Below are 72,089 nucleotides of genomic sequence, written 5' to 3' on the forward strand. Positions count from 1 at the left end.
TCTGTAATTTTCACACCTGTCAGCACCTGCTTTCTTTGGAATTGGAATTATTACATCGCTCTTGAAATCTGAGGGTTTTTCGCCTATCTCATGCATCTTGCACACCAGATAGATGAATTTTGTCTTGGCTGGCTCTCCCAAGGCGATCAGTAGCTCTGATGAAATATCTTTTACTCTCGGTGCCTTGTTTTCACTGTTCTGTGAAATTCTTTTCGCAGTGTCACATCTATCTAATCTACATCTACGTGCTCTTCCGTTCTCTCATATTGTCTTCAAGTTCATCTCCCTTGTACAGTCCCTCTATATGGTCCTTTAACCTTTTAGCTTCTCCTTGTTAGCTTAGTCCTCCAGTCATTCCTGATAAGCCATTTTGCATTTCCTGACAGTCCCCTTTTTTAGATATTTGTATTCCCTTTCTCTTGCTTCATTTCCTGCTTTTTCATATTTTCAGCTTTCATCAGTTAAATTCAATTCTTCTGTTTTGCCTGAGGATTTCTACTAGGTTTGTTTTTTACCTGTTTGGTCCTCCACTATTTCATCTTCTAAAGCTACCCATTTGTCTTCCACTGCATTCTGCTGTCAACTGTTGCCTAGTGCTCCCTATGAAACTCTCAACAGCCTCTATTTCTTTCAAGTTATCCATATCTCATCTCCTTAATTTTCTACATTTTTGCAATTTCTTCAGTTTTAATCTACAGTCATAACCATCTGCCACGGAAATTTATCACTATTTAAAATCTAATTTCTAAATTCCTGTTTAATCATTACATAATTAATCTGAAACTTTCCGTTGCCTCCAGGTCTCTTCCATTTCTACTATATTCTTTCACGAGTCTTAAACAAAGTGTTAGTGACGGTTGCATTATGCTCTAAAGCAAAATATTACCCTTCGGCTTTCTCTTTCATTCCTAGTCCCCCATCACAATTAAATTTTCGTCTCCCTTAACTGTGTGAATGATTTCTTTTATCTCATCATACATTTCTTCAATCTCTTCAACATCTGCGGAGATAGTTGGTACATAAACTTGTGCTGCTGTAGTGGGTATGGGCTTCGTGTCTATTTTGGCTACGATAAGGCGTTTACTACGCTTCTTGAGTAAAATATTCCGCTGGTCCCCCATGCGGATCTCCAGGCGCAGTCAGAAGAATGAAAACTGACGTTTTATGAATTGGAATATGTAGCGTGCCCTTAATCAGGCAGGTTGGTTGAAGTTACGTGTAGTGGGAATTAGAGATGTTTTGTGGCAGAAGGAGTAGGACTTCTGGTCAGTTGAATACGAGGTTATAGATACGAAGTCAGATAGGGGTAATACAAGTGTGGGTTTAATTACTGCTAAGGAAATAGGACTGCAGATAAGATACTGTGAACAGCGTAGTGAATGTCTTATCGTAGCCGTAACTCAATAAGTACACGAAAAGGCAGCAGATAGTACATATTTATTTGTCTACAAATCGTAACATAAGAAATGTAAATTCAAGATACAAGTTTTAAAGCAAGTGGAATACTCGGAAGGTGTTGATGCTGCTGATGTCCAGCGTAAACAGTTGCGAGACTGTGCTGTGGCACCCAAGGAAGGTATTCCGAAGAGCAGATGCTGTTCACCGGCAAGCTATTTATCCCTGCAAGGAAAACAAGTGCATCAGTTTCACAATTGCTTTTTCAAGTCACCACTATTTAACTGGTTTCGTGATATCTTCCATTTTCAGCCATGTTGTGCTAATCCTTTCATCCCCACGCAACTGCTACACCCAACATCCATTATGTGTTCCGAATATTCTAGTTCTTGTCTGTCCTACTATGTTTCTCTTCTTTCATCTAGCAGTGGCAAGTTAATGCTGCATGAGGTGTATCCCTAACCTCTTCACTCTCCTCGAAATGATCTTGTAATGTGGCACTGGTTTGAAATCGACGTTTCTCATCATACTTCATTCCACCTCGTTTAGCCTTATGATAGTTCTTGTGTAATTAAGCTGATTTCAAAGACTTAATTAGCTAGTGGATGAAACAGCATAAAATATTTATTGAAAAACTGTGTGAAAGTAAGTGATTTTATGTGCTATTGTGAGCTTAAATTGCAAACCGATGCATATGAATTAAAGTATGCAGAGCCGATATGTTCGACTTGAGTGCACATCACAGGGAGACGCCGGCTACAGTTCGTGTCCCTAGCCCCGAAGCTCTTAGAGCTTTCACGCATTGATACGTCCACTGAATCCTTAGCTTACGGCGCAGTTTTCCTGTGATGATACCCTGACACTGAAAAAACTGGATTGCCCGTTCACGGGAGTGGGGAGAAGATGCGAAATAGAGGGCAGCGTTTTTGCATTTAACTACCTCTCTACTGAGAACTTGAGTGTAGAAGGAATGATAAGGTGCATGGATGAACATTACGAAGATGCCGAGGTGTCTGTAGACAAATATTTATGGCTGGTGATCACTCAGCAGAAGCAGTGTGTTGGGGCACCGTTTGATTTTTGAAGAGGATGACAATGCGATGGAGTGTTCCATGGTAATCTACACGTTGGAGTGCTCGACAGATAAACGAAGTTCCCACAAATAGTACTTTATATCCTGGGGTTTCCAACTTCCGTTGGAAAAGAAAACGTAGATACTAGGAAAGTAACGGCGAAGAAACCATGAATAACAGAAGAAATACTTCAGCTGATCTACGAAAGAAAGGGGAATTCAGGAATACAGAAATATAAGTTACTTTGGAATGAAATAAATAGGAAGTGCAAGAAAGCTAAGGCGAAATGGCTAGAGGAGAGATGTGACGAAATCGAAAAGGAAATGATTGTCGGAAGGACTGACAGCATACGAGAAGTCAAAACAATCTTCTGTGAAATTAAAATCACTGCAATCAGAATTCCACTCTTAAATGCAACGGAGAGTGATTAGTTGGAAGAAGTACATCGGAAGTGTCTGTACGGGGAGGACATGTGTGATGGCGTGATAGAAGAAGGGACGAGAGTCGACAGGGGATCCAGTATGAGAAGCAGAAACTAAAGTAGCTTTGGAAGACTTAAGATCAAATAACGCAGAAGGGACAGTTGAAATAGCTTTGGAAGACTTAAGATGAAATAAGGCAGAAGGGACAGTTGAAATAGCTTTGGAAGACTTAAGATGAAATAAGGCAGAAGGGAAAGATAAGACTCCATCACAACTTCTAAAATCATTGAGGGTAGTGGAAGCAAAATGACTGCTCATGTTGGCGTGTATAATGTACGAGTCTGGCTACTAACCATCAGGGTTTCGGAAAAACATCATCAACAGAGTTCCGAAGATTGGAAGAGCCGACAAGTGCGAGAATTATCGCACAATCAGCTTAACAGCTCACGGATCCAAGTTTCTGACAAGAACAATGCACAGGAAATGGGAATAAAACTGAGGATGTGTTAGACGTCAATCAGTTTCGCTTTCGGTAAGGTAAAGCCACTAGAGAGGCAATTCTAACGTTTCGGTTGATGACGGAGGCAAGACTGAAGAAAATTCAAGACACGTTTATAGGATTTGTCGACGTGGAGAAAGCACACGACAATGTAAATTGGTGTAAGATTTCGCAAATTCTGAAAAGATCGGTGTGAGCTATAGGGAAAGGCGGGTAATGTATAGTAAAGGGGGAAAAATATGAGTGCAAGACCAAGAACGAAGCGCTCGGATTAAACAGTGTAAGACATGGAATAGTCTTTCGTCCTTACTGTTCAATCAACATATCAGAAAAGCGATGATGGAAATAAAAGGATGTTTCAAGACTGGGAGTAAAATTCAAGGTGAAAGGATATCAATAAGATTCGATGTTGATATTGCTATTAGAGGATGTACTGAATGGAATGATCTAATGAGTACAGAATGTGGATTGAGAGTGAATCGAAGAAAGACGTAAGTAATGAGGCGTTGAAGAAATGAGAACCAACGTGAAACGTAACATCTAGGTTGGTGATAACAAATTTGATGAAGTTCCTACCTAACCAGCAAAATAACCCATGATGGACGGAGCAAGGAGGATATATAAAGCAAACTAGTGTAGGAAAAAAAGGGCGTTCCTGGCCAACAGAAGTCTACTAGTATCAAAGATTGACAATTTTAGGAAGAAATTTAGAGATTGTACGCTTCAAGCACAGCACTACTTTATGATAGTGAAACATAGACCGTGGGAAATCCGGAAAGGAAGATTCAAATGGTTGAAATAGCTCTGAGCACTATGGGACTTAACATCTGAGGTCAGCAGTCCTCTAGAACTTAGAACTACTTAAACACAACTAACCAAAGGAGATCAGACACATCCAAGCCCGAGGCAGGATTAGAACCTGCAACCGTAGCAGTCGCGTGGTTCCGGACTGAAGCGCCTAGAACCGCTCGGCCACAGCCGCCGGCCAGAAGGGAAGAGAATCGAAGCATCTGAGAGATGGTGTTACAGAAGAATGTTGAAAATTAGATGGACTAATAAGATAAGAAATGAGGGGGTTCTCCGCAGAATCGGTGAGGAAAGGATTATATGGAAAACACTGACAGGAAGAAGAGACAGGATGATAGGACGTCACTAAAGACATCTGGGAATAACTAGAGGGATCTGTAAAGGGTAAAAACTGTAGAGGAAGATAGAGAGTGGAATAGATCGAGCAGATAAAAGAGGATGTAGGTTGCAAATGCTACTCTGAGATGAATAGGTTGACACAGGAGAGAGCAGTCAGAAGATTGATAATTAAAAAGAAGAAAGAAATAGAATTCAGGGTCTTATACGCTGGTTTGCAAAACTCGAAAAGAAAGTAACTTTCATATGATGTGGCTCTGCCAAGTATCGCAGATCGCGGGAACTGCTACAAAATAGTGCATTAGGCAACTAAAATAAATACGCAGTAAGACGAATAGAACTGACATTTTATACAACGACAATCATCACTGTTTAGTCGCAACGATCCGAGGTGGTCTCTAGACATTGCAAAATTCTGGAAATGATTCTTAATACGATGCCTGACCACACGGATGGCAAAGCAGGGACTGCAATGTGCTCCCATACGGGCTCCGAGATTATGAATGAGTTCTTGGGGTAGGGCACCCGTGCCTGCACAACTGCTGGATGCTCCTTCGTTCATGTGGACGTGCTGCAGTACGTTTTCCCAATGCATGCAACACCTGGTAAATGGGATTTAAGTCGGAGGAGTGAGCGAGCCAGTCCGTTTGCGGAATTTGCTCTTGTTCCAAGAGCTACTCCACTAGCGCTGTTCCATACGGCCGAGTGGTTCTAGGCGCTACATTCTGGAACCGTGCGACCGCTATGGTCGCAGGTTCGAATCCTCTCTCGGGTATGGATGTGTGTGATGTCCTTAGGTTAGTTAGGTTGAATTAGTTATAAGATTTAGGGGACTGATGACCTCAGAAGTTAAATCCCATTGTGCTCAGAGCCATTTGAACCATATATTCCATACGACCGCGCACTGTCATGCACGAAAACGTCGACAGGCCGAATGCACCGCTGAAAAGACGCACTTGAGGAAAGGGTTCAGTAACTTTGAGCAATGAGCGTAGAGTGTTCACACATTTGGAGATCGGCACGCCCACGCAGTATTATGCCTCCCCATTTCGTAACACCTAGACCACCAAAACGATCATGTTCGACAATGTTCCTGGGTGCATTATTCGTTCTCATCTCTCGCCATACGAAGGTGAGTCCAGCGTTGTTGAGCATGATCGTTTTGGTGGTCCTGGTGTTGTCGTGTGGCGAAGAATAAACCTGCGTGCACGAACTGACCTCCAAATCTTTGAAAGTGGTACCCTCACCGGTCATTGTTATTCTGACACTGTACTCGTTCGCCGAGTGCGTCATTTCAGCGGTGCTTTCGTTAATGACTTCGATTTTCCTTATCCAAACGTTTAAAGGAGAGAGCGTGCGATGTGATCGTTTTTGCATCTATCACGCAAGAGGTAGGTTCTGCAGAGCTCTAGCCCTCAAGTCAGCCGTCGCATGTACGATAGTGTGGCAAGTGCGTTTATTGGGGGCTTTCATTTGCACACTGTCTGGGCTCCAGCTGAAAGGTCCTCACTCAACCTACGTTACAGATAGAAGCTTGCTACGATGCACTCTCCAACTGTCATCTTTTCTTGTTTGTTTGTTTAGAATGTGTTTGTGTTTTTTTAAAAAAACCGATATATTGCCAACTGGATGTATGCGACCTTTTTAAAATCTTCATCTACATCTACATGACTCCTGTGCGAATCACACTTCAGTGCTTGGCAGAGCGTTCACCGAACTACCTTCGCACTAATTCTCTATTATTCCATTCTCTAAGAGAACGCTGAAAAAAGAACACCTATATCTTCCCGCACGACCTCTCATTTCTTTCATTTTATTACGATGATCGTTTCTCCCTATGTAGGTCGGCGTCAATAAAACATTTTCGCATTCGTAGGAGAAAGATGCTGATTCAAAATTCGTGAGAAAATCCCGCCACACCAAAAAACAACGCCTTTGTTTTAACGAATTCCGCATCAAATCCTGTGCCACGTCCGTGAAGTCCTCTCCCCTCTTTCTCGATGGTACAAAACGTGCTGCTTTTGTCTGAACATTCTGGATGAACCATGGTAATCCTGATAAGGATCCCACACTGCGCAGCAGTGCTCTAAACGAGGACGGACAAGCGTAGTGTAAGCAGTCTCTTTTTCGTTGGCCTTCCCCACAACGTATTCTCTGTGTTTCTTCCAGTGTAAGTTGTTCTTTCCCTGCAGCTTACCCCTATTTTTCTCAGTATTTCGAACATCTTGGACCATTTTACAGTGTAGAACGCTTTCTACAGGTCGACAAATCCAACGAACGTGTCTTGACTTTCCTTCAGTCTTCCTTCCATTATCAACTACAATGTCAGAACTACCTCTTTGGTTCATTTACCTGTCCCAAAGCCAAACTGACCGTCGTCTGACACATAATTTTCTTTCCCATTCTTCTGCATAGTACTCTTGTCAGCAACTTGAATGCATTAGCTGGTCAGTTGTTTGTGCGATAATTCTCGCACTTGTCGGCTCTTGTTGTCTTCGGAATTGTGAGGATGATGTTTTTTCCGAAAGTCTGATGGTATATCGCCAGTCTCATACATTCTACACACCAACTTGAGTAATCGTTTTGCTGCCACTTCCCTAATCGTTTTAAAAGTTCCCATGGTATGTTATCTTACCCTTCTTTCTTATTTGATTTTAAGTCTTCCAAAACTCCTCTAAAATTTTGCTTCTAACACTGGATCCCCTACCTCTTCTACATCTACTCCTGTTCCTTCTTGTATCACGTCAGACAAATGTATCCCCTCATAGTGGCTCTCAATGTTCTCTTTCCATCTATCCCTCTTTCAAGGGCACAACCACTCTCAGACGACACCCAACGTCGCCGGGAAAGGTCACCAAACAGTTGCCAATGATGTGATCTATCCCCCGAAGTTCGTCACAAAGTCTTTGTAGCAATTTTTAGTGTATAGATGGTCTATCAAAAACGACTTCACAACTTTCAAAAATATTATTAATTTAACCTACAGACATGGTTTTGGTGTCATTTGACCTGAACAGGTTAAAAGTGACTTTCGTTAGCTGAGTGGTATACATCCCGTCAGAAGTCTATTCCTTGTCAAACTTTTTGTAGAATATGAGGCGTTTTTTAATAGCGAAGTAGATTCAATCTCTGAAAGAGAAGCTGGTGAAGATGGAATAAACAATGGACCTTTGATGACTTCCCAAAAGAGAAAGTAAGGCCGTATCAGGTTCAGCAAACGTGGGGCTCGTGCAATTGGCACGCGTCAGACCATTCACTTAGGTGGAAAACGGACACTCAGGAAATTTCGGACGTCTTACCAAACATTTAAAACTGTATTACCCTTCAAGACGACACCAAGTTTAAGTCGTATGAATAAGTTTGTAAGAATTTTCAAAGCTGCGAACTCCTTTTTGATGTACCCTATATTAAACTTTCACATTATCGGTTTCAGCAAATAGTTACCGTCTTCAGATGTGTAACTCCAACGAAGAAGTTCGTACATACTATAGGAAATAGCGTAAGGCACTTCGAATATCATGACTTATTTTTATTTGACGATATGATGTACGTTCATATCAATAATTAGTTCACTTCATGGTGTTCTAAGTGCCTGACTGGTATATGAAACGTATAGAGTAGGACTCATAATCTCCACATCTACATCTACATACCCGTTCTTCAAACAGGCGTGAAGTGATTTAGCATTGTACCTCATGGCAGGGCTTTTTCAAGTTTCCATCAGGTGCGGAACGTGGGAAGAACGACTGCTGAAACGCGTATGTGCTCGCTTTAATTACTTGTGGGAGCAATACAAAGGCCGAAATGTGTTGCAACATTTTCCCTTGCTATTTATCTTTAAGATTTCAGTATTTGAGTGACACTCACTCGTGGGTCTTGCTGGCCTCCTTTGTTTAGTTACCCCCTGTTAATCCTGGTTCCCACATATTTGAGCAGTATTGCACTATCTCTCGTGTGAGTGTTTAGTAAGAAATCGACTTGCTAGACTAATTACATGTTTCCGCTATCCTATCGATGAACCGAAGCCCTCTCCTGTTTCACCTACGACTGAGTCTATTCGATCATTCCATTTCATATTGATACAAATTGTGCCGCCCACGAATTTGTATCAGCTGGCTCACTGACATTGATGTTTTGGTGATAGAAAATTACATTTCTGGGTTTTGTGAGGTGCCCAGTTTTACCTTTCTGTATAATTAACACAAGTTGTCCGGCTCTGCATCATTTCTAAATCTCATCGAGATTCTCCTGGATTTTTGCGCAACTCTCACGGTAGAATTAATATTTCTGAATCCTGTCGCAGGTGGTGTTTGCTACGCCGTGTCACTGTCTTCTTGTCGATAGAGGATGGTGTGGTATCGGTCTCATACCGGTCTGGTACCAAGTAATGAAACTTGTTTATTTTGAAGTCCGTGCAGGACAGAGACAAGTATTGCTCATTGGAAACTATTATATTTTGGAAAATCCTCAACCCCTTAGCCATAGGCAGTATCATTTTCAGCTAAAAGCCACAGATTGAACTCAGTGGATATCCAATTTTAACACCTTGCAAGGCGCGCCTTCGTTACAGAATTATTATGTCTGTATTACGAAAGTGTTAGTGAAACGTACGTACCAACCTCTGCCACAGTAGACGAGGGTGCAGAATGCACCTATGCCATCTTCTGCACACAAACACACGTTACATTCCTCCATGTACGTTGTGTTGGGGATACAGCATTTCCCTGTAATAGAATATAAACAGAAATCACCAGAACTTCTCAAGATAATATTGAAAATAGCGGACATAACTATGAGGGACTTCTGCCCATGAGTTTATTCTTCGTTATTTTCATATCCCATATATCATGCTACTGATAATTATGCACTTATGATCTGAAACTTCTCAGCCTGTATACAGTGTAACACTTTGCTTAGTTTATAATTGAGTTTCGTTTATGTTTGAAACGGTTAACTGAAATATAGCATAAGCACGTACACACACACACACACACACACACACACACACACATATATATATATATATATATATATATATATATATATATATATATATATATATATATATTCATAAAACCCGCTGTGCATTAGAATAACAAAAAACTGCGGGTATTTGTTTTTAAGGCTACTGAAATGTTTCCAAAGACAGAAAGAAAAATCAGGTAAACCATTGTAATTACTTTGTTGGTACTTGCCTGCACAAGGTCTGACGGAGAACAACAGTAATTTTTTTTAGATTTTCATTTCCTGCACTAGGAAGCGCTGGTGAACAGAATCAAGTAAGGGTGGATGTTCTGTATCATACATCGCCTTTCCCGTAGGACATCGTACTGATAATATGTTTACATGCGTCATATACTTTTTCGAATGAACTGAGTGCGTTTTAGGTTAATTTGAAATTAATTCATAGAGGATATAAATAACCTATTTGAGTACATTTGAATTAGAGGTACTGATTAATCTGAGTCCTATTTAACCAATAGCAAGACGGAAAATGTTTTACATCATTGCTTTGTCGTACTGCAACTTGTGGTTTTACACAGTGTTCCATCACAGGGTTTGTTGTCATAGTGATACCCGTTAATGACTGCCGTCACACTCTCAAGATGCTATCTTCACACATGGTACGAGTGCAGCTGTTAAAAATTTAGATCAGGAACTGAAGAAAATAACAAATAACATTCTACAGCAAATAACATTCGGAGTTAATAGACTAACTCTCAATAATTGTAATATTCACGGTAGAGTGCATAAGGAAAAGTACTGCATTCAAATATAGGAAATGTTTTGTCCTCCTCCATATATGAAGCGAGCGATCTCAAAGTACCGGGTGATCAAAAAGTTAGTATAAATTTAAAAACTTAATAAACCACGGAATAATGTAGATACAGAGGTAAAAACTGACACACATGCTTGAAATGACGTGGGGTTTCATTAGAACCAGAAAAACCCATATTTCTAGACGCGTGAAAGATCTCTGGCGCGCGTCGTTTGGTGATGATCGTGTGCTCAGCCGCCACTTTTATCATGCTTGGCCTCCCAGGTCCCCAGACCTCAGCCCGCGCGATTATTGACTTTGGGGTTACCTGAAGTCGCAAGTGTATCGTGATCGACCGACATCTCTAGGGATGCTGAAAGACAACATCCGACGCCAATGCCTCACCATAACTACGGACATGCTTTACAGTGCTGTTCACAACATTATTCCTCGACTACAGCTATTGTTGAGGAATGATGGTGGACATATTGAGCATTTCCTGTAAAGAACATCATCTTTGCTTTGTTTTACTTTGTTATGCTAATTATTGCTATTCTGGTCAGATGAAGCGCCATCTGTCGGACCTTTTTGTCGTTTGTATTTTTTTGGTTCTAATAAAACCCCATGTCATTCCAAGCATGTGTGTCAATTTGTACCTCTCTATCTACATTATTCCGTGATTTATTCAGTTTTCAAATTTATACTGACTTTTTGATCACCCGGTAAATTGAGAGGCATTACAATGAGAGTTATATTGTTAGAGCTTTATGTGATACTCGTATCTCTTATTCCTATGATCCTACAGATCACGTCATAAGAAACAACTTTTATAAGAGACAGTATGTTAGCTGACTCTTCCCAGCCAAGATATGCGTCGTTTAAAGCTGGTTACACAAATGAAAGGTGTAAGCATTTTATATGTAATATGAATTATCTATCATTTAGTCATCTGTTCCACGTTATAGGCGATAGGCTGGGCATAACTGAAGTTTCTCATTCGTTTCTGAAATATCTTTCTCTACGAGGTGCATTCAAGTTCTAAGGCCTCCGAATTTTTTTTCTAATTAACTACTCACCCGAAATCGATGAAACTGGCGTTACTTCTCGACGTAATCGCCCTGCAGACGTACACATTTTTCACAACGCTGACGCCATGATTCCATGGCAGCGGCGAAGGCCTCTTTAGGAGTCTGTTTTGACCACTGGAAAATCGCTGAGGCAATAGCAGCACGGCTGGTGAATGTGCGGCCGCGGAGAGTGTCTTTCAGTGTTGGTAAAAGCCAAAAGTCACTAGGCGCCAGGTCAGGTGAGTAGGGATTATGAGGAATCACTTCAAAGTTGTTATCACGAAGAAACTGTAGCGTAACGTTAGCTCGATGTGCGGGTGCGTTGTCTTGGTGAAACAGCACACGCGCAGCCCTTCCCGGACGTTTTTGTTGCAGTGCAGGAAGGAATTTGTTCTTCAAAACATTTTCGTAGGATGCACCCGTTACCGTAGTGCCCTTTGGAACGCAATGGGTAAGGATTACGCCCTCGCGGTCCCAGAACATGGACACCATCATCTTTTCAGCACTGGCGGTTACCCGAAATTTTTTTGGTGGCGGTGAATCTGTGTGCTTCCATTGAGCTGACTGGCGCTTTGTTTCTGGATTGAAAAATGGCATCCACGTCTCATCCATTGTCACAACCGACGAAAAGAAAGTCCCATTCGTGCTGTCGTTGCACGTCAACATTGCTTAGCAACATGCCACACGGGCAGCCGTGTGGTCGTCCGTCAGCATTCGTGGCACCCACCTGGATGACACTTTTCGCATTTTCAGGTCGTCATGCAGGATTGTGTGCACAGAACCCACAGAAATGCCAACTCTGGAGGCGATCTGTTCAACAGTCATTCGGCGATCCCCCAAAACAATTCTCTCCACTTTCTCGATCATGTCGTCAAACCGGCTTGTGAGAGCCTGAGGTTGTTTCAGTTTGTTGTCACACGCTGTTCTGCCTTCATTAAACTGTCGCACCCACGAACGCACTTTCGACGCATCCATAACTCCATCACCACAAGTCTCCAACTGTCAATGAATTTCAATTGGTTTCACACCACGCAAATTCAGAAAACGAATGATTGCATGCTGTTCAAGTAAGGAAAACGTCGCCATTTTAAGTATTTAAAACAGTTCTCATTCTCGCCGCTGGCGGTAAAATTCCATCTGCCATACGGTGCTGCCATCTCTGGGACGTATTGACAATGAACGCGGCCTCATTTTAAAACAATGCGCATGTTTCTATCTCTTTCCAGTCCGGAGAAAAAAAGTCGGAGGCCTTAGAACTTGAATGAACCTCGTATATCGAGTTACACATTCTTACGATTTTCATGTTGAAAATCACTCTGTCAGTTTTCTGTGATAGGTAGTGAAGCGGTCGCCCTTCGTATCAGGATTGTTATTGAGCGTGAATGCCGAGCAGGTGAGGTGGTGATGCCACAGCTGCAGGATCCCGAGCTGAGGAACTGGTGTGGGTGGCTTTGAGATGCCCTAAGGCGCCAATTAAACAGCGTTGTGTCGATACATATTTACTGGTTGCGGATTTATAGTGTTGTTTTCTCCAGTGCAGCAGAAAACATGCTGAACCGCATACTCGAGTGTTACGAAGATTGTGGATGCAATACTTTGCCGGCTGCGGGCATGGTGTAGGTCATAACCCCAAAGCGATGTCGTGCATATAGCCGTAATAGGAGCCTGTAGGCGCAAGCCTACCAAGGGTCTCATTAGAAGCTAGTGCAGCCTACATCAGCGCTCTCGAAGATGGATGTGCGCTTTTAAGTGAACATCCACAACGCATCGTGAATGGGGTAGGGTAATGAAGCTGATGTAGTACTCTACTATACATTGTGTACGTGGTACTACCGCTATCTGGATAAGTGCATTTGGCTGTATTAGTACTTTTCCTATCCTGAGTGTAAAAGCAGAAGAATTAGATGATATGCTGAATGGAATAAACAGTCTAGTTAGTACAGAATATGGACAGAGTGTGAATGTAAGAAAGACGAAAGTAACAAAAATGAGACGAGCGAGAAACTTGACATCAGGATTGATGGTCACGAAGTAGATGAGGTTAAGGAATTCTACTACCTCGACAGCAAAATGAACAATGACGTATGGAGCAAGGAGAGTAGCACTGGCTAAAAGGGCAGTCTCGTCCAAGAGAAGTCTACCAGTATCAAACATAGGCCTTAATTTGAGAAGGAAATTTCTGAGAATATGCGGTTGGAGCACAGCACAGGTAGTGCAACGTGGACTGTAGGAAGACCGAAACAGAACAGAATCGAAGTATTTGAGATGATGTGTTACAGTCGAAAGTTGAAAATTAGGTGGGCTGATAACGTAAGGAATAAGGAGGTTTTGAGCAGTAAAGTGGTTCAAATGGCTCTAAGCACTGTTAGGACTTTAACATCTGACGTCATCAGTCCCCTAGACTTAGAACTACTTAAACCTAAATCACCGAAGGACATCACACACATCCATGCCCGAGGCAGGATTCGAACCTGTGACCGTAGCAGCAGCGCGGTTCCGGACTGAAGCGCCTAGAACCGCTGGGCCACAGCGACCGGCTCTGCACAGAATCGGAGAGGCAAGTAATATGTGAAAAATACTGAGAAGGAGAGGGAACAGGATATAGGACACCCGTGAAGACATCAAGGAAAGACTTGCATGTTACTAGAGGGAACTATAGAGGGCAAAAACTGTAGAGGAAGACAGAGGTTGGAATACATCCATCAAATAATTGAGGACGTAGGTTGCAAGTGCTACTCTGAGACGAAGAGGTTGTCACAGGAGAGGAATTCGTGGCGAGCCGAACCAAACCAGTGAGAAGGCTGATGACTCAAAAAACAGTACTTTTGTCACCTCTGTGTAGTACAGAACAAAGGAAAAAATAAGAAAAATACACCGTAATATACGTACTTATGAAGTACTAGTTTCATGATCTTAGTATATTGGCGTCTTGTGCTCAGCACGAGTATCGGGTAGCGCATTCCTTTTAACCTTCGTTGTTTTTCTGCGTTGTTGTGGCATTGGTATTCGAATTTGTGATTACGCATCAACTGCATCACTGAACGACTTTAGCCTACTGATATGTACAACAGAAGTTTTAGTGGGCAAATGGATGTTAACATTGGCTGGGGAGGTCATTTCTATTGCTTGATACGATATATTGTATTTCATCGAAGGTTTTCCGCTTTCGCCTTTTTGTGTGTAACGATTGGTAACCAACACTCATTCGTCAACTCTGAAATGTCGAAAGTGACTTACATACTGTCTTATGGGTTCATGTCTTTCCAGATCTTTCGTGTTTCCTCGTCTTACTCTATCACAAGTTTCATTAGTTTATTTGCAATTTGCTTCGTTGTTGACATCGTCACTTAACTTAGGTTGTAATGTATGTAAGAGAGATGACACTTGCCCTCTCGTATGGTGAGAGACCAGTACCAGTATTGGCCACGGAATTAAACCGTTACTAGTACTGACCACGGAATTAAACGTGCCAATCACAAATTGGTGATGTGTGTCCAAATCTGTGTGCTGACTGTTAACATAATAATTAATTATCCTCGAGGCTATTGCATGAATGTGTTTCGTTTGTCTGTTTATTTGTGGATGAAGGGACTTTTCTATAATGTGAGAACATGAAGTGCACAGCAAACATGTTTCATACAATTAGGTAAGACGTTTGCACCCTGGCCAGTCAGTAAAGTTTCTGTTACGCCTAATTTAAGAAACTAACTAGTCATTAATGCTGAAGTATCTGCAACAGCTAGTTGGTGGAGTATTGCTGTCATAGATACAAACCACGAAAACTGAAAAGCTCTGTCTGGCGTACAGCAAGCCGACAGCATTGGACCGCGCCCCTTACCCTCCACTGCAGTCTACCAGTCAGAGTTATTTCACTGTAGCTGCAGGAAATAAAAGGTAAGAATTTTTCAACGGCAGAGGCTAGCGTAAATGGGAAAAAATCGCTATTCGGTACTCTTTATAGTTATTAGGACAGCAGGTGGATTATGTTTGCTACCTGAGACAGTTCATGCACAGGTGCAAGACCTTTTACTAATTGCAAAATTACCTTCTGGGGCCGCCGGCGGTTTCTTCTGGGCCAACTGCGGCGTCTTCTCTCCTGTAACAAGCCATCAGAGACACGTCAGTCTGGTTGTAAAATCGGCCTCTCTTACAACTGTGCTTACCTTGATACTCTTTTCATGATATTTACGTATACTACTGGCCATTAAAATTGCTACACCAAGAAGAAATGCAGATGATAAACGGGTATTCATTGGACAAATATATTATACTAGAACTGACACGTGATTACATTTTCACGCAATTTGGTTGCATAGATCCTGAGAAATCAGTACCCAGAACCACCTCTGGCCGTAATAACGGCCTTGATACGCCTGGGCATTGAGTCAAACAGAGCTTGGATAGCGTGTACAGGTACAGCTGCCCATGCAGCTTCAACACGATACCACAGTCCATCAAAAGTAGTGACTGGCGTACTGTGACGAGCCAGTTGCTTGGCCACCATTGACCAGACGTTTTCAATTGGTGAGAGATCTGGAGAATGTGTTGACCAGGGCAGCAGTCGAACATCATCTGTACCCAGAAAGGCCCGTACAGGACCTGCAACATGCGGTCGTGCATTATCCTGCTGAAATGTAGAGTTTCGCAGGGATCGAATGAAGGGTAAAGCCACGGGCCTTAATACATCTGAAATGTAACGACTGTAACGCCGGAAATGCATATCCTCCTATTTCCAGCTATTGTACTATAATTTTTTTCCTTATTTTGTCACCTGAAGATATGACATTTCTGTCTCTTTATATATTGTAATTGTTTTTCTTTTTGTACATATATATATATATATATATATATATATATATATATATATGTCGATGTATAATTGGTTGTTTTGTAAATATTATTTGTATTTATACGCTGGGTCTGGTTCTAGAGGAAACTGCTATCGAGCGATTACATCGATAGGTCGTGTGAAGAATCAAAGTGTGTAGGATCTTTGGTAGTGTTAACTCTGTCGCGTGGAGCGCGGGCAGAGAGGGAGTCTGGCTGGAGTAGCGAGTGGAGCAGGTGTGTTGTGTGACGCTCCCGCGAGTTGCCGCGCTTTCGGGGTTTGGCAGCATGTAATTGCGCTCGACTTGCGATGATAGTTTCTGACATGGTGTCGCGGACGGGAAGCATTAGCTGGCGCACATCAAGAGCCCGTTACGTCTGGTAACCGGGTCGAGAAGAAGGCGCGCCAACATCCAGCTTCTGCAACAGCGACGGCCGACAATGAGTGACTGTCGCCACCTCCTCGATCGACGGCTTCAAACCTTCAATCAACCAACAAGGATGACTGGAAGCACGTAAAGTTTTGGAACTGTATGGCAGACCTCAGCTTTTCAAACTTTTAAAATTGTTGCATCACAAAATTACAGCTACTTAGCATGAACCTTTGTTGCTCATTGTCCCAATTGCATTACCAAGCAGGGTCCCTTCCTTTTCCGAAATGAGCCCGAATGTCGTTGAAATTCAAACGCCAGCATCATTTTATTTCACTGCTTTAATTTCAAAGCTCAGTTAAGGTACTCATAGCTGGCTGCAATATTTAGATTGCACAAGCACAAATTAAGAGTGTGAGTTTTGTTACCGTATTTTAGTTACCTGTGACTGCAGCTCAGCTTGGTACATACTAAATTTTACTATTGTTAATTGTTCAGAATCATTTAATTCAAGTTCAAAGTTAAATCCCTTATTTCTAAATTGCATAGATTCAAGTAGCTTTTGAAATGATTGTTGAGGTAGTCCAAGACTAACCGTATTTTACTGAATTTCGATGTGCTTCAGAAAGAAAGCTCACTATTAACTTCAGTCACTAAATTAACTTTCGATTTTCCGGTTTTATTAATTCTTTTGCTAAATTAAGTCAGAGTGTAGGGAAATTTATTACTTCTGACAAACTTTCAGTTTTCACACTACACTTGTCAACCTTCAGTTGCCACGCTTCTAGTGCTAATTATATGTGTAATAATCTTTCTTTTTCAGTTACTATAGTAATTGTCCTTAGGACTGGCGACCGTAATTTCCCCAAATCTCAAATATCTAATTACCGCTAGTTGATTGTTAACGTAACGGCAGCACATTTACTTTCTTTATTAACTTTACCCCTTTTTCAAAATTAATTTCCATCAGTTTCATTAGCATTTTTCCTTTCATGTAGATGTAACCCTTTCCTCCCTCTTTACCGACAAATTAACCTCGGTGACGATTGCTTTTCCCAAATTTCCATTAGGTACACGCGGTTTAATTTTTCACTGTCATTAAGGTCGATAAGTGAGGGGGAGGTTACACGACCACTGTTCAAAGTGCCGTCAATGCGAAGAAGAGATGACCGAGACGTGTAACCAACGGCACCCCATACCATCACGCTGGGTGATACTCCAGTATGGCGATGACGAATACACGCTTCAAATGTGCATTCACTGCGATGTCGCCAAACACGGATGCGACCATCATGATGCTGTAAACAGGACCTGGATTCATCCGAAAAAATGACGTTTTGCAATTCGTGCACCCAGGTTCGTCGTTGAGTACACCATCTCAGGCGCTCCTGTCTGTGATGCAACGTCAAGGGTAACCGCAACCATGGTCTCCGAGCTGATAGTCCATGCTGCTGCAAACGTAGTCGAACTGTTTGTGCAGATGGTTGTTGTCTTGCAAACGTCCCCATCTGTTGACTCAGGGATCGAGACGTGGCTGCACGATCTGTTACAGCCATGCGAATAAAATGCCTGTCATCTCGACCGCTAGTGATACGAGGCCGTTGGGATCCAGCACGGCATTCCGTATTACCCTCCTGAACCCACCGATTCCATATTCTGCTAACAATCATTGCATCTCGATCAACGCGAGCAGAAATGTCGCGATACGATAAACCGCAATCGCGATAGGCTAATATCCGACCTTTATCGAAGTCGGAAACGTGATGGTAGGCATTTCTCCTCCTTACACGAGTCATCACAACAGCGTTTCACGTGGCAACGCCGGTCAACTGCTGTTTGTGTATGAGAAATCGGTTGGAAACTTTCCTCATGTAAGTACGTTGTAGGTGTCACCACCGGCGCCAACCTTGTGTGAATACTCTGAAAAGCTAATCATTTGCATATCGCAGAATCTTCTTCCTGTCAGTTAAATTTCGCGTCTGTAGCACGTTATCTTCGTGGTGTAGCAATTTTAAAGGCCAGTAGTATATAACGCTTCACTTTTTGTCTGTAAATATACATTGAAAGCATTCTTTTCCTGCTCTATGGCCGTTTCTGTTTCTTTATTCCATGTCCTAAAACCTCCCTTATTTTAATATGAGGTAAATGCTACAGAGTATTGGACAAATTTATTTGTAATATAGGTTAATAATAGTTTACAAAGGCAGGGAACGTCTTGATAAAACGGAGAAAGGCGTAGCCTTATAAAAATTAAAAATCCAATATCAAAAGAAGAAAGAAAAATACATTGCAAGAGCTTATGTGATGGTCAAAGAAAGAGACTATCGGTAGAGGATGTCACAGATGAACCTTACTGGGCTGATATCCTGATGTATAAAGAACTTTATGTTTGTTTGCCAAGAAATAGAAAGGCTCCAAGAAAGGAGGTAATAAACGCTGGGCCTATAAAATAGGGTGGTACGTTACTAAAATTTAGAATGTTCCGCTTGTTTAATATGTGTTATTGAAATGGACATATTCCAAAAACATAGAGAAGTTTCGTTGGCATTCCTTTAAAAAGAATAGAAAAACCTAATGACTTTGGCACTTCTAGAGGGCTGTTTAATAGATACAACCTGTAAGATTCATGCCGCAGTTACAGGGAGAAAAATATAATGGATTGTGAAGGGAACGTCATGCACAGTTAGTGTATTCATTATAAAGTAGTTAACAGAAAAAAGACGTAAATTTGATCCATAAACGCTTATATCCTCCATAGATTATATGAATGCATTTGATTGGGTAGATAGAAAAATACTAGGGAGCTTGTCAGAGAAAACAAGTTATTCTCTACACATCATGAAAGATTGTTTTTTTTTTTGTGGTTTTAGGGCGCACAACTTCAACGGTCATTAGCGCCCAGACTATGTTAGGAATGCACCGCGAGTCACAAGTTTAAAACAGCAACGAAACGGAAAACACGATAAAAGACAGACTGAGGTATAGGATTAGAAAAAGAAAACAGCATAATCAAATGTCCTTAGAGAGGGTTGTCAAATTGATAAAATGAAGAACGCGAGCAGCTGCTCGTGGGTCATCCGCTAAAAGGGCTTCTAGAGTACATGGCAGGCCAAGATCAAGACGCAGTGTGTTAAAATCCGGACAGGACGTTAAAATGTGGCGGACCGTCAGCAATTGCCCACATGGACAGAACGGTGCCGGCGCAGCCGTCAGCAGATGGCGATGGCTGAACCGGCAGTGTCCAATTCGTAACCGGGCCAAAACTACCTCCTCCCGCCGAGAAGGACGTGAGGAGGACGTCCAAGCCACGGGAAGAGGTTTCAAGGCCCGAAGCTTGTTGTCTGTAAGTGCAGCCCAATCGGCATGCCACAGCGATAAAATGCGCCGACAAATTACCCTGCTAAAATCTGACGAAGGGACACAACAGGAAGCTGTCCGAGGCTGGAGGACCGCAGCCTTGGCCGCGGCATCTGCAGCTTCGTTCCCAGAGATACCGACATGGCCAGGAACCCACATAAAGCTAACCGGAGAACCGACGTCCACCAGCTGCTGAAGAGAGCGTTGGATCCGGTGCACGAAAGGGTGAACCGGGTACGGATCACTGAGGCTCTGGATAGCGCTCAGGGAATCGGAGCAGATGACATATGCAGAATGTCGGTGGCGGCAGATGTAAAGAACAGCGTGGTAGAGGGCAAAGAGCTCAGCTGCGAAGACCGAACAATGGCCATGGAGCCGGTATTTGAAACTTTGTGCCCCGACAATAAAAGAACACCCGACCCCATCATTGGTCTTAGAGCCATCTGCATAAATGAAGGTCATATTAATGAACTTCGAACGAAGTTCGACAAAACGGGAGTGGTAGACTGAACCGGGGGTAACCTCCTTCGGGAGCGAGCAGAGGTCAAGGTGGACGCGAACCTGAGCCTGGAGCCAAGGTGGCGTGTGGCTCTCGCCCACTCGAAAGGTTTCAGGGAGTGAAAAATTAAGGTGTTGAAGGAGGCGACGAAAGCGTACTCCAGGGGGTAGCAGGGCAGAGACATACAACCCGTATTGACGGTCGAGAGAGTCATCAAAAAAGGAACGATAAGACGGGTGGTCAGGCATTGCCAGTAGCCGACAGGCATACCGACAAAGCAGTATATCGCGCCGGCAGGTGAGTGGCAACTCACCAGCGTCAGCATGAAGACTCTCGACGGGACTAGTATAAAACGCGCCGATCGCAAGTCGTAAACCCCGATGTTGTATGGAGTTGAGGCGGCGTAAGATGGATGGCCGTGCAGAGGAGTATACGAAGCTCCCATAATCCAGCTTGGAGCGGACGATCGACCGATATAGGCGAAGTAGGACGGTTCGATCCGCTCCCCACGACATACCACTGAGAACACGGAGGACATTTAGAGAACGGGTACAACGGGCAGACAAATATGACACATGTGGAGACCAACTAAGTTTCCTGTCAAATGTAAGACCTAAAAATTTTGTTGTCTCCACGAATTGGAGAGCAACGGGACCGAGTCGTAAGGACGGTGGGAGAAACTCTTTGTGGCGCCAGAAGTTAATACAGACCGTCTTCTCGGTAGAAAAACGGAAGCATTGGCGACACTCCAGGAGTAAAGACGGTCAAGAGAACGCTGAAGACAGCGCTCCAGGAAACACGTACGCTGCGCGCTGCAATAGATGGTAAAATCGTCCACGAAAAGGGAGCCTGATACATCAGCTGGGAGGCAATCCATTATTGGATTGATCGCTATGGCGAAGAGAGCGACGCTCAAAACTGAGCCCTGTGGCACCCCATTCTCCTGGCGAAAGGTGTCCGACAGGACAGAACCCACACGTACCCTGAACTGTCGATCCATTAAAAAGGAACGAATAAAAAGAGGGAGGCGACCGCGAAGGCCCCATGTATGCATGGTGCGGAGAATGCCCGCCCTCCAACAGGTGTCGTAAGCCTTCTCTAAATCAAAGAACACAGCCACGGTCGGGTGCTTCCGCAAGAAGTTATTCATAATGAAGGTCGACAAAGTAACCAGATGGTCAACAGCAGAGCGGCGCCTACGAAATCCACATTGTACATTGGTAAGTAGTCGTCGAGACGCGAGCAGCCAAACCAATCGAGAGTTAACCATTCGCTCCATCACTTTACAGACACAGCTGGTAAGCGAGATGGGTCGATAACTGGAAGGCAAGTGCTTGTCCTTCCCCGGCTTAGGAATCGGGACAACAATAAACTCGCGCCAGCATGCGGGAACATGTCCCTCAATCCAGATGCGATTGTAAGTACGAAGAAGAAAACCTTTACCCGCAGGAGAAAGGTTCTTCAGCATCTGAATATGAATAGAATCAGACCCTGGAGTGGAGGACCGTGATCGGCCAAGTGCGTTTTCGAGTTCCCGCATGGTGAATGGGGCATTATAACTTTCACGATTCGAGGAGCGGAAGTTAGGTGGCCTAGCCTCCTCTGCCTGTTTGCGGGGGAGGAAGGCAGAGTGGTAATGAGCGGAGCTCGAAACCTTTGCGAAAAAGCGGCCGAAGGCATTGGAGACAGCCTCAGGGGCCACAAGGACGTCATTCGCGACCTTCAAGCCAGAAACTGGTGAGTGGACCTTAGTGCCAGATAGCCGGCGCAGGCTACCCCAGACAACAGAAGAAGGAGTAAAACTGTTGAAGGTGCTTGTGAAAGCAGCCCAGCTGGCTTTCTTGCTTTCTTTAATAATACGACGACACTGTGCACGTAATCGTTTAGAATTGATACAATTCGCCACTGTAGGGTGGCGTTTAAAGGTGCGTAAAGCACGTCGACGAGCACGTAAAGCGTCTCTACATGCTTCGGTCCACCAGGGGACCGGTACGCGACGTGGAGAAGAAGTAGGGTGAGGGATGGAATATTCAGCAGCAGTGAGAATGACTTCCGTGAGGTGTGCGACCTGACGATCGCAGCTTGTGAAGGTTTCATCCTGAAAGGACGCCCTGGAAGAGAAGAGCCCCCAGTCTGCTTTGGAGATGGTCCAACTAGATGAGCACGGAGAGGGGGTATGCTGCAGGAGATGGATAACACACGGGAAGTGGTCGCTCGAATATGTATCAGAAAGTGCATATCACTCAAACCGGCGTGCAAGTTGGGGAGTACATATAGAGAGGTCTAAATGGGAATAGGTGTGAGATGTGTCCGAAAGAAAAGTAGGGGCGCCAGTATTGAGGCAGACAAGATTGAGCTGGTTGAAAAGGTCTGCTAACAGGGAGCCCCTCGGGCAGGATGCTGGAGAGCCCCAAAGGGGATGGTGGGCATTGAAGTCTCCAGTTAACAAAAATGGTGCAGGTAGCTGAGCAATAAGTTGCATCATGTCTGCCCTGGTAACGGCAGACGACGATGGAGTGTAAACGGAACAAATGGAAAATGTAAAAGTGGGGAGAGTAATGCGGATGGCAACTGCCTGCAGGCTGGTGTGCAACGGGATGGGATCGTAGTAAATATCATCCCGGACCAGCAACATAACCCCTCCATGAGCCGGGATACCTACCACAGGGGGTAGGTCAAAACGCACAGAGGTGTAGTGTGCCAAGGCAATTTGATCGCATGGGCGTAGCTTCTTTTCCTGGAGGGCTACGACGAGCGGACGGTGCAAGCGGAGCAGCAACTTCAAGTCCTCTCGGTTGGAGCGAATGCTGCGAATATTCCAGTGAATAAGTGCCATCGTAAGAAGAAAAGGAAGATGAAAGAAGGGGTCACCTCGATGGCCGCTGAGGGCCTGACTTCGAGCGAGCACTGCCGCCGCTATCAGTAGGCGGACAGTCATCGTCCATTGGGTCTATAGGTTCATCGGCCATCTCGGGAAGATGGCCGGGAGGGGAAGCTTCCGCCGCCGGTGAACGGCCAGATGTTCGGCTACCAGCGGTGCGGCCAGGCGAAACGGATGACGGCCTGGGGCGGCAACCGCTGGGTGGCGCAGGAGAAGAAATGCGCCGTGGCGGAGAAGGAGAACTGTGCTTCCTATGAGCCTTCTTGGAAGGTCGTTTGGTGGAAGTACCGGTCGAAGGCTGGGAGGTCGAGGTACGTAGGAAGTCTGCACGGGACGGTTCCTTCTTGAAGGCCCGTGCATCTGACTTCGGGGTCTTCGTCTTAGCAGAAGCTGATGAAGGGGCTGGTGTCTGTGGGGTGATGGGAGGAAGAGGAGACGTCGACCGCGCGATCTTAGCACTGGCCGAACGGACGACCGTGGTGCTGAAGGTCAGATCGCATGTCTGGGTTGCCACCTCCCTGGTAGTCCGAGGAGAGGCGAGGACAGTACTGTATTTCCCCGCTGGGAGCAGCGTGGGTTTCCTACTAGCCAATAGCTTGCGAGCAGCCGAGGTGGACACTTTCTCTTTGACCCTTTCTTGGATACAGCGTTCTTCCTTATAGACAGGACAGTCGCGGGAGGATGCGGCATGGTCACCCTGACAGTTCACACAACGAGGAGACGGAGGTGGACAGTCACCCTTATGGGCATCCCTGCCACAAGTGAAACATTTAGCAGCATTGGAACAAGACTGTCGAGTGTGATTGAAACGCTGACACTGGTAGCAGCGCGTAGGTGTCGGGACATAGGGGCGAACAGAAATAACCCCGTATCCCGCCTTGATGCGCGATGGCAGCTTAACACTATCAAAGGTCAAGAAAAGTGTCCGGGTCGGTACAAGATCATTGTTGACCTTTTTCATGACCCTATGGACAGCCGTCACGCCCTGCTCAGCGAGGAAAGTTTGAATCTCCTCGTCAGTCAATCCGTCGAGGGATCTAGTATAGACCACACCACGAGACGAATTCAAAGTTTGGTGAGCCTCCACCCGGACAGGGAACGTGTACAGGAGTGTGGCCTGAAGCAGTTTTTGTGCCTGAAAGGCGCTCTCAGTTTCTAGTAATAAGGTACCGTTACGCAACCTGGTACAAGATTTGACAGATCCGGCTATGGCATCTACGCTCTTCTGAATAACGAAAGGGTTGACAGAAGAAAAATCCTTTCCGTCCTCAGATCGAGAAACGACGAGGAACTGTGGGGCAGGCGGTAGGACTTTTGTCACTGTTGGCTGGTCATGTTTCCGTTTTTGGGCAGAAGTCGAGAGAGATGGAGTGAAATCCATTGCGGAGGAATCTCCCATGATTGCCAGCGTCTCCGATGGCGCGCTCCTTCCTTGTGGGGACCCTCTCAGAGGGCACTCCCGCCTTAGGTGAATGTTTACACCTCAGGTCACACCTCCTGAGAAACAGACGGAGGGACCAATCGGCATGGTCAGAAGGTATCAGCTCAGGCAATCACCCCTCCCTGGGCCTGGCCTTTACCAGGGGGTACGTGCGTGCCTTACATGTCTACCCAGGGCGGGGAATTACGCGTTACCCCGTCACCAGCTACGCGTGCGAACGCGTGGGTCGGCCTTCAGGCACGCACAGGGACGAAGGAAGAAGAGGAAAAAGAAGAGAGAGAGGGAGGAAGAGGACAGACTGTCTCAAACGCCGAGGCGGAGACCAGAGAAGGCAAGGAGAAGAAGGCAATGAGAAGGCAAGGAGAAGAAGGCAATGAGAAGGCAAGGAGAAGAAGGCAATGAGAAGGCAAGGAGAAGAAGGTAATGAGAAGGCAAGGAGAAGAAGGCAATGAGGAGGGAAGGAGAAGATGTCAAGGGAAAGAGTAAGGAAGACAGTGAGGTGGAGAAGAGCAAAGAAAGGAACCAACCAAAGGAAGGAAGAAACGAGAAGTGAAAAACCAAAAAGACCACAATTATAGGTCGTGGAACCGTCCGTCTCCGGACGCAGGCGCTAACTACCCCCGTGAGGGGGATGGACTCCTTTTAGTCGCCTCTTACGACAGGCAGGAATACCTCGGGCCTATTCTAATCCCTGGACCCGCAGGGGGGATGAAAGATTGTGAAAGATACGTGCACAGACATTAAAATAATTTTTAAACAGATGCAAGAATTTCAGATATAGTACCGTGAATCAGGGTGACACACAAGGGTGCATTTGGCTACCAACATTATTTAATATGTGTGATGTCTTAATGTTTGATGGCTTTCAGTCCTGTGCCAGGATAACTGTGCAATTGAAATAAATTAGTATCGTGCTATGTATCTTATGAGTGTCCGCTCCATTAGCTGAATGGTCAGTGCGTTGGATTGCCACGCACGGGGGCCCGGGTTCGATTCCCGGCTGGGGAATGAGATTTTCTCCCCCCAGGGACTGGGTGTTGTGCTGTCCACACCATCATTTCATCCCTCTTGTCGACGCGCCGGTCGCCCAATGTGACGTCGCACTGCACGCCATACGCTCATTTCATTTCTTAGGTGTACCTTCACTGTAGAGGTGAAACCGTAGGGGCTAGACAATCTCAGTTCGGAGCCCTCATCTTTAATGCTGTGTAGTGTTTAATGTTGGCCCTGCATGTTGGTTTTAAAACTTCTGCTTGTGAAAGGCTGAGGGTAACTAATGTATTCCCCAGCTTTAGAGTGTTGTTGAGGCAATGATCTCAACAAAATGTCTGAGGGGGCCCATCAGGCTGAACGGTCGGTAATTTTCTACGAGACAGTAGTCTCGCTGTGGTTCCCAAGAGATCACTACCTTGGCCACCCTCCAAAGCACAGTTAAGTGTTCGTTGTGGAGGATAACATACGTGATATGACTCAGGTAATCTGTTACTTCGGCCGAGAATTGATTTTAGTGGCGGTTGGACAGCAGTTTTCCTAGGTGTGGTGTGCTTCAAAGCCGACGTGATTTTCCATGCATGAGTATTGTTGAACTGCAAGTCGTCTGACTTCATAGACTGTTTCAGAAGTGAACGCTTGATCTGATGGACCGACGTCGGGCATGAACGTCGCTTCTCGTTTTCTGACAGTCGGCTTCCCCTTCTCCACTGCGTAGCGGACACGCCGTCTGGCACTATTCCAGTGGTCCCCAACCTGGGCGAAATTACCCCCTAAGGGATAGAATGAAATTTTCTGACGGATAAAAATTAAGTTTCTGCTTCAGTCTCGAAACTAAATTATTTTCAAAAGATCATTACTATTATCACAATTTTGTAAGACTAATGTTAATTATAAAAGTTATCGATAACTACATTTCTCAATTAGTAGCATTAATGAGTTGGAAGTTAGAGGTTCCTCACATAGTCCACCCACTAAATATATATGTTGTAGTTGGTTTCGTACATTACTGATGATAAAAGTGAGACATATGCTGCTGTTGTTGTGGTCTTCAGTCTGGTTGGATGCAGCTCTCCGTGCTACTCTATACTGTGCAAGCTTCTTCATCTCCGAGTAACTACTGCAACCTACATCCTTCTGAACCTGTTTACCGTATTAATGTATAGGCCTCCCTCTAGGATTTTTACTCTCCACGCTTCCCTCCAGTTCTAAATTGGTGATCGATCCCACGATGCTGCAGAATGTGTCCTACCAACTGATCCCTTCTTCTAGTCAAGTTGTGCCACAAATTCCTCTTCTCCCCAATTTCATTCGGTACCTGCTCATTAGTCACGCGATCTACCCATCTAATCTTCAGCCGTTCTTCTGTAGCTCCACATTTCGAAAGCTTCTTTTATCTTCTTATCTAAACTATTTATCGTCCATGTTTCACTGCTATACATGGCTACACTCCATATAAATACTTCCATAAAAGGCTTCCTGACACTGAAATCTATACTCGATGTTAAAACATTTCTCTTGCTCAGAAACACATACTTGGCCATAGCCAGTATACGTTTTATAACCACTTCAACCATCATCAGTTATTTTACTCCACAAATAGCAAAACTCATTAACTACTTTAAGTGTCTCATTTCATAATCCAATTCCCTCAGCATCACCTGGTTGAATTGGAGTACATTCCATTATCCTCTTTTTACTCTTGTTGATGCTCATCTTATATCGTCCTTTCAAGACAGTGTCCATTCCGTTGAACTACTCTTCGAAGTCCTTTGCTGTGTCTGACAGAATCACAATGTCATCGGCAAACCTCAAAGTTTTTACCTTTTCTCCACGGATTTTAATTCCTACTCCGAATTCTTCTTTTGTTTCCTTTACTACTTGCTCGATATAGAGATCGAATAACATCAAGGAAAGACTACAAACCTATCTCACTCCCTTCTCAACCACTGCTTCCCTTTCATGCTCCTTATAACTGGCATCTGCCATTAACGTATACGTAACAAATGATAATATCTCAAGAAAATGTTTCCTCCACGTTGTAAATGGTTCCTACAGCAGTCCATAGATTGCTCCATTACTCGCTTCGAAACAGATAAATGAATAAATTGACATCATTACACAGCAGTAACTACATAAGGGTTACTACAGTGGTATACAAGTTTTTTATTACTATTACTATTATTATTAAAATGATTAAACACAAATCACTAATTTCCTGAAGTAGTGAAATTTCTGCCAGTTCAGAAGTAGAGAGTGCAGCAATGAAGTAATTTACGAACAGTAAGTGTAGTGCACCCATCTCAACTTGATTTCGAACTCAGTTGGCCGGCCGAGGTGGACGAGTGGTTCTAGGCGCTACAGTCTGGAACCGCGCGACCGCTACGGTCGCAGGTTCGAATCCTGCCTCGGGCATGGATGTATGTGATGTCCTTAGGTTAGTTAGGTTTAAGTAGTTCTAAGTTCCAGGGGACTGATGGCCTTAGAAGTTAAGTCGCATAGTGCTCAGAGCCATTTGAACCTTTTTAAGTGAGTTGCAGTGTGCACATCAACCAAGTGGCGCAATGGAGAGGAGTAATACAGATGAAGCATGTCCACCATCACTATGGATAGTTGGCTTTCTTTTCTGAGAAGAAGTTGTGGGTAGCACTTACGATGCACCACAAAATCCTTCGCCATTAATTGTAAAAAACACACACAAGCGAGCGCGCAGACAAACTAAATTTCATTTATCTTTCATAATTTTAGAAATAAATGAGTTCCAAGAAAAGTCTTTCATTCTACATTTTAGTTAGGTGCTGAAGTTGGTATGAGGGGGAGGGGGGTGGGCAACGGACGGTACGGGAGGGAGGGAGGAAGGGCGCGGTACTAGGTAATGTCTGATTGCACTCAGGGGTAATGGACTAAGAGAGGTTGGGAATAGCTGCACCAGTGCCTACCTGATGAAGCGCGATTCCACATGCTGGAGCGCCAGGTACACAGCTCAAGGTGTTTCTAAATAATCAATAAAAATTTTCCGGGTTTGTGATCGCATTGTCAATACGTAAAACTACCTTTCGTTTCGATCACTCTTGCAAGTGTCCTCCTTCATGGTGATTTTGGTTACTGAAACAAAAACACATTTTAGAATGTCACTTGCAGCAGTGACCGAAACGTTGGCTTGGTTCAAATGGCTCTGAGCACTATGCGACTTAACTTCTGAGGTCATCAGTCGCCTAGAACTTAGAACTAATTAAACCTAACTAACCTAAGGACATCACACACATCCATGCCCAAGGCAGGATCCGAAACGTTGGAAGTTTTACACATTGACAATGCGGTCACAAGCTCGGAAAAATTGTATTGACTGTGACAATGGCCGCGGAAGCCTACGTTTATATGTGTTTCTAAGTGTTCACATGTTTTCTGCGCGCTCGCTATATATATGTGTGTGTGTGTGTGTGTGTGTGTGTTTTACAATTAATGGCGAAGGATTTTGTGGTGTATCGTAAGTGCTGCCCACAACTGTTGACGTGCTATTCAGAAAGTGGGTGCCAAGTGCGATGTCAGTACCTCCTGAGTCGGTTTAATGATGCCCAGGGTCTCCTGTGACTGGCTTGCCAAATGTTGTTGTGGTGTGACAAGTGCAATCGCTGCGTGGCACTGCGGTAGTCACTGTGGTAACAGCTTAACTGCTGTGGTCTATTAGCAGTCAGTTCCTTGTACAAGGTCCAGTCCGTACACTCGCGGTTCAGCATCCGGCGCGGTTCTGCACTCAGCAGTGTAGCTGCCGAGTACCGCGTAACTCGTAAGCGAGCAGAGGCCAGATCGTTAACAACAGCTACGCCGAGTGCTCTTGCTATGACTATTATCAAGGTACGTGTGACGTGTGCGTCCCAGCATGGGACTCGCGCTCGTGTACATCCGCCCCCTGTACGACGCACATTCGGCCTAGGATACGTTCATGGAGTTTTTTGCCGTTAGAGCTATGTTGCAGCGAGATGTGTAACGTTGAGCACTGCAACGACGCTGACTCGCGGTGCTACGAGGTGCGACAATAAAGTAATGAGACTGGTTTTCTTTCTTCGACCATAGATACTAGTAGACTGGCCTTGCTGTGCAGAAGCTATGGGGGTAGTGTGGCTCCAACATAAACCACGTGGCTGTTGGCAAAACGTGGCGGGATTTCAAATCAGCGGTCTGCCATCCTATGTTTGTTTCGGATTTTCCCCACATTTCTCAATTGACTGCCAAACGCTTCCAACAAAAACTACTTTCTTATTGTGAAAAATTATGCCAGAACTACATTTGACCTGGACTTCTTCAAAGTACCATTTATAAAATCTAACAAATACATCGAACGCCACTCTGGTGGGCAGCGGTACGAAATTACTATAAACTATCAACTATAGTAAAATGTCGTTAAATTCTTTTAAACAGTAAGAGTGGGCTCGTGTCAAAACTTTAAACATTGTACTCGCCACGTTTCGAGCTTTAGTCACTTATAAAAGAAAATGGGCTATTGGAATTATGTCAACTATAGGTGTCAAAACTGTTTACTTTAGGAGCAGGTCCATTTTAGAGTAACAATTTTAGGTGCACTTCAAAGGTTCAGTTCCCACTATTTTTACAAAAGTTTAAACTATCAGTTTAAGAAAAATGATATTTTAGATGAAAGGTGAGACTTTGCAGTTTCAGAAAATAATTTTGGAGCCTAGGTTTAAAAATGACAGACACTGTAAATACAAATTATAGATATACATTGTAAATAATAACTAACCTATCAAAACACTTCTCCTCGAAGTGCTTCGAGCAAAGGCGAGTATGTGCAAACGGCTTAAAGTTTTTCTGTTTCAAGGCCTGTATCCAAAGCTGCCTTCGGTTTTCATCCTTACAGAACCTATGAGTAGGAACGAGAAACGATTATACTTACTTCTGTAACCGAATTATCACAGATACTTTCCAGAATGTAATATGAGTCTGACTTTACAGGCATCACTTTCAACACTTTAATTTACGTGATACTCTATTTAAAGTGTAAAAAACATATAAAAGTCACTTCAGCAGATTTCAATAAACGCATCTGCACTATCTTAGACACACTTACACGTGAAATGTAATGCCATTTCCCCGACAAAACGCTGAGTACAGCCATAAGCGCAACACGAAACAACCATGTTTTGCCAACATTCACGTGACTTCAGCCCAGAGATGTTGGAGCCACGAAAATGACGTCAGGGCCAGTCTATTATATTTATGGTCGAAGTTTTCTTTGCAAGATGTGGCAACCCTGCAGGCTTGCGTAGGCACAATATCTTTGATCTTGGTGTATAAGCTGTTTCTAGTCGAAGAAGCACATTGATGCAACTGCTCACTCGTGAATTAAGTTGTAATAAGTTAACACGTGTTTGTGTCTCTCGTCACGGAAACGGAACCACATAATATTAAGCAACGGTATGCCATTTCTTTTTGCGTTAAATTGGGTGAAAACGCGACGACAACTTACGGTAAGCTTCAGAAGAATTTTGGAGAGGAGGTTATGTCAAGAGTTCAAGTTTTTCGTTGGCATAAAATATTCAGTGAAGGCAGAACGACTGTTGAAGATGAAGACCACAGTGGACGACCGTCAACTTCACGGACGGATGTCGACTTGGGCAGGACGCGTGAACCTGTACGATCTGATCGAAGATTACCCGTGAAAATGATTGCAGAAGAACTGAACATCAGTCGAGAAATGGTTCGTCTAATAATAACTGAAGATCTTGGTAAGAGAAAGATTTTTGCAAAAATGGTCCCCAAAAATCTCACACCACAACAGCGAGAAACACGGAAAAATGTGGCAGCCGATCTGTTAGAGCAAACGGAAATCAATCCAGAATTGTTGAGCCGTGTTATCACTGGTGATGAAAGTTGGTTTTTTCAGTACGATCCAGAGACAAAACGCCAAAGTTCTCAATGATGCTCAAAGGGGTCACCCAGACCTAAACAAGCTCGCATGTCAAAGTCAAAAGTGAAATTCGTGCTTGTGTGCTTCTTTGATCCCAAGGGAATTGTTCATAAAGAGTGGGTGCCTGCTGGACAAACAGTTAACCAATATTACTACAAAGAAATTTTAGAAAGACTTCGTAAAAGAGTTCTTCGTATCCGTGCCAACATTGCTGATAATTAGATTCTGTATCACGATAATTGGCCATCCCATACTGCTCTGTCAGTACAACAATTTTTAACCTCAAAACAAATTTCAGTACTACCAAAGCCACCTTAGGATATTGCTCCGTGCGACTTTTTTTTATTTCCAAGAGTCAAAACGGCGGTCAAGGGACACCATTTTCAGACAACACAGGGTGTCCAAAAAGCTGTGACGAGGGTCTTGGAGGATGTTACAGAAGATGAGTTCCAGAAATGTTACCATCGATGGCAGAAGCAATGGAAAAAGTGCGTGCAATCAGAAGGGAACTACTTTGAAGGACACAACACTAAACTTGACTAAAACGGTAAGCAACATTTTTTTTCACATCAGTATCATTACTTTATTGTCGCACCTCGTATATTGAGTAAAGTGCTGATATCTCCTGTTAATGTCTCTCTGGGAGCTGCATGGCGATATCGGCACTGTATAAACGCCATTGAACTTGACCCTGATGACCGTGGCCTCTAGCCTCTCGCTGTTCGTGTGGCACATGTCTTTGTGTGTGATGATAACTGTTCCAACTTTTTGCACGGCCGGTCGTAATTGGATGCAAAAATACGGAGAAGAGAGATTGTCTACAAGTTGTGATACGCCCTCTCCCTGGTGTAACTGCAATACGACGTGTTACGAATCGAAACTGGAGATGTCCTCTGTTCACTGTCAAGCGTTCCGCCGGAAGTACCGACGACTAACTCCGTATGGCGTAGATATTCCTATTCCAAGCATGTATGTGCTGCTCACTGCCTGTCCCCTTACTCAGCTGCAGCAAACCCTTCTCATCAAAGGCTCCAAGAACATTAGAAAGCAACGACTTTTAATTCAACTGATGTTTTATACATAGCATTTAGGCTTAAATACAATTTAATGTTTGGATAACAACAATGTAGGAAAAGATAGATCGCTACTTAGCGTAAAGAAGACACGTCAACTTGCAGACAGGCACGATTAAAAGATGCTAAGATATAGCTTTCGGCCACAGACTTCGTCAGTGAACACACACACACACACACATACACACACACACACACACACACACACGACCGCCAACTCCCCCATTTCGGGCCGAGCAGTTGCTTGCTTGCTTGCTTGCGCGCGTGTGTGTGTGTGTGTGTGTGTGTGTGTGTGTCTAATACTTGACGTTTCTTCTTTACGGTAAGTAGCAATCTGTCTTTTCCTATATTGTTGATATTCCTACATGGAGTTTTCACTGTTTGATACTCTGTTTGATCTCTGTGGTTAAGTGATTTCTAATTCAAGGGCGTGCTGAAAAGTAATTTTTCATTCTGTTCTGAGTATCAGCTGCAGTACTACATACACCCCGTGACTTTTCCGTTTCGCTGGCGCAAGTTGCAACCCTATACCGATAGAGGGCTTGCAACTGTAACATGTAACATGGCAATCTGTAGCGGAACTATGCCGATGCGTTAGAAACAGCGTGCTGTAATCGGGTTTCTAATAGCTGAAAGTTTCTTCCACACACGGAGCGTGCGCTCCTTCAGCATGACAAAGAAAGAACACTTTCGAGAGCTCTGACATCTGCGATAAGTCAACGCCTTGAGTTCACTGTTATCGATTATCCTCCGTACTGTCTAGACTTGGCTACAACCTATTTTCACCTGTTTGCAAAACCTGAAGAATACCTTTGAGGACTTCACTTTAAAAGAGATGAAACCTTTCAAGCAGAGGTGAGGTTGTGGCTCCGTCAACAAAGCGCAACATTGTTGATACCGTCAATGTATGATGTCTTTCTTTGGGTGAAATGTGCTGGTCACCAGGGTGAATGTTGAAAAATGAGTATGTAGACATCATAAAAAAGACATCGTGAATAAAGATTTTGTTAAGCAATCTTTCATGAAAAGTCATGTTTATTTCTGAGGTGCTTTAATTATTCAATATTAAGTGAAATGTGGTATCATGTGATAAAACAGGTGTGTGAATCGAAATATTCGATCTCTATAGTTCAATCACTTCTACAGGCCCGTTCTAGAAACTGTCTCTAACCGAGTTAGAATGTTTTTATATCACTTTTTGTTGCTGGGAATAAATTTTGCCAAAATTAGACGTAAGTTATAAAAAAGGGTAATCAAAACAGAATATTTTAATCGCTTACTAAAAAGCGATCATATAGATTTACGTAAAGTGATTGTCATGGAAGGAAAGATGAAATCTCAGACAATAGATAAAAGTGTATATTATGTTACACTAGAACGAACTTTTAATATGTGGAACTCCATGTTAAACAAAGAGCTTTCAGTCAGCAATATGTACATTACTATTCACGGAAGAATTTATTTATGCTCGTTTCTGTAGTGAAAATAAAATACGTTATAACTGATTTTTGTGCTAAATAAATGTTTTACTGAATATGTACAATTTTTATTTTATGATTGGAGTTCTGTACTTACAGTCTGAAGAAACGTACATATAAAATAACTCTGATTTTTCATCGGACAAATCCGAGCACTGTGATAGTACGAAATTTAACAAACCTCTTTTGTTGCGGCAACCCATACGGGTACATGCCCAGACACGTGCCGGAAGACACGTACATACGTTGCAGTCTTCCATCTTCGTCTGACCGGGTATGCAACCTGAATAAAAATAAACTGTTGATTATTATAAATTTTTAATACCATATCGACTCTTCTTGTTACATGGCAAATAATACACAATGATACTGGTATCTACATGTTGAATACGCCTGTTCAGTTCAGTCTGTGTACTATCGCTAAATAATTAAACGTACGTAAGCCATGAGAGGTGTTCGAAAGAAAAGGTACGAGACAAGACTGTGGGTGGAACTGAGGTCTTCATTCATAAGTAGTCACCAAAGGTTCTGAGCACAATTATCTCACTGTTTCACGAGCCGAAAGTTTACAGAATTCGTGTGGCTTTAACAGGAGCCAGTTCTCCATTACGTCCTTCAGCTCGTCGACCGAGTTGAAGTATTTCCATTTGCGATGTCTTTTAGCGGACCAAACACATGGAAATCGCAGAGCGACATATCCGGGCTTTAGGACGGATGCTCCCACCTGAAGTGGGCCATCACACTTTGTGTGACCTTGGAGACGTGAGGATGTGCGTTTTCGCGGAGCAGAATCACTCCTTCCGTGAGCAGTCCACGACGTCACATGGGTGTCTCACGGTAAACGTCACAGTTAATGGTTTTTCAGTGGTCGAAGAATTCGATGAGCATCGGATATCGGACGCCGAAAACGACGGTGAGCATCAGTTTGCCATCTGAGGTCAAACCTTTGTTTCTTATGGTCAGCTGGCGAAGCTGCGTTCACGTCGCTAGATGTCTCACTACCTTATATCAAAGCGGCATATGCAAATTTCAGTCAGTTTTGTTGTTACAATGTTTCATACCTTTTCATTTAAACACTCCTCACAGTATAAAAGGCTTATTTAATACTATTTTAGCTTTCCCTAAAAAATTAAAAATAAGATGTCAGTCATTTTCTGAGACGATATTCCTGTTCGTAGAGAGTTCACTAGGGTGGCTAGCACTTACAAGGAGCGACAAGGCAAGGAATGAAGGATGTGGTTGGAGCTGAGATCGACTTCGAGACGGATTAACACCTTAGTTTGAAAGGATGTAGCAGACATCGCTTCAGAATAGTAATGCGATGCTGGTGTTGAAAAGTGCTTTCTGAGTCTATTGAGGAGTAGGTCGAAGGATCTAGTTCACATCCGTCTTAACAGGGTGCTAATTGGAAAATTTACAAGAATTTCTGTTTTTTGTGAATAACTTCTTCAGGAAATTTTTGCTGCAGCAAGAGCTCCATGAACCATGTAGTCAAGAATGTCGCCACCGGAAACCACGTTCGCATTTGGGCGTTGGGGTGCAAACAATCAGTAGTACAAACTTTCGCCGGCAGGAGCCTCTAGTCGTTTATCGACCAAGGAGTTTGTTATCTATAGAGATGCTGTAACGCTGTAAACTTGCAGTCAGCGAATTATGCTCTCCGCCTTATTGTGAAAGTCAAAACATTGTGAACAGCGTATGTGTATCCTTGCGTTATTCATCGAAATTCAAGCTCAAATTTGTGAAAACATGGTCATTCGTCTTACCTACGGATACACAAACAGAAGTGAAAATTCTATTACATTCTATAGGTAAATGTTTCAGCTAAAATAATAATTTTGGTTTATATGTGGAAAATTCCTTTCGATGTTTACTCTCAGTAGCTTCAAACTATCATGTTTATAGTATGTTACACTGACAAAATAATAGTACTGACCTTACGCCTTATCATAGAAGGAAGATTAAGGAAAGGCAAACCTACGTTTCTAGGATTTGTAGACTTAGAGAAAGCTTTTGACAATGTTGACTGGAATACTCTTTCAAATCCTAAAGGTGGCAGGGGTAAAATACAGGGAGGGAAAGGCTATTTACAATTTGTATAGAAACCACATGGCAGTTATAAGAGTCGAGGGGCATGAAAGGGAAGCAGTGGTTGGGAATGGAGTGAGACAGGGTTGTAGCCTCTCCCCGATGTTATCCAATATGTATATTGAGCAAGCAGTAAAGGAAACAAAAGAAAAATTCGGAGTAGGTGTTAAAATTCATGGAGAAGAAATAAAAACTTTGAGGTTCGCCGATGACATTGTAATTCTGTCAGAGACAGCAAAGTACTTGGAAAAGCAGTTGAACGGAATGGACAGTGTCTTGAAAGGAGGATATAAGATGAACATCAACAAGAGTAAAACGATGATAATGGAATGTACTCCAATTAAATCAGGTGATGCTGAGGGAATTAGATTAGGAAATGAGACACTTAAAGTAGTAAAGGAGTTTTGCTATTTGGGGATCAAAGTAACTGATGATGGTCGAAGTAGAGAGGATACAAAATGCAGACTGGCAATGGCAAGGAAAGCGTTTCTGAAGAAGAGGAATTTGTTAACATCGAGTATAGATTTAAGTGTCAGGAAGTCGTTTCTGAAAGTATTTGTATGGAGTGTAGACATGTATGGAAGTGAAACATGGACGATAAATAGTCCCAGGAAGTCACAAGAAGAGAATAAAAGCTTTCGAAATGTGGTGTTACAGAAGAATGCTGAAGATTAGATGGGTAGATCACATAACTAATGAGGAGGTATTGAACAGAATAGGGGACAAGAGGAGTTTGTGGCATAACTTGACAAGAAGAAGGGACCGGTTGGTAGGGCATGTTCTGAGGCATCAAGGGATCACCAATTTAGTATTGGAGGGCAGCGTGGAGGGTAAAAATCGTAGAGGGAGACCAAGAGATGAATACACTAAGCAGATTCAGAAGGATGTAGGTTGCAGTGAGTACTGGGAGATGAAGAAGCTTGCACAGGATAGAGTAGAATGGAGAGCTGCATCAAACCAGTCTCAGGACTGAAGACAACAACAACAACAACAACAATAATAATAATAATAATAATTAGCACACCTGGAAAGACGTCGATTTTGTTCCGATGATGGCATACGCCATGTGGGGGATATCAGATGTACTGATAATCGTTTCAACGTCGTCTGCCAACAGAGAGCGCTGCGGCGTACTTGCCAGAGTCAGGGCGCCACCTTTGTCTGCCCTTATTAGGGAATGCTCACATCCAGAAGGCTCGGTGTGGTGCAAACGTGTGAAGCTAGCTGGTAAATATGTCACGGAGGCGCACTCGTGTTTAAAAAAAATGGCTCTGAGCACTATGGGACTCAACTTCTGAGGTCATTAGTCCCGTAGAACTTAGAACTAGTTAAACCTAACTAACCTAAGGACATCACAAACATCCATGCCCGAGGCAGGATTCGAACCTGCGACCGTAGCGGTCTTGCGGTTCCAGACTGCAGCGCCTTTAACCGCACGGCTACTTCGGCCGGCGCACTCGTGTTTACCACAGCCAACTGAGTTTCAAAGGAGCCTTTTTGTGGCCTTCCACTTGACGGGATTGTAATTCCGGAGAATTGCCACAGAGGTCTGACATGCTGCGTATGTTGTGCAACGATGCCTTGTGTGAGTGGTCACGTGAACCTTCTCACACCTCTTAACGAGGTTCTGGACGTCCACGCACTACAAACGCCCGCCGGGATAGTGGTATTGTAATTGCAGCAACGACAGATCATACAGATAACACAGCACAGGCCTTGTGAGCCGGTTATTAGCAGAGGAATACGGACACACCCAACTCCAGCCCGTCTTCCACTCACGCCAGCATCGACGTGCACGGATCGACTGGTGCCGTCAGAGGATCGTGGAATGTGGAATGGCGTGCCATGGCCTTCAGCTATGACAGCACTTTCTGTCTGCACGCAAATGATGGGCGTTTACACGCATGACACAGACCCGGTGAGCGCCGTCTTGCAGAAAGCATTCGTCCGAGACACAATGGCCCCACCCCAGGCTTCATGGTGGGGGATGCGATAAGCTACAACTGTCGTTCATATTTGGTGTTTCTGGAGGGCAAGCTCACCAGCACTATGTGCAGAATGTTGCTAGAGCCGTTCTTTTGCTGTTCTTGCAACAGTAACGTGATGTGTTGTCCCAACCGAATAATGCTCGCCCACAGGCTCCCCGTGAAACTCAACGTGCCCAGAAAGACGTGCAGCAACTTCCCTGGCCAGCACGATCTTCACACTTGTCTCCAATTGAATGTGATAGGACGAGAATTGACTCGTGCTTCAACCAGAAACTCTTACACAGTTACGTGAACAGGTTGTGCAGCCGTGGAACAACGTATGCCAGGACAGCATTCGCCGTCTGCACGATAGAATGAAGACCCGAGTCAGCGCCTGTGTTGCCGCTGGTGGATGTTACACCACGTATTAGTGTGGGTGTTTCAGCATGGGTCGATACCTGATACCTCAGAACCGCTGTTGCTATTGATATGTGTATGAAATCTTATGGGACTTAACTACTAAGATCATCAGTCCCTAAGCTTACACACTACTTAACCTAAATTATCCTAAGGACAAACGCACACACACCCCCATGCCAAGGAAGGACTCGAACCTCCGCGGGACCAGCCGCACAGTTGCTATTGATATGCTGCAACAATAAATCTTGAGTTAACTGGAAACTCTAAAAGGGTGTACTAATTTTTTTTCCGGCAGTGTACGTACATTCACGAAGGACAGCGCACGGAAAAGCTATTGGATGAAGATATTATGACGAAATATAGCTCTCCAACCATATACGGTACAGTAAGTTCTGTATATTCTCAGAGTTCGGTTTGGTCGAACTTCAGTGTCATGCGTTCGGACCAGTTCCTAGCATATTTTCGTCGTTTTCCTCATCCACGCAGAGTAAGTAATTTTTCATAATTGACTGCAATGTTTTAGTGTGTGATATTTATTTGACAGAATGTGATGTTAAACTTGTTTTCCCTTGCTGTTAGCAGGTGGTTTCACAGCAGCTATGCATGCTTTACATATTTTACTTCACTGTTAACGATTAAGATACTACAGTGAGAAAATGTTGTGACTAGCAGACAAATTCTTCTTTTTCAATTTTTAGCATATTAAGCCTTTTTATGTCTGGTTATTCTATTGTGTGCAAATTCTTATGATGGAAGATTTTGTTTGTTTTAGGAACTGCAATTTTTTTATGTATGAGTTTTTCAGTGTTATCAAAAGATGTTCTCGTCAGTACCGATGCAATAGCCCATGATACTGCTGTTGATATCAAGAGTACGTTTTACAGTGGCTTAGAAGCAAGCAAATAATACAGGAAGAACCTCAAGTCTCTCCAGCAGCCGAACTGTCATCTGAAGCGATGAAATAGTCGTTTCAGTCCTATGATGAAGTCGTTGCATGAGAAGAAGAGTGTCTCTGACTGGTTAGTAGTGTATCTGGTGTAAATGAAGAGCTGCCACGTCATTTTGCCAAGACAAAATTTGTGTCGTTCTCACAAAACGTGGCGCAACTTTGAGGCCGTCTGCATTAAAAATTAACGTTTATTCTGTGACAGTATATGACTATGTCAAGGCTACACTTGACACTTGCTTTCCACATCCTAGAAAAATAAGCGATCAGTAGCAAAGTGTAGCTCTGGCACCTGGTTTCACAAGTGATGAGAAATGTATGCTCACAGAATTCCCTTGACTGAATTGTCAGTAAATTCTGCGTAAGAGTGTAAACAAGACTGTACACGAGATGTGAATGGTCTCTTGGTAAGCTTCGCCATACACGGCACAGTGACTTGCGGGTTATGTACCAGGTGATCAAAAAGTCAGTATAAATTTGAAAACTGAATAAATCACGGAATAATGCAGATAGAGAGGTACAAATTGACACACATGCTTGGAATGACTGGGGTTTTATTAGAACCAAAAAAATACAAAAGTACACAAAATGTTCGACAGATGGCGCTTCATCTGATCAGAATAGCAGTAATTAGCATAACAAAGTAAGACAAAGCAAAGATGATGTTCTTTACAGGAAATGCTCAATATGTCCACCATCATTCCTCAATAATAGCTGTAGTCGAGGAATAATGTTGTGAACAGCACTGTAAAGCATGTCCGGAGTTATGGTGAGTTATTGGCGTCGGATGTTTCCTTTCAGCATCCCTAGAGATATCGGTCGATCGCGATACACTTGCGACTTCAGGTAACCCCAAAGCCAATAATCGTACGGACTGAGGTCTGGGGACCTGGGAGGCCAAGCACGACGAAAGTGGAGGCTGAGCACACGATCATCACCAAACGACGCGCACCTGTCGGATATTTTGTGAACTTATATATATATATATATATATATATATATATATATATATATATATAGAACTCCATGTTATTCCAAGCATGTGTGTCAATTTTTACCTCTCTATCTACATTATTCCGTGGTTTATTAAGTTTTCAAATTTATACTGAAATTTTGATCACCCGGTAGATATACACGAAGGATCTCGTTGTACGAAAGCATGTGAGGTGCCGACAAGGTAAAATTGAGGACTGTTGTTGAGTAAATATTTACCGACGACGAACGACGGTTTTGTACAGTTGGAGGAAGCGTCGAACCACATTTCGGTGTGCTTCGGTTGTAAGACTTGTTTAATGTCGGAATCATTCTCTTGTTAAGCCTATGTAATTCTGAATAGCCGGCCGCGGTGGTCTAGCGGTTCTGGCGCTGCAGTCCGGAACTGCGGGACTGCTACGGTCGCAGGTTCGAATCCTGCCTCGGGCATGGGTGTGTGTGATGTGCTTAGGTTAGTTAGGTTTAAGTAGTTCTAAGTTCTAGGTGACTTATGACCTAAGATGTTGAGTCCCATAGTGCTCAGAGCCATTTGAACCATTTGAATTCTGAATAAATTGTCACAACAAATTGATATATACGGTTTCCAATGTTGATATGTTATACGGGCACGATCCGAAAGCCAATAAATTAAAAAAAAAAAAAGGCCGCACGGTCTAGGGCATCTTCTTCGCGCGGCTCCCCCCGTCGGAGGTTCGAGTCCTCCCTCGGGCATGGGTGTGTGTGGTTTTCTTAGCGTAAGTTAGTTTAAGTTAGATTAATTAGTCTGTAAGCCTAGGGACCGATGACCGACTTCAGCAGTTTGGTCTCATAGAACCATAACACAAATTTCAAATATTTCAAATTAAAAAAAGGAAGTGTCATACAATGGCTGCTGCCTTACAGCTTAATGTCAACATCGTAGCGATAGTAGAAGGAAGAAGCGTTAAGTTGAAAGCCGCAACCTGGAACAGTCGCTAAACAACGCTTTCGCAAGGAACACGTCAAACGCCGAACTCACCCCAAGCGGCCTGTACTGATACGGCGAAGAGCACCACTCCGCAAAGTGCGAGGGCCAACTTCATGGTGGATGCTGCGTCAGCGTTGGTGATTCTGGCGTAGACTGCCCCAGGCGCCGCTGCCTCGCCCTATATACCTGCTACTGTGCAGCGTTTATGGCTTCAGCGGTCGAGGGGTGGGGTTGCATTTCGCATAAATGTACTCACATCGATACACTGACATTTCTTCTCCGAAATACATTCCACTGTATGTCTTTGTGGGGACGTAACTCCGCGAAGTTGCCCGGAACAATATCGTTGCCCTGACATAGCTCAGCTAACCTCTCTGTGCCTCCGGTTAGTTCGCTCTGATTGAGATTTGCGACAACATGCTTTGTACCCTGTAGGACAATAAAATATATTTCTATGGAATCGTACGACCTGTTAGTGGTTATTACACGTAACTATTATCCCGAGTATCGTACGTCCTACATCTTTATTTCCGTTCTTTGTTTGGGTGATATGAAGTAAAGATACATGCATATTACAGCAGTCGTTATTATGAGTGGTTCTTAACCTAAAGAGATATTTAAGCAGTATTGTTTCCTTTTTTTAAATGAAGGTATTTACTTTTATAATGGTTTTCGACTAGTTCTTGAAAACTTGAATACAGCTATACCACAAGTTGATGTTTGTAATGAAACGCTCTGCATCAATAGTAGCCAGGAGATATGTGAAATGTGGGGAGGATGTGTGCTCGACACAACGCAGATTCCCTTTGTTTGTCTAGTGGTCAGACTTTACTGTCTCGGAAACACAAACGATAACATCGGAATATGCAAGAAAGATATCGTAATATAAGAAGTGCACGAGGCAAAAGTACTTTCTACGAAACGAAAGAGAAAGAGCTGCCAACATTCAGAAACATGAAGCTTGAGACCAGGAAAAGATTAATGAAAAGCGACCTTTGGAATGCGCCTCTGTAACGGTGGTAGAAACTTAGACAACGAGGAAGACAAAAAATGAAACGATTCGAAGCTTCTGCAACGTTGTAGTACGGAAGACTGCTAAAGATCGGATGGAGTGATCTAGTAAGGAATGAATACGTCCAGCAACAAGTCAGCGAGCTAAATAGTAAAAAAAAAAATTTCAATGAACGAAAAAGATAAAGCTGTGGGGCACACATCATGTCATGAGTCGTTACTGGAAACTGCACTTAAATGTGCCATCGAAGGAAAGAATCGCTGTGGAGGCACAGATAAGAGTACACATAAAGAATGTCCCTGGGCAGTGCTACAGAACCACCGTTGTGTATCCATAAATGGCCTGCTATATAGGGTGAGCAACATGCGACTGTTTGCCGGTGAAGCTGTGGTGTACGGGGAAGTATCGTCCCTAACTTACTGTAAGAGGCTGCAGGATGACTTAGAATTTCTCTTTCATGTGATGAATGGCAGCTTCTTTTAAACGTATAAAAATGTAAGCTATTACAGATGAATAGAAAAAACAATCCTGTAATGCTCGAATACACGGTTAGTGGCGTGCAGTTTAACAGAGTCGCGTCGATTGAAAATATAGACGTTACACAGCACAGCAACATGAAATGGAACGTGCACGTAAGGTCGTTAGTAGGTATTTTACCTTTGTTACTGTTTCCAGTGCAGTGGACGCGAACATTCCGTGAGGTACTTCAAAAATTACCTCAAAATCTCTAGGTATCATCCTAAGAATAACATATTGAGGTCTGTTTCTTAGAAAAGCTTGAATCCAGTTACATGCCTGGTGCGAGACAAGACTGGCGGATCACAGTATCAACCTGGGTGACATTCTCTACAATGCTCTTTATTTCACGGAGGAAGAGAGCGAACTGTCTTTCGCAACATCTCTGTTAACTCTTTGAGCCCCATTAATATGAAAAAAAATGTTCAGTTTTAAGATTTTCACATGACTAACCTTCATGATCACAATAAACAAAATAGGGGAATGAAGTCCCATGCCTCTTGACAGAATATAGGGGAACGATGCGGGAGACCCGCACCGCCGTAGTATTCGTAGGCAAGGTCCTAATGGAGGTGGTTTGCCGTTGCCTTCCTCCGACAGTAATGGGGAGGAATGATGATGATGAAGATAACAACACACAGTCATCTCGGGGCAGGTGAAAATCCATAACCCCGCAGGGAGTCGAACGCGGGACCCCGTGCTCGGGAAGCTAGAAAACTACCGCGAGACCACGAGCTGCGGACAAACAAAGAATATAGGAAGAAATTGGCAAAAGTAAACACTCAAATTGTTTTAACAGGCGGTTTCACTTCGGAAAATAATTTTACACTTTTTCATAAAATTAACTTTTATCGAATGTAAGAAGAAACTGGCAAAAAGTAAACTATCAATTGTTTTAAGGAGGTGATTTCACTTTGAAAACAACGGCAGATACACTTTTCAACCACATATCATTTCATGGGATGGATCTGAAAGCAAAATCGCAGTTTTCATAGACACAGACCCACCTCACTTTTCCGTGAACACATAATGCCTAACACAACTTATAGTCCTAAATATCAAGCAAAAATAGACCACTACTTATGATATGTTTTACGTTGAAACCGTTCGGGAAGTATATATTTTTATTTTGAAACTACTCATAAAAGAATTAGAACAAACTCAAATTTACACTAACCTTAGATATGCTTATTTGCACTCTCAATGATCTCTTCAACACGGGAATTACTACAAAAGAAGAAACGTGACCCACCTTCGTTAACGACCAAAGCAACAACCGTTTAAACACTCAGAAATCAAGATAAACACAATTTTTGTAGTTTAGAAACAGTGCACCATTAAAGCTGAATAATTGTTGTTATTTTAATTTTATTCTGATGTCAGAGTTCATCCATTTTTATTTCCACGTTAACGTGTCACAACGATCGCTTTATATCTCTATAGTTATCCAAAAGAATTATTCAATCGGATTGTAATATCATGTATTGTAGTGAGTCATCTGAAATACACATCGAGTTTCTGTAAAATTATCAAATAAGATATTTTGACGTTTACACTATGAGGCTCCACAACGAATAAAAACCATAAAATTTTTATAGACGCTATCTAACATAGCAATATTACTTTTAGGTGACGCCTATGAGGTGCTAGCAGTCATTTACGCAGTCTGTGATTGGCTGCCATGGTGAGGGGAAGGAAGGAAGAGTAAGGTTTAGCGTCCCGTCCACAGCATGGTTATTAGAGATACCACACCCTCGGATTGTTTGTCTTAAGGATGGGGAAGGAAATAGGCAGTGCCCTTTTGTAGCTTTTCTATGTTTCATCTTGTGAACTGATTCTGGAGCAAGCTGAAATGTTGTTCTTTACAACTAGTGTATCTGTTATCCTGAACAATACAAGTGGTGTAATGCCGAAAACGCTGCTTCAGTGAATCGCCCAAACTTAAACCCTACAATTGCAATTTTTGACTTTGCCAAAGTATATAGAAAACCAAAACTGTAAATTAAATAAACTATTATTTGAAACCACGTAGAGTGTAGGAATGAGCAGTGCTATAATGCGTGACGTCACAATACGTGACTTGCAATACCGACACACGAAGCTCACAAAATAAACATCTATATCTACACTATAAGATTACTCTGCAATTCTCAATTAAGTGCATGGCAGAGGGTTCATCACACCCACCACCTCCAATCTCTACCGTTCTACTCCCGAACAGCGCACGAGAAAAACTATCGCTTAAATCTTTCTGTGTGAGCTGATTTCTCTTATTTTATTATGATTCCTCCATACGTAAGTGGGCGTCCACAAAATATTTTCACACTCTGAGAGAAAGCTGCTGATTGAAATTTCATAAAAAGATTCTGCCACTACGAAAAACGCCTTTGTTTTAATGATTGCGATCCGAATTCCCCATCATATTTGTGGCGCTCTCTTCCCTGTTTCGTTATAGTGTAAAACGAGCTTCCCCATCTTTGAACTTTTTGTATGTCCTTCGTCGATCCTATCTGACGCAAATTCCAGACCTCACAGCAATACTCCAGAATAGGGTCTACAAGCATGGTGTAGGCAATCTCTTTAGTAGACCTGCTGCATTTTCTCATATGTTATGCCAATAAATCGTAGTTTTTGGTTTGCTTCACCCACAATATGATCTATGTGATTGTTTCAACTTAAATTATTCCTAATTTTAATCCCTAATTATTTGGTTGAATTTACAGCCTTTTGATTTGTGTGATTTATCGTAAACCGAAATTTAGCGGATTCCTTTTGGTACCCATGTGGATGACCTCACCACAGAGGTCTCTTGTATAAACATTTTACAACTTGTTTTGATCATCTGATGACTTTATAAGAGGGTAAATGACAGCATGATCTGAAAGAGTGCTACTCAGATTGTGTCCAAAATCGTTTATGTACATCAGGAACTGTAGATGGCCGGTAAAACTTCTTTGGGGAACGCCAGATACAACACCCATTTTACTCGACGATTTTACATAACTACGAACTGTGACCTTTCTGACAGGAAATCACGAATCCAGACGATAGTCCATAGCCACGCAACTTGATTAGAAGTCGGTTGTGAGGTACAGTGTCTAAACCCTTCTGAAAATTTAAAAATATGGAGTTAAATTTGACATCTTCTGTCAAAAGAGCTCATCACTTCGTGAGAATAAGGAGCTAGTTGTGGTTCACAAGAACAATATTTTCTGAATCCGTGTTGGCTGTTTGTCAATTCAAGATAACTCGCAATGTTCGAACACAGTGTATGTTCCAAAATCTTACTGCAAACCGACGTTAGCGATACGGGTCTATAATTTATAGGAGTATCCTATTTCCTTTCTTGGGTATTGGTGTGACTTGTGCAACTTTCCACGCTTTAGGCACGGATCTTTCAACGAGAAATCGGTTGTATGTTATTGCTAATACCCAGCTATTGTATCCGCAGGCGCTGAGAGGAACCTGTCTTGTATACAATCAGGACCGGAAGCCTTGGCTTTATTAAGTGATTTAAGCTGCTTTGCTACACCGAGGATATCTTGGTTGTTGCTCTTGGTTCGAATTCTGAAATATTTACTGCGTCTTCTTTGGTGAAGGAATTTCGCAAAACCGTATTTAGCAACTCTCTTTTAATGGCACTGTCATCAGCGACATCACCATTGTTATCGCGCAGTGAAAGTATTAATTGCGTCTTTACCCTGGGGTATTTTACATACAGCCAGAATCTCTTCGGATTTTCTGCCAAGTTTCGAGACTTTTTTTGGTAGTGGGCGCCATTAAAAGCACCATGTATTAAAGCCCACGCTAAATTTCGAGCTTCAGTAAAAGATCACCAATATTGGAGATTTTGCATTCTTTTAAATTTAGCGTCCTTTTTTGGTTGCTTCCGCAACAGTGTTCTGATCTGTATAACGTACCATAAGGGATCAGTAATATCTCTTATTAATTTATTTGGTGTATTCTCTCAATTCCCATCGATACCACTTTTTGAATGTAAACCACGTCTGGTCTGCGCTTACATGGCCACACTGGAAGGAGTGGCGACAGTCTCTTAGTAAGGCGTCGAGCGAATTTTTATCTGCTTTTTTAAATACTTATACTTTACGTTTCTTTTTGGTGAATTTGGATGTCACGGTATTCAGCCTTACTATAATGACCCCTATAGTCACTAATCTACATTATCTGTCATGAGGCTTTTTATTTGCCAGGGATTATTTGTTGCTAAGAGTCAAACATATTATGCTAACCATTTACACTTCAAATGGGCTCCTGAACCACCTGTTCAAAAGAATTTTCGAGAAAGCATTTAGTACGGCATTTCACCGAAATATCGAGGGTAACTGAAGTCACCACCAATTATAAAAGTGCGAGTGAAGCAGGTATTTGCAATGGGACTCGAATTATCTTTGAATAGTCCAGAAACTGTATCATCTGAGTCAGAGGAGGAGAGGTATACACTTAGAGGTACTATCTACTTCAGTTTTACTGCAAGGTAAACTGTTTCCGGCAACAATAATATTTTTACCACCAACTGCATTTAATCTATCCATTCTGAACACGCTTAGGCCCTTTGAAAAAATTTCGGCTCCAAATAAAACTCTCTACGTAAGAAATTACATGTGAAATGAACTTTGATCAAACTGACCTCCCATGATCGTATTATGTCCTGACTGTACTGTAACTGGCCCTAACACATTTTCGTGGCATATCTGTGGCAACAGAAGCTCTACATCTACATCTACTTATATACTCCGCTATCCACCAAGCGGTGTGTGGCGGAGGGCACAATTCGCGCCAAAATCATATTTCCCCCCGTCTGTTCCACTCGCGGGTCGCGGGAAGGAAAAACGAACGTCTGAACGTCTCAGTACGAGCTCTGATTTCCCTTATCTTTGAAGAATTGACGAATTAACGTTTTGTAAGCAATTTCTTTTATTGAAGGACTGCATTGCTTCAGGATTCTACCAATAAACAGCAATGTAGAGTTTGCCTTGCCCGTTACTTGCGTAATCTGATCATTCCATTTGAGATCATTTCGAATAGTCACACCCAGATACTTCACGGATGTTACCGCTTCCAAAGACTGGGCATTCATTTTGTACTCTTACATTAATGGGGACTTTCGCTTTTTTATACGCAGTGGGTTACACTTACTAATATTGAGAGGTAACTGCCAGTCATTACACCACGTATTTATTTTCTGCAAATCCTCATTGATTTGTTCACAACTTTCGTTTGATACTACTTTCCTGTAGACTACAGCATCATCGGCAAACAGTCTAATGCCGCTGTCAATATCATCAACCAGACCGTTTATGTAAATCGTAAAAAGCAGCGGACCTATTACACTGTCCTGGGGCACACCTGAAGTTACGCTTGTTTTTGTTGAAGTCACCCCTTCAGGACGACATACTGCTCCCCGTCTGTTAGAAAACTATCTCTCCAACCGAATATGTCATCGGAAAGGCCGTAGGCACTCACTTTTTGGAGCAACCGACAGTACGGGAGTGAGTCGAACGCCTTACGAAAGTCGAGAAATATGGCATCAACCTGGGAGCCGGTATCTGGAGCCTGTTGTATATCATGCACAAAGAGGACCAGCTGTGTCTCGCATGACCGCTGTTTCCTAAAACCGTGCTGGTTTCTGCAGATAAGCTTCTCAGAGTCTAGAAAGGTCATTATGTCTGAACACAAAATATGTTCAATGATTCTGCAACAAATCGATGTCAATGAAATTGGCCGGTAATTATGTACATCCGATTTTCTCCCCTCTTTATAGATTGTTATGACCTAGGCCTTCTACCAGTCCCGTGGAACTTTCCACTGTTCTAATTATCTATGACAGATGATAGATAAGAAGGGTGCTACATGTGCTCGATCTGATAAAGTTAAATGTTGAGCCCAGCAGCAAACAAGCTAAATGGCTAAGGAAAGACTTGCACAGGGCAACGTAAGGACATGAAACTGCTCCGAGCACCTCATGCTTCAGTCCTACTGTGTCCCTCGAAACCCCATGAGGCGACACACATGAACAGAAAATAGGAAATTCTTTCGTGTGGAATTTGAACGTGCTAAATGATTAAGGAAAAATTAACTTTTAAGAAACAAATTCATTGACTATTACAATCACATTTACAAAACCTACTTTTTATAACTCTATCAAGTGATTAATTACTAAAAACGGTAAAGGAGTGCTAAATCTATAGCCTGCACGTGCAAGCCATGTAAATAAAAAGCTTTACTCAATCACTTCTCAACAAAGAATCAAAATAACCTGAACCAATACAGCAAATCGTACTACAACAATACATTTCGTTATTCAAACACATCAAAATTATGTACAAGCAAGGAATGCAGCGACAACTTTACTTAGCTATCTTCACTTCTGAAATTAATCTTTACCAAATCAAAATTCACATTTCGTGCTTCCCTGTTTCTTTACTCTATGCTCAGTAGCAGTAGGACTCACTGCCGCAAATATGATGTTACTGACAACCAAAGATCACAGTACTTGTACTTAGAACCTCTGTTTCGTAACATATCGACTATCGAAAACCTCTGTTTGAAAAATATCGAGTATACACCCTCTGCCAGGCACTTAAATGTGATTTGCAGAGTATCCATGTAAATGTAGATACGCGTATGAAAGATAACACATCCGATGAAAACAGAGCTTACATTGATTTCCTTGGATACCAAAAAATAAACTAAAAACCTTACACATCCCGGCATTTGCCTAGAGCTATTTAGGGACATCATGGAAAACCTAAATCTGGACGTTCGGAGGCTGATCTGAGCCGTCGTAAAACGAGGAGGACAGTCATCACCGCTGCAATATTATTGGATTTCCTTTACTTGGCATGTGAGATATTTGTCATTAAAGAAAAGGACCGCCAACGAGCTGTAGCTCGTAAAGATGCTAAGCATCACAGCGCGAGAGTAAAGAGATGAAATATTTTTTTAATGTGCGCCTATACCAAAACGCGCGTCCAGCGTTTAAATACTCTAAATAAACACTATGACCCGCTGGGCGCAGATATTTAAAATCATTGCCGCAGAAGCTGCGAAACAGAAGAAAGAACAACCTATCTTTTGTTAAGAAATATTCTAGAGACTTCATTATCCCTTGTACTTTTGGTCACGGACATGTTACGACGTACTACATAGCATTGCTACAAGTTGTATTTTTATTTTCTGTAAAAACTATGTGAAACGACGAGCAAACATTTCGGTAACGCGGGTGTGGATACAATGTACTTAGTCACACGCAAGGACATTTAATTTTAAGAAGGAACGGACTGACAAAGCAGCGATTATTGGACAGCGCCATTTACAAAAGAAATATCAGATGTAAGTCATGCATTTATTGTGTATTTGTCAATATGTAGCAGTTTAAAGCCAATTTGTTCAAAATAGATTAATATTTTACGATGCAGTAATTTACTTTTCTTTTCTTTCACTAACCAAAAATGATGTTCAAATTGTATATGAGCTTTGTTACAGGTTCGCTCTTTATCGCGGTGTCTCGATTGTAATTGGGAGTCCACTAATGTGTTCAACTTCCAATCTGTTAATCTTTCTTTTACGAAATTGCACTAATTTGCTTTCATTTCCATTTTTATATTCAAATAGGTCCCTTAGGTATTTTCATCGAAGATTCTGATTGCGTGAAGGCAATCCGGTTCAAAAGGTCAATTATTCGCGTAATTAATCCGTACGTATCCTGAACACAATCGAGAACCGACGCATCGGTGATCAATTAATAATCTCTCTCTCTTTTAAAGTCGTCCTAAAAAACGGCCACACAGGGTAGCCGTAAGTACGCTATCTGGTGTTAGGTTGCATTTTGCCAGTAAATATCACCACTTAACAGTGACAGCAACACTGTTATTAATAAGCAAGTTCCTTAACGCCAGACCACACACACACACACACATACACGTGTGCGCGCTCGCGCACTCGCTCCCGCTATAGTCATCCACACTCATCAGCTACACAGACACAATTCTTGCACAACGCAGATAAAAAGGCCAAATCTTTTCCAATTAGGTGGTTTAACTCACAGTTCGCAATACGCCAGTCATCCATTCCATATGGGTTGCAAAAAATAAACAAATAAATAAATAAAATAAAGTAAAAGACATTTCGTCATACGAGGTCTGTGGTTGACTTATCGTACGTTTCCCATTACTTCAGCTACTTTCATATTCTATGACACACTCAGAAGGGATTCAGCCCTACTTTGGCAATCTTTATATGCAACAGGTAATAGGGGAACTATAGTTTCATTACATCCTTTGTCATATGAGCACAAGAGCAGGATATAGCGATGGTGTGTATCTGCTAACACCATGTTATCGAACAACTGAATTCACTGGACAAGTTACTACTAGCACAAATTGATGTAGTTCATTGCATGTCTAAAAAAGAGTATTTGTTTCCTCCTCGTAACATTTATTAGCTCTTAGAAGCAGAGACTGACTAGAGAATATTTAAATCACTTGAAGCCGAATATCTTCGGCAGTGACTTCATCGACAGGCCGTGGATATTTGTAGGGAGATATTTACTGTTTTACTTGCACTGAACCGCCACCGTGACGTGGCGGAGGAAACTTTACATCTGTACATTTAGACATTGTAGCAGATGAAGTCTGTTACCGTAAGAGAATGACTTCCACTTAGGAAGAAACAAAGGAAAACAAACACAGCGGACGTGACTCTTGAGAGTTAATGCATGTATGTCGTAAACCACTTATATCTACGGCCTATACCGCAATGTACGTAAACGGCTGTTATGAAGTGCTCCGTTTGTCAAGTTCTGTGTTATCTGTACAGGTGACTCAGTCTACTTCATAGCAAAAGTTACGCTGAACCATTGTTCTCGTCCCACTAAGTAGTCGTTACTTTCACAAGCCTTTTAACAAGAATGCAGTGTTGCGTTGCACGGCTATTTCAGCTTGTACTTCATTCGTCTTTTAGTTATGGAAGTACGATGTTAGAAACATAAAAATATGGATGCACTTGTAAGGCATGGCCAAGTCCAGGAGAGGCACTTCAGACGAAGTCGTTTTTTTCGCAGAATCACTCGCGTCAGACTTTTGCTCCCAGAGCCCATTAACGCCGAAATTCGCCGCACTATCCTACGGGATACGTTCGTCGTACTTCCCGCATTGATTTCTACTGTTATTCCACGCAGTTGCTTGTCTGTTAGCAGTGACAACTCTATGGAAACACGGTTTCTCTCGGTCGTTAAGTGAATGCCGTCGGCCACTGTGTTGTCCGTGGCGAGAGGTGATGCCTGCAATCTGCTATTCTCGGCACACTCTTGACACTGTGGATTTCGGAATATTGAGTTCCCTAATGATTTCCGAAATAGAATGTTCCATGCGTCTAGTTGTAACAACCATTCGCGCTCAGAGCCTGTTAATTCTCGTCGTCGGAAAGAAAGAATGGTTCAAATGGCTCTGAGCACTATGGGACTTAACATATGAGCTCATCAGTCCCCTAGCGTTAGAATCACTTAAACCTAACTAACCTAAGGACATCACACACATCCATGCCCGAGGTAGGATTCGAACCTGCGACCGTTGCGATCGCGCGGTTCCAGACTGAAGCGCCAAGAACCGCTCGGCCACACCGGCCAGCGTTGTCGGGAACTTCATCGCATAGGATTACCTGAGTACAAATGATAGCGCCACCAATGCACTGCCGTTTTACACTTCGTGTACTCGATATTTCCGCCATCTGTGTCTGTGCTCATCGCTGTACCATGACCGATCTCGCCTCAGTGTATATGATGTGCCCTCGTATATTCTATAAGACTCCTACCTGATACCAGCCTTTCCATAGAGTATCTGACACATTTTGTGCCTTGTGCCCAGCCGCCAGGGAGAAATGTGGAAAAATTTCCTGAAAATTTTCTGAATTGAATTATTTTCTTTTTGTTGCTGTTAGTTACTTGTTGGAAGCGTGCTCCTGCGGCTCTCATCAGTGCATGACCAAAACAGTTGGACCAAGTACCCTTCCCACGGCTGGACACCGCTAGCAAGTCATGCTAGTATGCGTCGCCTACAGTATAACAAGGCACCAATAGGAAGCGTCGCATGAGCCTTCGGAGGTAGAGATGCTAGCATCAATTATAGAACTGGCTCTCTCTCTCTCTTCATCACCGACAACACACATCCTGTTCCTGCTCCACCACAACTCATTTAGGCTGGTTTCTCCGAGCCACTGGCAGCATGCCCACCCACCTTAGGCTCGTCCTTTTGTGTCCCATATCATGAATTTACATGTTCTCTACTTAACAAATCTTCCTTTCTCCTTCAAAATGCACACACCTAAATTCTGAGTCTTCGACGTCCACAACACAAATTTATGCCCATGATTAACAATTCTCAGATGTTTTTTGGGAAAAGTTATCATATATCAGTTTCTATATAATTACGAAGTTGCATCAGTAAGTTCTTGTGGACTTGACACACGACAGTTAACCTAACGTAGTCTTGAACACTGGAGGACAAGTTGCTGAGTAGTGTGTTTAGCAGATTATTACTTCTCATGTTCCAGTCACTAATTACTAAAGCCAGAGAACAGACCGCAAATTACCGTTTCCAGTCTACCGGCAAACAGGTACTAAGTTTTGCGATGTTAGTGTATGTATATGAATTTCACGTATTACAGCAGAATAGTTGCAATAATTAATAAGTTTTCGCCCTACCAGACAATATCTATCAACTTATCACTCGTAGATGGTAGATGGTAGATTCCATATTATACATAGATTCCATATTATACATAGAACATTGAATACGGGAAATGCCGTACTATTACACTTCAAATATCTGGACAGGAAAATTTCGTTGGCGCATATTGATCACTTTAGAGAAGATGCAGTCCAAAGATTGCGTTACTCTCATAATTAGAATATTACACATAAACGTTACACATTTAGAAGCATAAACATAAAACTTAACACGCATGGACCCACGCCTAGGATTACGCTTCTACTGACACATCCTGATACGTAACCTTACTGAAATGCTCTGTTTTTGATCCGCAATCGCTGCAGCTGTATAATTTATGTTACGTATATTTACTTCACGGGTGCGTATCATAATGAAGGGACCCTTAGTTGTGCTTGGTCTTTTGAATATGAATTCATATGTGGTGTCTGCAAATATTGTAATCGTAGTTGTGTCACATCTGGTAATAATTATTCGTCAGATTAGCTATCTAATACTTTTGCACATGAGGAAACGTACTGCGAATGGAAAATGCTCTGCAAACAGAAAACTGACCATCTGCAGTACAGTGTAGCAGGATTTTTCATAAGTAAATAGTGTATATATTTAGCGACATTTTATTCATCAAAATTAGTACATTTCAGAGAGATATTTTGTCAATATAAATTTATGGTTTGTGCTTGGGGCACAGATTAACGAAACCTGCACGTTCTCACTGCCTTGGTAAAGTTTAACAACTGCATTCCTATTTGTCGTGTATTATTTTGTCTGGAATACCACGACGAGCTTCGGTAAAGGTAAGCTGTGATTTTTACACTACTACTGGTAAAGGTAGATGATATACTGTAATTTCGTAAGTGTAATGAAATAGCATCTCTACTGCGACGAAGTTGGAGAAGCACTTTGATGATTATGAGTGTAGTTCAGCATTTAAAACTTAACTGTTGTCCCAGAGGTTGAAAATACCGCTTCAGTTGTAAGGACCTTTTATTACCACACGACCGGTTTCGGGCTCTTATACATCTGAAGCGGTATTTTCAACCTCTGGTATAATGCTCAGTTGCGGACGTTCCTCCAACAGTATTGTTTGTAGTTAACTGTTGTCATTACTGTACCAGTTTGTGGTTTATGACAGCGAGAAGGTCGATGTATGGGTGTGCTAACGCCACCCTGTTATTGTCATTTTAAAATATCAGTACAACTACGTGGTACTTTCACTAGTGTAATTTAAGGGAGCGATGCCCTTACTTGATTACTACATTTTATTACTTCATAACATAAGATTTTGAGACGATGCATCTGAGCCACAAGCTTCAGCCGTTGAAAGGATTTTTCACCTTCATACGTTCTTATTTTCTAAGTGACGACACTTTCTTGTTCCGGTCATATTTAAAGTACACTGAAGCGCCAAGGAAACTGTTACACTTGATTAAAACCGTGTGGGGCCTCCGCGAGCACGCAGAAGTGCCGCAATACGACGTGGCATGGACTCGACTAATTTCTGAAGTAGTCAGGAGGGAATTGACACCACGAGTCCTGCAGGGCTGTCCATAAGCCCGTAAGCGTACGAGGAGGTAAAGATCTCTTCTGAAAATCTCCTTGCAAGGCATCTCAGATATGCTCAATAATGTTCATGTCTGGGGAGTCCGATAGCCAATGGAAGTATTTAAGCTCATAAAATTATCCCTTGATCGACTCTATAGCAATTCTGGACCTGTGGGGGTGTCGCATTGTCCTGCTGGAATTGCCCAAGTCCGTCGGAATGCACAGTGACACATGAATGGATGCAGGTGATCAGACAGATTGCTTACGTACGTGTCACCTGTCAGAGTGGTACCTAGACGTATCAGACGTCCCATATCACTCCAACTGCACACGCCCCACACCATTACAGAGACTCTACCAGCATGAACATTCCCCTGCTGACATGAAGGGTCCATGGATTCATGAGGTTGTCTCCATAACCGTACACGTCTATCCTCTCGATACAATTTGAAACAAAACCCGTCAGACCAGGCAACATGATTCCAGTCATCAACAGTCCAATGTCGATGCTGACGGGCTAAGGCGAGGGGTAAAGCTTTACTTCGTGCAGTCACCAAGGGTACACGAGTGAGCCTTCGGCTCCGAAAGCCCATTTCGATGATATTCCGTTGAATGGTTTGCACACTGACAGTTGTTGATGCCCCAGCATTGAAAGCTGCAGAAATTTGCTGAACGGTTGCAGTTCTATGACGTTCAACGATTCGCTGGTCCCGTTCTTGCAGGATCTTTTTCCGGCCGCACCATGTCGAAGATTTGATGTTTTACCGGGTTCCTGATATTCATGGTACACTTGTGAAATGGTCGTACGGAAAAATCCCCACTTCATAGCTACCTCGGAGATGCTACGTCCCATCGCTCGTGCGCCGATTATAATACCACGTTCATATTCACTTAAATCTTGGTAACCCGTCATTGTAGTAGCAGTAACCGATCTAACAACTACACGAGACACTTGTTGTCTTATGTAGACATTGCCGACCGCAACGCCGTATTCTGTCTGTTTAGATATCTTTGTATTTGAATACCCATGACTATACCAGTATATTTGGAGCTTCAGTGTACAATTTTGGTTCTTCATGTAAATATTTCTGTCCTCATTTATTGTGTAATTCTTGGAGAATATATACACTGAATGCTCATCAGAGTTATTGAAGTCCATACATTGTAGAATACGTGTGAGTTAGAATTTCTAGCATTTTATCCATTCTCATCAACTGTAGTTGTCTATATCAGGCAGTTATCGTCAGAAGACTGTTACAAAATATTGTTTACCCATTAAATATAATTTTCTGATTTGTTCTGAACCATCTTCTGTGAACCACGTTGCATATAAATTTCCTTTACTTTACGTCAATGGTCACAAACTTTTTGTCGTCAGACTACCGGTTTCGGTCTATAATCCCCATATTCAGATCTGTTTTATAAAAACATGACCTAATGTACTGCAGCCATAGAGGCATAGTGTTTTTATAAAACAGATCTGAAGATGGTCATTAAAGACCGAAACCGGTAATCTGATGACAAAAAGTTTTTGACCATAGACGTAAAGCAAAAGAAATTTATTCCGTATTCAGGTCACTGTTTTATTAGCGACAATGTCGCAGCTTGTGAAACCACATTGCATATTTCTTCGCTCTTCGCTTACCGTTGTTTCTCATGTTCTTGGTGAATCTCACCGTTAGTTAAGCTTGCGTACTTGATCCACGAACGTTGTATTGAAAACGTACAGAATGATTGTGTGTAATTTAATGTTCACTACGTTTTACACCATACATTACATCGCATTAGATCGTACGACATGCAAAGTGAGACTTGAAAAAGTTTTTGATCTTGAAAAAGATGCTGATATCCAATCATGAGCCACGAGAAGTGATATACCAGGTGCTGCCGCAGGTCGATGACCATATTTGACATTGATAATTGTAGTATGTAGCAGAGTAGTTCTGAATACATGTAATGATGTAGTAGTTGTTCATTTGTGCTAGTGAAACGGACTTGGTACTTAGGTTTATCGAAACACAAATGAAACTAACACTGTTTTTCAAGTTATAATACTGCTACTCCCATACACTTCTTCAAGTTAGATGTTAAGAATATTTCATTAATTTACCTTGATATTTCAAATCAAGATTTAGGGAAGACTAAAATCTTGTACCTACCTCAACAAAATACAGCGAATACGACTTCACTATGCGCTTAGTGAGATCTACAGTTGCTTAGAAACAAAGTGCAAGCGCTGAATCTGCAGGAGAGGGGTGAAAGGCGGCGAGGAGAGAGGGGTGGGGAGAGTGCTCAGGTTCCAACCGGCTCATTCAGTGAGGCCCGTTCTTCGAACTCTGGCAAGCGGCGTGTTGGTTTTAGCCGAGAACAAACTGTTTCGACATGTAGCACTTGAGACTAGAGTGTAGCATCTGCTCACGGTGTTGTACACCAAGTGAAACCTTGGGCATAACGATGGTGAAACGATTGATCAACTCAGATACTGTTGGCGGACGTTAGCTGTCGAAACCTTCAGAGGCGTTCCTTCGTCCGTCTTCGGAGCTTGCGTGACGTCACGCGAAACCACACTCGCGGTCCCAGACAGGACTCACACACTCAGGGTGGCGTGCCGCTCGCGAAAACTAATCACGCCACATGCTGCTCCACAGGAAACTTCTCCTGGTGGAGCCTGATCGATTTGTTACCCTGCAAAACATGTAAAATCAGTCTGCGACAAGGGTCGCCAGCCCCGCTTTGATCCGCGAAACAGGTTAATCTTCAAACCTTGAACATCAGTTACTTTTCAATACGTTATGGGAGTGACAGTGATCAATATGTTACAAATATTTACAATCAAAAACAGTCTTCACCCCAATTTATTTATTACGGTGACCGGTTTCGACCACTACTGCGATCATCTTCAGACCTACAAGTCGTGTACAAAGCATTAATTAGAGGGCTACACACATTAAAGAAAATACATAAAGTAATAAAGCTATAAAACGATGAATTACTATGGTTAAGAACCTCCTTCTGCTGGAGAATCACTACTGGAGAAACCAGTGCACGTCCTACTATATATAATGGAGGCTCCGCCCACTTCTGACGGCATGGTGTCCTTACTAACCAATGAGTTATAAGTCGAATAACAATGTAAAATTTCTTAATTAAAAGAAGATTGCCAAGAAATAAAAATAAACACACACTAAACTTAGCTTATTTAACAGCTATTGTCAATTAAGAAGCGTTAAAATATTTAAACATGTAAGATAAATGAACTTCGTTTTGACAGTACATGGGTTGCCCTCCCAAGGCCTGTTAGTGAACCATTTGGAGCCACTGGTTGCCATGGTGAAGTTGGACGCCGTTCCAAAGATGAGGCAGCAGGCTTCATTCCACTGAAGTTGTTGTAAAGTCGATAGGCAAAGTAGTGGTTGCCATGGTGAGGATAAATGCCAGTGCAAAGATGTGGCAGCAAGCTTCTTTCTAACGAAGTTGCTGCCAAAGTGGAATGGCAAAGACTGTCAAGTCAGACGACGTACAATTGAGCAGCAACATGTCTTTATTGAAACGATTTTCAATGAGTAGGCTGCAATAATCTTTAGCTGACATGTATAGTATATGCTACACCAGGGCCGGCCAAACGCTGCACAGTGTGCAGACGTGCGGAAGTGCTGCACATGTGCGCATGTGTGCGACAGCGACATCTGTTATTAGACATGTGTCCTAAATGCACGGCGGCGGCTCCACTTCCCTGTGGTACAAGCAAGAGCGCATCATATCCAGCCTCGTTTACCCCTGGTGACCGTAACCTTAACAGCGAAGTACTGAGAAATGGCAAGTACTGTGAGAAAGCAAAGGACGGGTGGAGATCTATGTTTTCAGTCGTTTAAAAATGACTGGGAACTGCAATTCTTTTTTGTTGCCGTTGGTGAAAACTCAGTGTTTGCTGTGCCGCCGAATAATAGGCGTCCAGTGTAGGTTTTCAATTGAAAGACTTTACAATACGTATCACAAAGACGAGTGTAGTGTACTCAACAGTGAAGAACGGCAAGCAAAATTAAATGTACTTCAGAAAATGGATGAGACACATCAACTCGATTTTACTGTACGTCAAAGTAACTGATACTTCTTGAACTCTTAGTTTCTTGTGTTACATTTATGTCTGTTTTACTGTACGCTGTACAATGTACTGTTTTCAATTTTCCAGAGTGACAACCACACTAAATCTTCACTGCGAGCAAGTTTTAAAATCGCATTAAGAATTGCACAATCTGGGAAACCCTTTTTCGAAGGGGAGTTTGTGAAAGGGTGTCTGATTGATGCTGCAGAACTTGTGTGTCCCACGAACGTTAGCAGGTTTAAAGAAATCGCTCTATTCAAACAAACAGTGGCAAGACGTATCACTGCTATGGCCAGCGATCTGCACAGGCAGCTAATAAATAAGGCTAAATACTTTGTTGCTTTCTCTGTTGCGCTCGATGAAGCGACAGATCTTACAGATTTTTTTCTTTTTTTCTTTATTGTATTTCAATTCCCCATCGGGGCGGGCTGGCAGCAGCATATGCGCTGCGCTCTTCAGCCGAAATACATAGAACAAACAATAGAAGACATTTAAAAATAGCGAAGGAGAGAGTATGGTGAACATAGATTAAAAAAAGGGGGAACGTCATGGAAGGCAATAGACAAAAAAACGGGGTGACTGTAAAATGGAGATAAAACTGTTTAAAAATCTTACAGATACAGCCCAGGTTGTTATATACACACGAGGTGTCGATGACGCACTTTGTGTAAGAGAGGAGCGACATCTGTGCGTAGAAACATGCACTACCTGAACGCTGACGGCTGCGGCGTGCACGCTGTGACCCGGAAGTTGCACATGTGCAAGAGCACCGCACGCGTGCAGAATTTCTGGCCGGCCCTGTGCTACACAGATACTTAACGAAGTAGTTGTGCATATTTCTGAAATATTGTCTATGAAGTTCGTATGTAGATTCATTTTTTTAAATTTTTTTTAAATACATGCGAATTTTTAAATGGCATTGCTATTACTTATGTTGTAGTCCAGTCTTATAAACAAATAAACGCTTCCTAATTGACATTAGCTGTTAAATAAGCGAAGTGTGTGTTTATTTTTATTTCTTGGAAATGTTCTTTTAACTAAGAAATTTTACATTGTTATTCGACTTATAACTCATTGGTTAGTAATGACACCATACCGTCAGAAGTGGGCGGAGCATCCATTATATACAGTAAGACGTGAGCTGGTTTTTCCAGTAGTGATTCTCCAGCAGAAGGAGGTTCTTAACCATTGGTAATTCATCGTTTTATAGCTTTATTACTTTACGTATTTTCTTTAATGTGTGTAGCCCTTTAATTAATGCTTTTTATACGACTTGTAGGTCTGAAGATGACCGGTCACCGTAATAAATAAATTGTGATCAAAACTGTTTCTGATAGTAAATACTTCAACATCAGTGATTAAAGGGCCTGTTGCCACCAAAGTACTATCAGGTAAAATTCCGAAATGCAACCATTGGCCCAGAAGCATTCACCGCTAACGGTTCAGTACATCATCTGCAGCTAGCGGTTTTCAATTGCCGCTGATTGTGACCCTAACAACAAACATGAACGCAATTAAAAGTCAAAAGTGATTAGCTCATTCAAAAAACATCACTCTCAGATTTGCAAAGACACAGGGGAAGTTTACTGGTATCAAACAGCCCTAGCCAAGCTAGTCATTTTTTATCGTACCACAGCTTCCAGCTAGCAAATACCTTCACGTTTTCTGACTGTTCTTATCTTAACGGCACATCCACAACCATAGCTCCTTAGCAACCGCAGAGAACAACGGAAAACGCCGAAGAATAATCGACGTCTGCACGCGGGAACACACTTCGCACTGCGTCAGTCTGCCTTGTTGCTCTCAGTCACTTGTCTGTTTACGAAGGATCACTCTCCTCTTGACTTCTGATATGTGAGTTGGGCCATAAGTCATTTGTAACTAGCTATCCTTAGACTTCGTTTTGCCTAGCGTGTTGATAGTCAGTTGCGAACTTGACTAGTCCATTGTACACATGAGTCAATTGACACTAGCAGTTTGATGTTTTGTTGTAAGAGAAACAACGAACAGAAAATTAACTACAGAATAGCGTGGATCTGTTCTGCAAACATGGTTGACAGATGACCATAATATTACGGTGATGTTTGTGGATTGTTTATGGGACTTTTCCAAACATCCAACCTCCATTTCGACAAGGTATCCGAAAAACTTAATTTAAGATTTGAAGATGATGGGTCAGTAGAAGAGGTCCTTTGCTACAGAAGAGAAGCTTAAAGTTGTCTCGCAGCTTTTTGTGTAGTCGCCGACTAAATGTTAGGGAAAAGTGTTCAAGGTGTGTGAAATAGCACCAAACCTACCAAGGTCCCAGAAATAGCCGACAGTGAGACCATATGGGCCTAGTTATACTTCATGGCGTAAATGGAGAAGATCCCCACAGGCTAGTTGCACACAATCCGACAAAAAGCAGCGCGCAAGTTCTACAAAAGCAACCCCATGTGACGATGGAGAAAGAGTTAAACACTCCTGGCGTGAGTACGGGCAGGACTTCACTGTACTGAATTAATAGGCCATTATTTTTTTAACGAGACTGTCAGTTTAGTAAATTAGTGGATATGCTTCAAAAAATCTTATTAAAACAAAAAATGTCCACTTCTTGAAAATCTTCAGCTGGATAAGGGGAAGCTGGCAACCAGTTGAAACACCCCCGCATGGTGGATGTACTGTGGGAGACTTTATAAATGAAAACCTTGATGAATTTTTTGGCAGGTGGTGTATTTTTGAATGGCCTCCACGATCCCCAGTTATCTCATTCATGGCATTTTCAGCCTGGGGACACTAAAAAAATTGGTTTATTCCTTGAAGATCAGAAATGTTGGTGATGTTGGGTATTTGAAGGAACGAATCCAAACAGTATTTGAAAACCTGCAGTCCCTGAAGATGAGCGACAAAATTTGTAATTCAGCGTTGAAAAGGTGTAATTTTGCTTTGAACAGGAAGGGAACCAGCTTCAGCATATTTTGTAGGTTCATTGAATATTGCCATTGTGCGGAGGGAGGAATTGATGTTGAAGTTCACTGAAATCATCCCATGCCAAAAGCTGGTTATAACCCTCCTACCTCTCCGGTTAATTGGGCTTTTCTATAGACCACGTACCTAAAGTCCCAAATCTGTGGAAAAATGGTATTTATTCCGAAGAATAATGCAAAACCGAGAAACGTAGATGAAGTTATAACCGAATCGCCACTGCTCAGTACTTTAGCAATGACGGTTAGAAACAAAGTTCGGTTAACTTTAAATATTTTTATTACGTAAACTAAGTTTCAATTAACAGTAGTTAGTGGAAAATTTGGAAAAAAGGTTTTCAAAGTATTTCATTAATGAAAATAACCAACGGTCACCAGTTCCTCACCGGAACAAGAATAATTAAATTGAAACTGAACTTTTGACTCGTAAGCAATCTTGCATAAGAATTGTTATTGGCGTCATGCCGTAGGAACAATATCTAACGCACCCTTTCAAATACTTAACACCACACATGTCGCAGTAGTCAGATAATAAGCAAATAGCAAACACATACGACACATTACATTAATTTTCAAAGCTCAATTAGAGTAAGATTGTTTACTGGCTGTGTACAGAAACTTTTTGTTACGTTACTGACCGTAATACTGACTGTAGTAATTGTAGCAAGCAGAAAGATTGTTTGAATTTGCTCGTTGGTAAGGACTGTCATTTACCTAGCAGTTACTCTGATATTTATAAATTATGCCACAAGCTATAAATTAGAAACTGTGCTTCCACAGTGAAATTCAGAGTCCAAGTTACGTAAAGTGTCACTATCAATTTTTTATTATGAAAGTTACTCTACATTTAGCAAACGAATTAATACTGGCTTTTGCATCATTCTATTTCTCACATTATTCATACTACAGCCAAAGCTTTCATTATTACGTAATTGTCCAAATGTTCGCAAAATTATGTTTTGATAATCTAATAAATTAATGTTCACTTGATTTTCAGTTCATTTTCTGATTACCTTGGTTCGTACAAAGGGATAGGATGGGTACTATATGGATAACGACGTGCGAAAATTATTTACGTGACAATATGCGCAAAAACAATGTTATTTAAGCAATAAAACTCTAACTACGCTGGTCAGCCTGTTGGACTTGTAGTTATAAAACGTCTAGATCTTACTTCATTTTATGATTTCGTGGTTTGTCGAGTGGCTTCATTTAGCGGTAAAACAGGGAACAGGTTACCTTCTTGCCAAGGGCCCACAGTACTCTTGATGTTATTTGAATTACTCTTGCTGTATTTGTACTGTGCCCAAGAAATGCCATACATATAGCTTGCCCATATTAAACATCCGGCAAAACAACCATTTCAGTTTTCACTGCTCCGCACTGCGGAAACAGACTTTTTATATCAGCACTTTTGCATTGTCACACCGGCGGATACCCACAGTCAACAACAACCGTCTCCTCACGACTCCAAACTGCTACACTTTTGGCGCGCTCGCATGCCCAGCGATAATGCATATACAATTTCTTATACACTTTGCCAGTTGCTTTTCCCTGACTAGGCCATTGTGTCTACTTACAAAATGTTAACATTCCATGCGTATCCTCTTTCTTAAATGACAAATGTGGTGTCACCGCCAGACACCACACTTGCTAGGTGGTAGCCTTTAAATCGGCCGCGGTCCGTTAGTAAACGTCGGACCCGCGTGTCGCCACTATCAGTGATTGCAGACCGAGCGCCGCCACACGTCAGGTCTGGAGAGTCTTCCTAGCAGTCGCCCCAGTTGTACAGCCGACTTTGCTAACGATGGTTCACTGACAAAATACGCTCTCATTTGCCGAGACGATAGTTAGCCTAGCCTATAGCTACGTCATTTGCTACGACCTAGCAAGGCGCCATTACCAGTTACTATTGATGCTGTAAAACATGTACCATCAAGAGCTATGTTCACGAATTATGGATTAAAGTTAAGTATTTCAACAGCTACGACCTTTTTTCCTAAAGTCTACCTTCCTAGACCTGTTCCAGACCTCACGCCAGCCTGCGTGAGCTTAAACGCGTGCCTTTCGGCTTCCTCCTAGTGGATTGGCTGTCTTGCCAGTCCACAACAACAAATAGCATTTGTAACTTGACAAAATATTTGCAAGAATAATATTAAGAACAACTAATAAAACAAACTTTGCAAAACACGTAGAAAATGTATGATCGTCCACAGAATTGTGGTATTATATGGTGTTCCTAGTTAACAACACGCTTTCTGACAGGCGCTTGGAGGCAGATCTATAAATAATGGCCTCGTTCAGGAAACAGTTCTCGCCGCCATCCTGTTTAACCAGTGTACCCACGACACGCCAGACACGGACTCTATGACAATCCAGTATGCAGATGATTTAACATTTGTCTTCCAGAATAAAAACCTGATGCACTGCAAGAGTGTGCTAGCGATCTGATGAAATTGCATAATTACTTCCATAATTGGAGACTTCAGCCTAACCCAAATGAAACGGAGGTTACTGCATTCCACCTAAGTACATTACTGGCCATTAATATTGCTACACCAAGAAGAAATGTAGATGATAAACGGGTATTCATTAGACAAATATATTATACTAGAACTGACATGTGATTACATTTTCACGCAATTTGGGTGCATAGATCCTGAGAAATCAGTACACAGAACAACCACCTCTGGCCGTAATAACGGCCTTGATACGCCTGGGCATTGAGTCAAACAGAGCTTGAATGGCGTGTACAGGTAAAGATGCCCATGCAGCTTCAACACGATACCACAGTTCATCAAGAGTAGTGACTGGCGTATTGTGAAGAGCCAGTTGCTCGGCCCCCATTGACCAGACGTTTTCAATTGGTGAGAGATCTGGAGAATGTGCTGGCCAGGGCAGCAGTCGAACATTTTCTGTATCCAGAAAGGCCCGTACCTGACCTGCAACATGCGTTCGTGTATTATCCTGCTGAAATGTAGGGTTTCGTAGGGATCGAATGAAGGTAAAGCCACGGGTCTTAACACATCTGAAATGTCCACTGTCCACTGTTTAAAGTGCCGTCAATGCGAACAAGAGCTGACCGACACGTGTAACCAATGGCACCCCATAACATCACGCCGGTTGATACGCCAGTATGGCGATGACGAATACACGCTTCCAATGTGTATTCACCGCGATGTCGGCAAACACGGATGCGACCATCATGATGCTGTAAACAGAACCTGGATTCATGCCAAAAAATCACGTTTTGCCGTTATTGCATCCAGATTCGTCGTTGGGTACACCATCGCAGGCATTCCTGTCTGTGATCCAGCGTCAAGGGTAACCTCAGCCACGGTCGCCGAGCTGATAGTCCATGCTGCTGCAAATGTCGTCGAATTGTTTGTGCAGATGGTTGTTGTCTTGCAAACGTCCCCATCTGTTGACTCACGGGTCGAGACGTGGCTGCACGAGTCGTTGCAGCTATTCGGATAAGACGCCCGTCATCTCGACTGCTAGTGATACGAGACCGTTGGGATCCAGGACGGCGTTCCGTATTACCCTCCTGAAACCATCGATTCCATATAGTGCTAACAGTCATCGGATCTCGACCAACGCGAGCAGCAATGTCGCAATACGATAAAGCGCAATCGCGATAGGCTACAATCCGACCTTTATCAAAGTCGGAAACGTGATGGTACGTATTTCTCCTCCTTACATGAGGCATCACGACAACGTTTCATCAGGCAACGCCGGTTAACTGCTGTCTGTGTATGAAAAATCGGTTGGAAACTTTCCTCATGCCAGCACGTTGTAGGTGCCGCCACCGGCGCCAACCTTGTGTGAATGCTCTGAGAAGCTAATCATTTGCAAGTCACAGCATCGTCTTCCTGTCGGTTAAATTTCGCGTCTGTAGCACGTCATCTTCGTGGTGCAGCAATTTTAATGACCAGTAGTGTAATAAAGAAACCCAAAAGAAAATATATGTTGCTTTCGACGGGATTGAAGTACTACATACTTACAATCCAGTATATTTAGGAATCACTCTGGATTGGTCGTTGACACTCAAACATAAATGCATCAAGGTAACTAAGAAACTTGATTCAAGAGTAAATCTACCTCGCAAGATTGCCGGAAGCAGATGGGGTGCTGGCGGCAATGCTCTACCCTCTGCTGCACTCGTTCTTGTGTACTCTGCCGGAGTATACTGGACTCCTGTGTGGGAAAACAGTGCGCACATAACATAGATTGATGTACAGCTTGATGAATCAGTGATATTTGTCAGTGGTACTGTCAGATCTACTCCCAGTCAGCGGCTGTCTGTCTTAGCTAATACTGACCCGCAAGATCTAAGGAGGAAAGCAGCTGAGATGAACTTGCTCAGAGAGATTACCTCTCACAAGAACTCTCCCTTGTAAGACGCTCTACAAGAACCACCAACAACTGGTCTGAAATCGCGCAACCAATCTTGGGACTGATTTAGAAAGTATCGGTTCTTTTGACGTGACATCCACATGGCTACAACGCTGGAAGGAGCATCCACGCGACAACACTCACCCGGTTCAAGATCCAACACACGAGGCTGAGCGATTTGAAGTACCACGCCAAATCTGATCTAGTCTGAACCACATTAGAACTGGACAAGGAAGGTACGAGGCGTGGCTAGAAAAAAACCGGACTAGTTCTGGTGAAACAATAAAACGAATGCAATAAGGCTGAAAGTCGCGTGGCCTTTCACGTGACTCGCTCCGCCTACTGCTCGAGTTTCATCTGCCTCCTGCACTCAGTCTGCCCATGGCGTCTGTTTTAAGTAGTTGACGTTTTGTCTGTGCGTCGGAAAATGTTGAGTGTATAGGAAGAACAGCGTGTTAACATCAAATTTTGTTTCAAACTAGGAAAATCTGCAAGTGAAACGTTTGTAATGTTACAACAAGTGTACGGTGATGATTGTTTATCGCGAACACAAGTGTTTGAGTGGTTTAAACGATTTAAAGATGGCCGCGAAGACACCAGTGATGACACTCGCACTGGCAGACCATTGTCAGCAAAAACTGATGCAAACATTGAAAAAATCGGTAAACTTGTTCGACAAGATCGCTGCTCTGCTCTGATTGTTAAATGGCGATCTTGTCGAACAAGTTTACCGATTTTTTCAATATTTGCATCAGTTTTTGCTGACAATGGTCTGCCAGTGCGAGTGTCATCACTGGTGTCATCGCGGCCATCTTTAAATCGTTTAAACCACTCAAACACTTGTGTTCGCGATAAACAATCATCGCTGTACACTTGTTGTAACATTACAAACGTTTCACTGGCAGATTTTCCTAGTTTGAAACAAAATTTGATGTTAACACGCTGTTCTTTCTGTACACTCAACATTTTCCGACGCACAGACAAAACGTCAATTACTTAAAACAGACGCCACGGGCAGACTGAGTGCAGGAGGCAGATGAAACTCGAGGAGTACGCGGAGCGAGAGTCACGTGACAGGCCACGCGACTTTCAGCCTTATTGCATTCGTTTTATTGTTTTACCAGTACTAGTCTGGTTTTTTTCTAGCCACACCTCGTACGTATACGCCATGACGAAGTGGAGTTCCGGTATATCGGTTGACTGCGACTGCGGATTGGAGGACCAAACAAATGATCATATTGTTAAGAAGTGTCCACTTCGAGAATTTGACGGTGATCTGAGGACTTTGCATCAACTGACTGTAAGTACTCTTTACTGGTTTTCACACTTGCACAGTTCCGTTTTATAGTCGATACTTTTGTGTACTTGTTAAAGCATACGACAGATAAATAAAATGAAATGAACATTTATTTCTGTATTCATAATAAATTTGTGTTTTCAATTATTTACTTCGTATTATTACACCAGACGCAATATAGACAAATGCCTTATGGCCCCATGCCTGACAAGAAAAGTGAAGCACCAAGAATACATGGTCGGTGGACTTCAGAGTAACTTCGTACATGTACGCACGATCGGTGGGTATGTAAATGACTAGACCTGAAATTCTCTGTGAAGGGTGAAACAGCCAACAGTGGTTCAAATGGTTCAAATGACGCTAAGCACCTGAGGTCATCAGTCCCCTAGACTTAGAACTACTTAAACCTAACTAACCTAAAGACATGACACACACCCATGCACCAGGCAGGATTCTAATCTGCGACCGCAGCAGCAGCGCGGTTCCGGACTGAAGCGCCTAGAACCACTCGGCTGCCAACAATGTGCATCAGTGATGTTTATTTATGCTGTTGCTACTAGGTGTGGCAGGGTATAAAAGGGACGTGAGCAACGTCATTTGGTTGAATTCCCACTGTAAAGGACACGGAGATGTAGCATACTCGTGTAAGGGAGCGTTATCAGCGGCTGCAGAGTTTGAAATGGGCCTCATGTGCTCCCCATTTGGCTCGCTGGTCGAAACATCCAGTATCTAGATTTGTAGGGCATTTGAAGGAGACAGTGGGCCAATGCTGGACAGCATGGGAACGTGAGAACAGGCATAGGCGTTGTCAAAATTACAGTCGACCACGTCTGACCACAAAAGGGGTGGGGCGAGCGCCGTATTGTGCACCAGCTACATCGTAACCCCTTCACATCTCGGTGGTCGAGCGGTTCTAGGCGCTTCAGTCCGGAACCACGCGGCTGCTACGGTCGCAGGTTCGAATCCTGCCTCGGGCATGGATGTGTGTGATGTCCTTAGGTTAGTTAGGTTTAAGTAGTTCTAAGTCTAAGGGACTGATGACCTCATATGTTAAGTCCCATAGTGCTTAGGGCCATTTGAACCTTTACATCTGTGCCTACCTCCGGGCACAAGTAATAGACTCCCTACAACATTCCGTGTCGCACCACACCAATGGGAAGACTGGCAGCAGCCAGACTAGGGATTACCGCCCCTTGGATACGCTGTCGTTAACAGCGCAACACAAACTACTGCGTTTGACAAGGTGTCATTGTAAGTAGGCTGTTTAGGTTTTTATATTGGTAACGCCACGTAGGGCTCTGTATGAAAATCACTGGCTGTGCTGTGTGCAGTCTGTGGCTAGTTTGCATTGTTGTCTGCCATTGTAGTGTTGGGCAGCGGCAGCTGGATGTTAACAGCGCGTAGCGTTGCGCAGTTGGAGGTGAGCAGCCAGCAGTGGTGGATGTGGGGAGAGAGATGGCGGAGTTTTGAAATTTGTAAGACTGGATGTCATGAACTGCTATATATATTATGACTATTAAGGTAAATACATTGTTTGTTCTCCTTTAAAATCTTTCATTTGCTAACTATGCCTATCAGTGGTTAGTGCCTTCTGTAGCTTGAATCTGTTATTTAGCTGGCAGTAGTGGCGCTCGCTGTATTGCTGTAGCATGAGTAACGAAGATTTTTGTGAGGTAAGTGATTTGTGAAAGGTATAGGTTAATGTTAGTCAGGGCCATTCTTTTGTAGGGATTTTTGAAAGTCAGATTGCGTTGCGCTAAAAAAATATTGTGTGTCAGTTTAAGCACAGTCGTATATAATTTTTCTAAGGGGACGTTTCATATGTCGACCCTTAGCCGAGGATACCTCACTGGAATCTTCTGATTTTTTTCTTGTAGTTTGTGTAATTAGGGTAGATATTGTTTATTGCTAGCGCGTAATTGTAGAGAGAATCTCCTTTGTAGTTGCAGTCTTTCATTGTTGTACAGTAAAACAGTTGTGGCATGCATGTAGATTTGCACCAAGTATTTCGCAGCTGCGCTTGCAATTGACTAGATATTATTTTCAGTGCTATGTTAATGTGTTCTCTTATTTTTGCTCATCAAATTGTGCTTTTCTGTGTTATCGTGTGAAATATTGTGACAACAATGGCGTGTGAAAAACATAACACTAGGCTCCAAAGTAAACTGGGAAATAATAGTGACGACGAGCGTAGTTTATCAGCACCACTGTGTAATTAATTAACAGACATTCGAAGTACTAATTTGGTAATTGTGCATAGGGAAATGGATTGGGCGGCAAATAATGGTGTAGACAGTGAAACAGGTAGTGAACAGGGAAGCATTGTCGATCGATCGGTCGGCAACAGCTCGCCTCAGGAATCCGAAATGACAGGACACAATTTCGCAAATACTGTAGATTCAGGTTTTGGGTCCTCACCGTTTTCTCAAATAAGTCAAGACACATTTTCTGCTTGTCAAAATGTGAATGTTGCCGGTGCAAGTTCACTACCGAAAAGCACTGAGGAACATGTTTCAGACACCAGTGCACTGTTATTACAGTTAATGCAACAAATGGTACAAAGGCTTCAAAAGTTGGACACATTGGAACAAAATCTTCAAAAGTTAGACACAATGGAACAAAATCTTCAAAAGTTAGACACAATGGAACAACACCAGAGACAAACACAGCAACAGTTAGACACAATGGAACAAAATCTTCAAAAGTTAGACACAGTGGAACAAAATATTAAAAAGTTAGACACAATGGAACAAAATCTTCAAAAGTTAGACACCACGCTTGACAAACACGTGAAGATTTAACTACTGAGTTACATAACATCGAATCGAAATGTCAAAAAGTCTGTAATGACGTAAAAACACAAATTTGTGAGCATTTCCAACCTATTTTCTCGCGTCATGAAAATGCATTACAGAATCACGAAGCAGCCATAAAAGAACTGCAAACTATTGTTCATGAAAATCACGACACCTTGCAAGCTCTAATTGACTCAGTTGCATCTACCGATTCGGTTACGCAACTTGCAAAAACTCAAGAAAACCTAAAGGACACAGTAGATACGATTTCAACACAAATGGACACTCTGAAACTTGGTTCAGAAAAACACACTGAGGAAATAAGTACACTATCGGAGAAAGTAGCCGAACTTTCGGATCAGTTCACTAACTTATCTGCAAAGGTAGATGATGATCTGAATGACACAAGACCTGTAGCCATCACTGACACAGAAGAGTATGAACAAATTAAGAAATTCAAACAAAATCAGAATCAAATTAATACGCAACGCAAAAGAGAAATCCGAGAAGTACAAGATCAGTTGGCACAAGCAATACAAAAATTTCATATTTCAGAGGACACTCGCGCTCCAACACGGGAAGAGGAACTTAGAAATACGGAAAAGCCACAAAATAATAACACAGGGCATTTCGGAAATTATGAAAGAAATTGGCAAGGTGCACCGAATTTTGAGATGGAACCGCCGACACGACGCAACAATGACCGATATGCTACTCGCCGACACGATGATTTTGACTATAAGCTGTTCATTACTACACGTAAATTCAAAACGTTTAAGAATTCTGTCAACAACATTCATCCACAATCGTGGCTCCATCAATTCTCTCATTGTTTTCCTCCCAACTGGTCGTTCGAGCACAGGTTAGAATTTATGTGTGGCTACTTGGAGAATGAACCAGCTGTAAGAATGCGATCGGTCATTCACGATTGTCACAGTGAAGGAGAATTTTACCATGCCTTCCTCTCAGCATATTGGTCTCAAACTACACAAGACCAAGTAAAACATAGCATCATAATGATGAAACAATTCGAACAATCTGAATTTTCCAGTCTTGTGAAATATTTTGAAGACATGTTGCACAAGAATGAGTACCTGTCAAACCCATACAGCCCCTCAGAACTCATCCGCATTTGCTTAATGAAATTGCCTGAACATTT

The 72,089-nt window shown here is 42.7% G+C and overlaps 1 protein-coding gene across 1 annotated transcript; it reads right to left on the bottom strand.

Moving 5' to 3' along the window:
* Positions 1–1,493: 1,493 nt before the first annotated feature.
* On the bottom strand, positions 1,494–34,478 carry LOC126101084 (serine protease inhibitor I/II-like). Its single transcript, XM_049911761.1, has 4 exons — positions 34,382–34,478; positions 15,403–15,453; positions 9,148–9,256; positions 1,494–1,620 (listed from the first exon to the last, which is right to left on the bottom strand). The coding sequence occupies exons 1-4, from the start codon at positions 34,458–34,460 to the stop codon at positions 1,611–1,613; spliced, it is 249 nt and encodes an 82-aa protein (XP_049767718.1). The 5' UTR covers positions 34,461–34,478; the 3' UTR covers positions 1,494–1,610.
* Between the last annotated feature and the right edge of the window lie 37,611 nt (positions 34,479–72,089).

This window comes from Schistocerca cancellata, chromosome 9, assembly GCF_023864275.1.
Source record: "Schistocerca cancellata isolate TAMUIC-IGC-003103 chromosome 9, iqSchCanc2.1, whole genome shotgun sequence".
Lineage (NCBI taxonomy): Eukaryota > Metazoa > Arthropoda > Insecta > Orthoptera > Acrididae > Schistocerca > Schistocerca cancellata.

What these genes read in the sequence shown, in the direction of transcription:
- LOC126101084 (XM_049911761.1), bottom strand. Translation starts at nt 34,460, where the DNA reads ATGGAAGACTGCAACGTATGTACGTGTCTTCCGGCACGTGTCTGGGCA. An exon ending in GGGTTGCCGCAACAAAAGAG is followed by an intron (nt 15,454 to 34,381) that starts GTTTGTTAAATT and finishes GGCTTGTTACAG; the next exon opens with GAGAGAAGACGCCGCAGTTG. An exon ending in ACCGCCGGCGGCCCCAGAAG is followed by an intron (nt 9,257 to 15,402) that starts GTAATTTTGCAA and finishes ATTCTATTACAG; the next exon opens with GGAAATGCTGTATCCCCAAC.